Source organism: Rhinatrema bivittatum, chromosome 15, assembly GCF_901001135.1.
Source record: "Rhinatrema bivittatum chromosome 15, aRhiBiv1.1, whole genome shotgun sequence".
Classification (NCBI taxonomy): domain Eukaryota; kingdom Metazoa; phylum Chordata; class Amphibia; order Gymnophiona; family Rhinatrematidae; genus Rhinatrema; species Rhinatrema bivittatum.
The window spans coordinates 60,060,987-60,131,542 of NC_042629.1; the positions used below are offsets into that span (position 1 = coordinate 60,060,987).

Genomic DNA, 70,556 nt, shown 5'->3' on the forward strand with positions numbered 1-70,556 from the left:
TTCGGGACTGGTTAGTACATTCGTCTAGTAGTGTTAAGAATTGTCTGGGGAATAGAGGAGGTCATAAACCGTGTGGCCATTGTTCTGTTTGTGTTCTCACTTATGCACTGACAGCCTTCACTCATCCTACCACGAAAAAAGTGTTCTCCTTATTTGGGGATTCAGACTGTAATTCTTCAGGTGTGATATATGTCATTAGTTGCCCTTGTCAAATGTTATACGTGGGGAAAACATCACGAGTGATAAAGACCCGTATAATTGAACATAGATCTAACATCAAGAACAAGAGGGAAAATGCACCACTAGTAGATCATTGGATCCAAGTATCTCATATGATACCTGATCTAAAGTTTTTTGTATTAGAAGTTGTGCCTCCTCCCGTAAGGGTAGGTAATTTCTCTGAAATATTATTTAAGAAAGAGCAGCGATGGATTTATATCTTGGACACTGTTACGCCTAAAGGTCTAAATACGGAACTTGAATGGTGTCATTTCATCTGACAGCATGTTGACGTCATTTGACATTTCGGTGTGATAGGTGGTTGGATCGTCTCTTCTGATTGGTACGCGTGTTTCGCGCCAATATGCTTGTCAGCGGTTAAATCCCTTCTGTTATTTTGTTCAGTGCGCTCCCGGTAACAGTGACGTTTGGATATAAAGGTATGCTATTCAAGTCTATGACCATATGATTGTACATTATCATTCCTCAGTATCTGCATTTGGTCTCATATACTTTTCTGTTTTTATAGATTACTTGTTACTTAAATTTCGTCCCTCCCGACGCAGCCGGACTGGCGAAACACAGGGTCCGTGTCAGGGGACTCTTTGTAAAAACGAATTCACTAAGTGGAGTTGCCATATTGGATATAATAAACATTTTTGTGAACTGTGACCAAATAAGTCATCTGCACTTATTGTGTTTTCACTAAACGTGCTGAGTGCAGCATTTGCTCCAGTAGCTATATATTAGGCTAATGTATAGGACATTCCTAGTTCATTCTCACGGGAACAAGAATTTGATGGATTAAAGGAAAAGCCAGCAATGAAACAAAGCTGAATTTCTGGCTTTTGTCAAACCATTTATTTATTTATTTATTTAAACGTTTTTATATACCACGAATCATGAAATGATCAATATGCATAACAGATCTGGTGATGGCAGATAAAGACCAAAAGGCCATCCACCCTGCAGCGCTTTTATGTGCATTTACCCCAAATAGATCAAATTCCCACATGGAGCCCAACCCCCTATTCCATTGCGTCCCCTTTAGAGTTGCAGCTGCCACTCTGTGCGGGTTTTCCCGGGCCTTCCAGTAAGCACAGTGCAGCCCCCATCCCTGCGTCCCTGTCCTGCGACCATCACTCAGCGAAGGCTGTGCATTTTCCTCATCACCATTCTCTTGGCGTTTTCATCCCATACGTGTCACCTACTTGCACTGAGATAGGTTCAGAGAATTGCTGTGTTCCTCTCAGGTGCATATCAGGATACACAGGAAGCTCGTAAAGTGTTTTGTGTGTACAGTGCTAACAGAAGAGGAACGCGACAGTGATCTGACATCAGTACTGTCCCTTTGTGGTCTTTGCTGTCTTTACTCTTCACAATGATGAGAACTGACAGCAGAGTTATGATGGCCACAAGATTTACGTGGCTCTTCTGTTCCCAGCTTGGTCACAGAACATGGATTCTTAGATATCAGTCTTGTCTTTCTACCACGAGAGAGGGGCTAGTGGCCATTCTAACCTGCTTTGTAGGCATCGGTGATCACAGAAGCTTTTGCAGGTAGAAGGGAAAAAGGAAACCCCCACCATTAAATCTTTGAATGAAGCCTGAAACAGAGTCAGCTCTTATCAGAATATCCAGGTTCATACCAGGGTCCACTATTCCTGCTAGTAGGAGAACCTGATGTACTTTAGTTGCTTATCTGTCTGCCCTGGTCACTGCAACGTCAGACGTGGGAGCAACTGGTTCTCAAAGGCTGATCTACAGCTATCATTGCAAGGCACAGCTATCAATTTCAGGAAGTGGAGGAAGCTGCTGCTAATGTCTATGGTAATGCCGTCAACGGCTAGCAACTGACCCAACACATTCAGCTTCTGCACGGGAATAAGACCAAGGTTTCTCTTAGATGAACATGGCACAGCCTTCTGGCAGAGGCCAAAACAGTTACAAAATTCAAGAAAAACTGGGATAAGCAGAAGATTCCAAGACATGAGAGTAAAGCATCAGAAATGCGCCAACAAGGGGCCCAATGTGATGAGGTTCACTCAGCAGAGTGCACAGTTTTACCCCCAGTTGTGTGCACATTTTTTGCATGCAAAACTGTGTGTCCTGCTTAGCACCCTTGCATGGAAATCCCATGCAAATGAAGACATTAACTATTACCCCTCCAGTGCAGAGAGGTGCTAGAAATTTTACTTCTGGTTCGAGGTGGAGGGGGGACAGGGAAATACCTACAGTACCTAAATGTAATCCGCTGTAAATGTCTGAATAATGGAAAACACAATTTCTAGTCCTAGTGTCAAGTCGATGGGCAGAAGGTGGAGTTCTGGTGCCGTGAGCTCTAGTTGGGATTTATGTGCCTATTTACAAACCCGTGAGAAGTGTAAGATCTGTAGGGCAGTGCTTCCTGCGTGTTCAAACAGTGCGAGTCGTGACTTTGGCAGAGTCTAGGGTTCAACGTTTTTCTGTTACTGCTCCTTTAGTGTGGAACCAGCTTCTTGAATATCTTAGGAGAGAGCTGTGGGCCTCCTGATGACTCTGTCCTTAAAGGAAGCAGTTAGTTAAATTCTCCTAACAATCGGGTACTGGCTGTGTGTTAAAACTGATTAAAATCAAAATATACAAAGTCCAGCCACTTAAGACAACTTTGATATCATAAATTATAAAGATCTTGTTGTTGATGGTGATATCATATGTGTTTATAGGATTGTGCAAGATCATGGGTTTATGCGATATAAAAGCAATTTTTTAAATAAATAAATCCTTGGCTCACAAAGCATGGTTTTCTGCACATAAATATGATTTATGCTCTCATATCGAATCAGCCTGTGCTGAGCACATGTTTAACTCCTGATGCCTTTACTTACTGCACCAGGAGTTAACTTGATTTCTTATTGTTTTGAAGCTCCTGAGGCAGGGCTTATTACATGGGCCTTGCATTCTTGTACAGCTGTCATTTTCTGTTGAACCGAGAACCCCTACGCTTGCATTACCTACATCGCCTTTGTTAGGGGTTGCACTGTGCTTCCGCAGACATTGCTGAGCCCGTCGGACTTGCAAGGGAGCAGAAGATAGGCCACCGCAAGTAAGCTTTGTCATTGCACTCAAGGAACAAGGCCTGTGTAGGCAATTGCAGGGGTGGGTGTAATCTCCATGCGTAGCACTGTGGCTTAAAATGACAGCAGGTTGGCTTTCCACTGTATATTTTCTTTGTTGCCCCAGTAATACTGTCCTGCTCCTTCGGGCTTGCAGCAGCTCAGTCAGAACTGGCCCGCTGTACTGTGGCCCTATGATTCTTCATTTGCAGCTACCCAAATCTTTCCCCCTATTTTATATTCCATCCCAGTGACAGTCCTTGACCAGGGGCTACAAACTATGGCTCCTTCTGGAACCCGATAGGTGTACATCCTAAGCTTGACCACTAGGTGGCATCATTGTGTTGGCCAACCTGAGGAGCAGATGCTGGGCCTAGGACTTGATCTCCAAGCCTCCCACATCGCAGTGCACAGCACTGCCACTGAGCTGGCCCATCACCCGTATCTTAATGGTTGATGAAAGCCAACTAATACTATCCCCAATTTCTCTTTACGTTCTTAGGAACAAGGCATTCTGGCAAGAGAACCCTTTACCCATGCTGCACTCTTGGATTGTGAGCTTGCCTTTGACATTTGGAAGCGGGCTGAAAGTGTGGAGGAAGGCAGATGACATGACTAGCCACGGTGGTCACACAGCTATCAGCTTTTGCACTAGGCACAGTGGAAGGGTGCTTTTTGATGATGACCAGCTGGTGTCGCATGCTGAAGAATAAACGCTGTTGCTCTGATCATGAGCCAAATGTGAAAATTACGGCACGATGACTGGAACCAAAACTTGGATAAGAGAAGTGTAGTGACCTTTTAGAGGTAGGAATGATATGAAGGGGTTGTTGCCTTGGTAAATATAAGAGGGGTGGTACAGGGAAAGGAAGCAGAGAGGGGGTACATAAAATTGCTGCAGAGTTATTGTAAGCTGAGCTCTGCCAACCTTGCATCGCTGGACAGACCTGCATTGCTCCGTCTGTCTCGCTGATAAAGATCTTCTGCTTTTCAACTGCCAGTGTTTATTCTTGTAGCAGGGACAGTGCCCACATCAGCGGTGGCCACTTTGTCCTTTACTAGTTTGTGGCTGTGGCCACTCAGCAAGGGTCCTCCTACCAGTGGTTTCACCAGCTTGGTCTCTAACTGCACGACCTGTGTCACCTATTGTGCAAGACTGCAAGCTGGAGGGGGCAGTGCCAGTATCATAACCCCCCCCCGGCACTAACCACCTGGCAGGGCAATGTTAACCGCACTAACGCAGAAAGTAGGAAAAAAAACCCTCCTTTATTTAACGATGTTCTATACATAAGGCACTTAAATAACCAGGGGAAGGTATATTGGCAGTACAGGCTGGACATAAATTGCCGGCTGCTTTCTCGCTTGGGAGGTCCACTGTAGTCAAGAGGTTTTCTGGCAATTGCATATGGAACCAGCACATCAGTCCTGTATTGTTCTTTTGTCATACACGCACAGCTCCTGCCATGTCGATTCTAGCTGTAGCCATGTCAAGACAAGGGCTGGCACCACACATGTGGCCAAACGATGCTCCTTGGTACTAACTGCTGAAATTTCCCATGACAAAAATGTTGGCCTCCAACAGCCCCCCTTAATCCTTGCCATCAAAGGGTTAATGAGCGCTAGCCCGTGGTGAGGCGCAGCAGGTCCCCCTGGCAAGGGTTCTACAGCGGGAGGTACGAAACAGTGGCATCTACTCAGATTGCCCAGACACTGATGATGAGCCATCATAAAGGCCCTGACACTGCCTGGAAATAACCACTTGGATCATGGGGAACCGAAGTATCTGCCTCCTACCAACAGACGGATTCAGGAACAGCTTACAGTAGCCTAGAGCCACCCCCTCCCACCCAGAGAGCAGCAGTTGGCACTGAGGAAGCCCTTCACTTTTGACCGCCCCCATCCCCAAGACTAGCAGCTTATGGTGTGTTAGTGCCTGCTGTATGACAGACGTTACCCTGCGCTGAAGCCCCAGGTTCGTGAGCTCCCTTCAGGCTGAAACAGTAGGAGGCTCCATTGTTTTATGAAGTGTGCTTTGAAAAAGGTTTTTCAGTTTGTAGATCGTAGCGGGATTAAAAAAAAAAAAAGTATCTATTTAAAAAAAAAAAAAAAAAAAAAAGAGTCTATTTCTTTCCTGTAACTCAGCGCTCCCGGAAAGTCATCTTGGCCATTGCAGGGGTAGCAGGCGCCGTTCCGTCTCCCGCAGCATACAGCCCTGCTGGTGGTCTCTCAGGAAGCTAGGTGTCCGTTATAACTCCGTCTTCTTTCCCGACGAGTCAGAGGCAGCGGTAGAGAGAGGGGGCTCCGGGGAAGGCTCCGCACTGTCGGTCGCAGGAGAATCTTGTGCGGCAGCTGCTGCCTGGGCTGTGAGAGCCGCATCCTGCGCTGCGGGAGCAGCCCCCGTCGGCGACCGCTCCTCCCCGGCCTCACGGGCAGGCGTTTGGGCTTCCCGCACTCCCTCCTCCTGGGACAAGTCTGTTAACTCCGTGTGGAAGAGCATTTTCACCAGGTCGTCAGCCTGAACCCGCTCCTGCAGGAAAACAGAGAAATTATACCCGAGAGCTAGTGCTCACTTTAAAAAAAAAAAAAAAGTTTATCAAGTCTGAGTAAGGGTCCATATCATATAATCTCCCGCCATCAGTCTGTGTACATACGAGCCGCCGCTGTAGAAGATGCATGCACCAGGGTTCATAAGTAAATACACAAGAGGAACATTTCTTCACATTTTTGCCTGTCAGTCCTAACCTTACCTTACAGGAGCACAGTTACTTTATTTTTAAAATACTTTTATTCCGCTACCTCCACTAAAGCGTTCAGGGCGAATTACAATGTAACAATCATAAAATAAGTAAAAACAGACACATACAAACAACAAAATATATTCACACAAATTCTCCAGTATATAAAACAGTTATAAAATAAAAGAATAAAAACAAGGAACCACACTCCTCAACCAAAAGCAACTTTTATAAAATACCGAATGGTAGGGGGGGGAATTTTTATAAAACTGTCCATACTGAGGCAAAGGCCCTTTTGCCTGACGCTTTTGTACCAATTAGCAAAGGGAAAGCAGCACCCACAGCCTCTCACTTTAAAAGCTGTTCTAGGTACAAAGTGCCAGCGGGGGTAGGATTCCGGCTGAGACAGATGTTGGCATAGGGTTCCGTATTTCTGGGGCCTATGATGGCACTACCAGGCTGAGCTGCGAGACGGCACCCGTGGTTTCTACACTGTGGCGTGGTTTGGTAATTCCAGCAGACAGACTACATGGGGCACAGATCATGCAATCCCCCCCCCAGTGCAGAGAGAAACTGAAGAGGACAGTTTGTACGCAGGGAACGATGCAAGCATGGACAGTTCAGACACACAATGCGCACGCCGGGAGAGAGGCGACCAGAAGACAGGGCGGGATGGGTCTGCGCTCAGGACAGGAACCCTTATGCCAGGCCAGCCTTACCCGTTCATTGTGCCGGGGGTCGAGCGTAAACCACAGAGCGATTGCACAGCGCTGACCCTTAGTCACTGCCTTCACCCCATGAGGGTTCTCTGAGCCGGAGCTGAATCCCACCACACGGCCACACTGCGGCCTCACCTCCGCCTGCAGACCGACGTGAGAAAAGCAAAGTGTAAATGAAGGCAAGTCCCGAAGGGTTGGCAGCCACAATCTCAGATATCCAGCTTTGATATGTCCAACAAGAGCAGGAAAGGCAAATGTTTCCAGCTACTGGGGCTACCTGAATCTCTCAGAAGCCTGGGGCTCAATTTTGGTTTCTTGTTCTCTATAAAGATACTCCACTGTTGGAGAAAATGCAAAAAAGGACTCCCAAGTCCACCTTCAGCAGCTCAGGACAGCAGGGTTCCCAGCCTTTAAGGCAGAGCTGACCAAACCTGTCCCACTGAGTCCACAGCCAGTCCTACTTTCAGGATATGCACAGTGGCTATACAGGCGAGAAATTCTGCATACACTGGAAATCAAGTCTATGTAAATCTACCTCATGCATAATTCAGATCCTGAAAACCCAGGAGCTGTGGGGTCCCCAAGACAGACGTCTCAGCCACTGCACAACAGTGACCTCTAGTGTCCAGACTCGGGGTTGCACGCCTTTCGGTTTCCAAAAGGAGCTGGGGTCCCTGACCAAGCATCGCCACTGAGATGGCTGAGCTGGAGCAGGGGAAGGGGAAAGCTAAATAACGGAGAAGAACCATGGATGAAGGATCAGGACACCGTGGTCCGGTAGAGGTGGATTCCGAGCAAGCTGGAAACTCAGAAGAAGGAGGAGGAGGAAACTGCTGGGCCAAAGACGAAAAAAAGAAGCAGTAGGCTGATAAAGAAGAGGGGAGAAATAAAATATTGAGCAGGCAGCGAGGTTTTCTTTACAAGCCAGACAGTGAATGGAAGAGTTACCTACTGGGACCTTTCAGGGAATTACCTCCTCCTTGCAACAAAACAAAATAGATGTCAGGTCCTCCGAGGAAGGGACGAGGCACAGAGAGGGGTGAAATCAAGGAACACTGTGCTAGTGGGGATGGTAAATAACTTCAGACGGAGACAAAAGCGAGGAAAGTGATGAGCTGACGAGACTGGGAGAAAAGTGATGGTTGCCAGAACTGGGAAGGGAAAGGAATTTGGTTACAAATGCACAAGGTGGACTTTCTCTCTCTCTCTCTGCATAACAAACCTCTTCTGTGTGTTTCTGAGGAAAGTACAGGCAAGGGAAGGGAGGAAGGAAAGAGCCAACGTGAGGAAGAGGAGGGGAGAGAAAGGATGAGACGATCGGAAGAGGCAGGGGAGGGCCTCAGATGATGGAGAAGGAGAATCCACCGCAGGTGAAGCAAAGGAGGAGGCAGAGGATGTCACTTACCGTCACCGTTTTAGCATCAAGCTCTGTAAAATAGAAATTTCCTCCTTCAAAGTCCTCATTTAAATAAAGGATAGCACTACAACAGAACAAAAAAGCAGTGTTTAATACGCACATCATTACCAGAATCGGGGGTCAGCATCCTGACGTCACGCCAGTGGTATAAACATCACTAACTTCCAAGATAAAGTCACTCTAATTACTGGCAGTATCGGGGCATTTAGGGCTGAATTTGCATAGCTAATAATAAAAGCCATCTGAGGCTAAATTCTAGCCGAGTAACAAGTTATATGACTTAGAACAGTGGTCCCCAAACCTGACCAGGGGGCCCACCAGCCAGTCGGGTTTTCAGGATATCCACAATGAATATGCATGACGGAGAATTTGCATGCACTGCCTCCATGACATGCAAATTTTCTCTCATGCATATTCATTGTGGATATCCTGAAACCCCGACTGGCTGGTGGGCCCCCAGGACAGGGTTGGGGGACCACTGGAGTAGAATTTAGCCTCATATGTTTGGGGTATTTGGGGTGGGGGGTGTTTCGGGGAGACGCAGAGTTAGCCACATAAGTTATGCATCTAACTCCGATATTTCAAGTTAGCAGCTTAACTTATGCAGCTAAGTTTGGTCGCACTGTACGACTGTCCTAAAGTTAACTGCATGAACATACGCGCCTGACTTTAAGATAGCCGGGTTTATTCAGTGGTGTGACCGCATATTTATCCGGCTAACTAGCAGAGTCGCTCAGCGGCTGAACGTTGGCCTCTGATTTCTAAAACCCTGTCTACCTATGTTATTGCTTTTTCATTGCTCATCTCTAGAAACTCCTAATTTTGTTTTTTTCTGACCATTTCTTCCTCCCCACTGTCAAACTAATCTTCTATCATGCTGTTTTGACTCTCTTCCTCCTTCCCCTGCACTCACACACTGGCTGGCTCTATGCAATCCCCCCAGTCAGTCACCCCCTCCCCGGTCCCAGTCATCAGCCACTCCCCCATAGTTGCCATACTGGGTCAGACCAAGGATTCATCAAGCCCAGTATCCTGCTTCCAGCAGTGGCCAGTCCAAGTCACAAGTACCTGGCAGGATCCCAAACAGTCAATAGATCCCATGCTGCTAACACCCAGGGATAAACAGTGGCTTTTCCCAAGTATACTCGGTTACTAAAGCTTTATAGACGTCTCATCCAAGAACTTGTCCAAACCTTTTTTAAACCCAGCTACGTTACAACCTTAACCACATCCTCTGGCAATGAATTCCGGAGCTTAATTGTGTGTAAAGGAGTGAAAAATAATTTTCTTCAACTTGTTTTGAATGTGCTAGTTCCAATTTCATGAAGTGCACTTAGTCTATGTGTTTTTGAAAGAGTAAATAAACCAATTTACATTTACCCATTCTATTCCACCTTCCTCTGTCTTCTCCAAGCTGACAGCCCTAACCTCTTTAGCCTTTCCTCATAGCCTTTCTGGGGGGGGGGGGGAGAGGGAGGAGAGCTCTGAGCTTGGGTGACCTGCAACTATAGATTGTATGCGCTGGATACTGAATCTTGAGGAGAGGGGGATGTGTGAGACCTTGGGGGGGGGGGGGAGGGAATCTGTTGGAATCTGTTACTTTAGATCATAAACTCAATCTCAGGGTCAGAGTACTCGGGTGACGTGTTACTGCTGTAGGGGATTGGTGGAGGGAGGAGGAGGAGGAGAGAGACCTTGAGTGATCTGTGGCTGCAGACCACATATGCCAGATATTGAATCTTGGTTAGGGGGAAATATGCGAGCCCTTAGGCGATCTGCCACAGCAGGCCACGGATGCCGAATGCCGAATCTCAGCGGCGTGGGCGCAGAGTTACCTGTAATCACGGAAGGTGTACGCTGGGAACTCCTTCACACACATCAGGGCTTCCGCATTCAGATTGCAGTTATCCACGTGAACCGCGTGGCTCTCATCCTTTCGCCCTTCTTGCTTATCTGAGGCAGAACAGAGGATCTCTCGTGTTGCAGGAATTAAAAAAAAAAGAGAGGAGCTTGTGCACGGTGAGGAGAGGAAGAGTCAGTAAGGGAAAGACTATCGTGAGGAACAGCAGGAGGGGCACTAGGACGGCCTCTACCAGTGTCTATGGATCGAGGTGAAACTTAAATGCAACAGAAGCAGAGGAGTTTTCCTTTTGCATACTGAGCTAATCTGGGCAGGGAGTCAGTGAGTCAAGTACGGCAGCAGCTCCTAACACACCACCCTGTTCTTCCTTCTCTGAGCTCACAGGCTACGCCAATGTTTTCTATTCATTTGCAATCCCGCTCCCCTAGTCCAGCTAGCACGACTTCAGCCCTCTGGCTGAGGGGCCCAGACCGCGGGTCCATGCAGGACCTGGTGCTCGTGCCCCGATGCCAACCTTCAGGTGGCACCGCCGTCCGATGGCTGAAATCCCCTCTCTCTCCTGGGAGGGAGGCTGTGAACACTTCCCCCGTGCTATCCTCAGTCCCAGAAGGTGGGACTGAGATTTGAATTTTGGTCTCCTGCACGGCAGCCCTGCGCCATCAGGCCCAGCCCATTTTCAAAGGCTTTTTTTTTTTATTTTTTAACCCAGCTGTTGATGTTCTCCTACAGCGGAAATACCGGGCCGAAAGCAGGGGATAAACAGCCACGGGCAGGCCGTTTCCTGCCGCGCCCATGAAGAGGCACATAACCCTCCCGAGCGGGCCTCGAGCTCCTGCGCCTAACCCTCCGGCTCAACCCAACTCTCCCCTCTCTCTGCCTCTTCTCTCACCCACCATAACCCCACGGCTGACCGCTGCATCCAAAAGGGAAGGCCGGGGCAGACGGCCAGGCTGAGGTCATCAGCTGTCCGCGCACACACACGCAGGAAATCCAACCCATGCAGGTGTCCGAACCAGGCTCTCCAAACCTCGAGCTGCCGCCCTCGCTTCCCCCAGCGTTGGCCTGGGCGTTTTTCGGAGCATCCATTCAAAAGTCATAACTGCCAATCTGCCCTCGTTCAAAGCGGGAAGTGCGGAAAGTTCTAGAATAAAACCCGCGCCATCCTGGCCTGCATTCCACCCAGCCACATGTGCAGGCGAGACAGCTGTGCCCCGGGAGCACCACGAATTGCCACTTTTCTCTTTAAACGCTGCAGACTGAGTTTATCGTACCCCATCCCACTCCCTCTCCCTCCCCCCACCCCTGTTTTCTCCCTTTCGTTCTCTGCTTCTGATGGTTGCACTGAGGGCGAGCAGACGAAGACGCTAACATGGGAAACCTTTTCAGTGCTGGAGGATGGGATGGGAAGGCTTTCATTGGTGGTTTTGGTTTTTTGTTTTTTTTTAACTCTCAGCTCCAGATCTCAGGGTCCCGTCCCCGTCCCCCCCTTCCTGCTGGGCAGGGCTCAGCCGCTCACCTTCGATGGCCGTGCGACAGACGAGGTGGGAGTAGGAGAAGTGGAGGGGGGCGTCCAGGCGGAAGTACGAGGCGATCACCCTTCTCACTTTATCCGTGACGTTGTAGTACAAGAGGGCGCTGCTCATGGGCACTTTCCTTTCCTGCCCCAACTGAAAAAGCACAGACAGGCCGGATTATTTCTTTGTGACCCACCCGCGGGGCAGGCATTGATGGGCCCCCTGGAGGAGGGGCTCGGGGGCATTCGACGCCCGCCCTCTGAGGAAGCCCTGGGGTGGAAAATACAGCCTCAGGGTTGATCTTGTACAAGCGTGATAACGGCAGGGCGTCCTGCACATGGTACCCCCTGCCATCACCCACCAAACTCCTCTGCATGGAACCCTCTAAGCTCCTTCTCCAACTTCTGTACATGGAACCTTCTGCCACTCCCCATCTCCCTAGCTGAGTTGTCTTGAACATAAGAACATCTCCTAGACATGGACTCTCCAGACCCCCAGGACCTCAGCTCCCGGGTTCAGAACCCTTTTCGAGTCCCCCCCTTACCTTCAGGGCTTTGTACACAGTCACACCAATGAACTTCTCGTGGGGGGTGTGCGGGGAGGTCTTACCTCCGTAGCCATCCCCGGCCTTGGCTGAAGCCTGAAACACAGATAAACAGGAGATTGCAGGAGACCCCCAAAGATAGGAACACCCCCCCCCCCAGCCCTCTAACGGGCAACAGCCGACGACAGTCCTCGGCCGCTTCATTCTCTCTCATGAAATGAGAAAAGGGGACGGAGATGCGGGAGGCACGGAATGAAGAGAGGCAGAAACGTGGAACAAAGAAGAAGAAATAAAATGTAATCTTTATACTGGAAGGAAACAACCAAAGAGAAATAGGGAAAAGGAAACCCAAAATGCTCAAACAGAGCAGTCATGCAGGTTGTCCGGCCGACTTCTGGATAAAAGCTGAGATTTTAATTTTAAACTCTTTCCCCCTCCCCCTGCTACCCAACTAAATTTTTTCTGAGGAACTTGTTACCCACCTACAATGTACCTGGGTAGGAAGAGGCAGCACTGGGGCCATTCCCGGGTCACAGTTTCATGTTTTCCCGGCAGCACTGCCTGCAGAAAGTTAAGCTGAGTAAAGCCTTTCTGGGTATATTTGGCGAAAGACTTTTATGCGGGTGAGTTCTGCTGAATATCAGGGTCACTTTCCCAGTTCGCAGGCTTTACTCAGTATGGACCCTGCCGCTATTAAATAACGGTTGTCCTAAAAGGTGATTAGAAGGGACAGGGAGCTCCTCGGGACCCTCGTGATGAAGGATGAATGTACACAACGTTTAGGGAACCCTGGCCCGGAATACGCGTTCTCTTGAAATTTTAACCCAAGCTGAGAGAGCAAAAATCCAGAAACAAAAGCACTGAAGTTCATATAAAGCTAAACTGTGAGCAGACTAAGTACTTCCTTGCCAGGATCAAGCAAAAGAATTTAGTAATAAGGGTCCTGAGGTGCCACGGTACGGGTTTAAGAGGACATTGCGGCCAAAATAAGCTTTATTTATTTAGCTTCCACTTTTCAGCTACTGAAGGTATTTCCTTGTCCCTGGAGGGCTCAAAATCTGAGTTTGTACCGGAGGGTGAAGTGGACCTGCCCAAGGTCACAGGAAGCCTCACAGGATTTGAACCCTGGTTTCCCTGGTTCTCAATCCGCTGCCCTAAACACTAAGCTACTCCCCCACTTCAGCAAAGGCAGAAAGCCTTAGGTACCTGAAGGCCCCGGTAACAGGTGAACCCAGAGAACAGGAGCACATTTAAACTCTCAGTGGTATTACGGAACAGGGGAAACGCTCAGAAATTATTACGACTGTAGACAGCCGCTATGAAGAAAGCAACCAGGTCAGCCCAAGCCCGAGGAGATCACCCTGGAAACGGAGCACAGAATGGTAAAACAGCCACATAGGCAAGTGCTGCCCTATAATTAGAGGAAGGGTAGAACTGAAGAAGCAGCAGGAACTTATCTTACGAACACCCAGAGAATGAGAGAATGCCATGCACTCCTGGGCTGGGCCTCCCCCTTCAGGATAATCAGGGATCTAAGATAAGGCCCAGAGGCGGGAGGGGGGGGGGGGGGGGACAATTAGAGGGCAGGAAGGCTTGGGCTAGGGCTCTCTTCCTGAGAAAAATTTAACAAACAGAGAAAGCCAGGCAAGGAGGCAACGACCATGCTGTAGAAAAAAAACACATTAAAGCAGGGATCCCCAGCTCCAGACCTCGAGGGCCGCAGACACAATCGGGGCGTCTGCAATAAATATTCCAGAGACTTGGTCCAAGCATCAGACAGATCTGCAGCATTTGGTTACTTTGAAAATAAGACGCCTACACTTGAGAATGTAATAGGGGTTGTTGTTCTCCTCCAGTAAAATCATGCCCCCAGGAATAAAAGCAGTTCGGGCAAGAATTAAAATCCTGCAATAAATTACATTACATGAGCTGTGGCTGGGCAGCGGAAGGAGGCAGAGGGGGGCGTCAGCAGATGGGGCAGAAGTTTCGTTTGGTTTATCGCGGGATGCATTTTTATTAGGAATGTTATGATGTAACCCACTGCGGGCGTTTTCGATTGGACAGGTAATACAATAAAGAAAACGCCAAGTGAAAAAAGGAGGAGACTAAGAGACACGCCAGCAGCATGGCCAAAAGGGTGTGTCCTCTAGGCGGCCATGACGGGCCCGGGCCACGTTCCTGGCACTGGCATGATGCACGCTGCCAGCAGGCTGAAGAAAAGGGGGGAAGTCAGAGAGAGCGAGAGAGAGATCCCTAACTCCTCAGGGGAAAAGCAGGAGGAAGGCGGGAATGAGCGAGCGCGAGGCAAGGCAGAGTGCATGGTCTTGGGCAACTCACCGTGGTAAGGCTTTGGAGCTCGTTGCATTCGTCCGTGGACAAGAAGCCGTCCACCACCACCCGCTGGGATCCATTGAGAGATTTGGAATTCATGGTCACGCTCATCCCATCGTACAGCAGTGAACCCCCTGGAGGAGAGCGGAGAACTCCTGGGTTCATTCCCAACCAACCAACAGTCCTACTTGTTTTATTCAAAGACTTATGCTTGTATCATGCAGGGCAGATGTCGGTCTCTACGCGGGTTACAATTTAACATAATATTTTGTTTGTTTTAAACAAACATCATCAATTAACTAAAAACATGAAATAAATGCATAAGAGACAACAGGTAAATAATTAAAACAAAATGACATGAAAATAAAATAAAACCAATACTTTTAACAATCAAGTAGCAAAATCCATAAAAAGCATTCGATTGTAAACATCCTAAAATTAAAATTGTCTCAAGATGTGATTATGTAACAATAATCAAACCACTTAGTTATATGGGAAAGCAAAATACCAGGCCTCTGCGTGTTTCAGGACCATCCGAAGAAGGGACCTAAGAGGGGACTTCAAAGCTCCCGGTTCTAGCTTGGAGATCAGGGGTGGCCAACTCCAGTCCTCAGGAGCCACAACCAGGCCTGGTTTTCCGGATATCCACACTGAATATGCATGAGAGACATTTGCATACAATGGAGACAGTGCATGCAGATCTCCCTCCGGCATATTGAGGATATCCTGAAAACCTGGCCTGGTTGTGGCTCCTGAGGGCCAGAGTCGGCCATTTTACCCAGACATCTACTAATGATGTTTAATGTTCCTATGTGGGAAAGTAAGAAATTAGTTATACATAACACATTAACGATGGAAAGGATCCCAGCACCCTTACAGCATCTTGAACACCACACAATGTCGACTGCAGATAAAACAATAAAACGCGTCTTCTCCCCATGGCTAGTACTTTTGTACACATTACACCATCACTCCTCCCTTTGAGTCAATGCTTGGTGGTTAAATATGTCAAGCAGGGTGCCAGGTACTAGTCCTAGCTTTATCCTTTGTCTTTAGATTCCCCAAAAGCATTCATTTTCTGCATCATCCACGGCAAAAAATCAGCCCAGAGCTTGTAAGGAACTCAAACACGAAAACTTCAGACCTGCTACTGGAAATCTGTAACTGATCATTCAAATCTGCCTCTTTATCTGAGGACCGCAGATGCAACACCAAGTTTCCAAAAGGGCTCCAGAGGTCCCCCAAGTAACTACAGCTGGGTGAGCTCGATATTGGGGTTGGGCAACACGGTTGGAAGCTATTGTCATCAACCAAATTATTGGTCATATGGATAAACCAGGCTTGACGGGGAAAAGCTGGCACGGATTTAGCAAAGGGAAGCCATACCTAACTGTAAATATGCATGTGAATTGACACGGTGTATCTGGATTTTCAGGAGGTGTTTGATAAACTCCCTCATGACTGGGTAACGAGGCATCTAACTGGCCTGGCACACACATAGGTACATAATGCGCCGAAATCCTCAGCTCAGTGTGCAGCGGCCGTCAAAAAAGCAACTAGAATGTTGGGAATGATTGGGAAAGGAGCGGAGGACAAAGCACAGAATGACGGTATAGATGGAGGGGCGCTGCCACTCCGGGAGTATTTGTGAGGTTCTGGTCGCCTCATCTCGAGAAAGAGAGAGAAAAACCAGAAAAGGTGCAGAGGAGGGGTAACAAAACTGATAAAGGGGATGGAATGGCTCCCTTGTGAAGAAAGGACAAATGGCTTGGAGAAGAGGCGACTGAGAGGGGATTGATAAAACCGTGAGTGGGGTGGAATGGGTAAATAATCCTTTACCTTTTCAAATACCTTTGCAAACTAAGCCCCCTTCAGGCATGGCACTTAAAACAAATTGGAGGAAGCCTTTTTTTGCTCAATGTAAAATTAAGCGGTGGGATTCGTTGCCGGGAGAATGTGCTAAAGGCATCCAGCGTGGCGGGATTTTAAAAAGGGGGTTTAGACAAGTTCCATAAACAATTATTAGCCAGCAGGACTCTGGGAAAGCCACTGCTTATCCCCGAGAGCTAGCAACAAGGAACCGCATCTGGCTGGATTGGCCACAGTTGGAAATAGCATGCTGGGCTCGCCGGACCTTGGGTCTGATGCAGCACAGCCATCTTACGTTCTTACAGGAACGGGAGTTAACCTCGCTCATGGAGGAGGCAGAGCAGGTTGTAGATTGGTTTTTCCTGAGGTCTCAGTACTGCGAATACATTCCACTGATGCACATTGAGCCTAATATTTATTCAGATTATTTATTAGTGAAGTCATTCTGACACTATTTTACATGTATTGTCCTTCCTGTAGGTAGGGTTTGAAATTAGTTGGGTTAGAGCGCCGGTGAAATCTGCATGAACCAGCTCATGAAGGAAACAAAATCTTTATCCGTGCACGCGTGTGACCGGCTGGGCTTTGAATGTGTTCGCACAGCCTGGCCTGCTGAAAGTCTACTTGTTCAAACAAGCAAGGCTCAGAAGAGACTTGTGATACATATCCCAGCACAGGAAATACCTGCTCACCATAACTGAACAAAGGGCCAGGAATTACCTCATGGAGGATGGTTCTATAGGGACATCAGAAGAAGCAACCATCAGGCTACAGCCCTGAGCTGCATGGCGGCGGGGGCTTAACTGGACCGGACCGGACCGTAACCCTAGAGAGACATTCGGAACACCTCACCTTCCTGTACAGACTTTGGCATATCCGCTGAATCCTTGCTCTTCTCCTCCACCAGCGTTTCAATCTCCTTCATCAGGTTCTCAATTTCCTCCGAGATCCGGGCCGCTGTCTCCCGCTCCACTCTGTAGCGAAATACGTTACTTGCCATAAAATCTTACCAAAAAAAAAAAAAAAAGAATGAACACCTTCTAAAGCGAAAACTAGAGTGGGACGGCAAATCCGAGAGACCAGCTTGGAAAAAGAGGAGCGCCCAGCTTCGCCAATGCTCTGTGCATTCCCTGTGGTCCAGGGGGAGCAGAAATATTCTGCAGTCTTACCCCAGAAGCTGCTGCATGTGCATTTCTGAAATACGAATGCTAAATGGATTCAGTGCCCCCTCCCACAAACAGAGTATCCACAGGCAGGGGCAGTTGCTGGACAAAATGGCGCCAAGAGTTGCTTTCAGCAGGTGAGGTCGCCTCTGCCCCCACCGCATCTCTTTCAGGCTCACTTTTTCACAGGCTGACAGACTGACTGACTGATGAGGGCAGTGTGGCACGCCCCCCTATGATTGGGCCCCCCCAGGGCGGTCACCCAGCTTGCTCACCCCTTACGACGGCCCTGTCGCAGGAATGTTTTGGTGCACTATTTGCTGCTTACTTTTGCTTTTCTCGCAGTCTCTTAGGCATCACCTCTACAGGGGTCCATGTGTCCTACAACCAAAACAAAACAAAACAAAAGATAACCAAAAAACCCTGCCCAAATCAATTGTGCCTCAAGTACACCTGCCAAACTCCACAGAGAGGGAATATTCGACCAATCATTTATTATATCGTTGTGCACAAAGGAAGATGCCGCGTACAGTGGACAGTTTTTAAAGCTGTTTATGTAGGAAAATAAATGATTTGCCCACTTACATTGTCCATCTGAAAAATTTCCCTCCCTCAATGTGGTGCAATGTAGCTGCAGTTCGAGGCAGTGTTCCTGGGGGCATGTTTAGGTCAGGGGAGGCCATATTTTCAACACTTTTGTGTGTGTGTTACTTTGCATGGAAAATGCATAAAAAGCAGGTGAAGCCATCCACCGTGGGAGGACTTTCTGCGGCAAATGTCCAAGCATTTTTATACTTTCTCTTTGAAACGTTGCAAAGTTTGCGGCTAAGAAGTACCCGGGGGACGTTGTTCCAGTGCGGACAGTTTTAAAACTTCTCCCAACCCAAAGTCTTACTTTCTGTTTAAAACTCCACAGCACTTTTGCACGCTGAGGCATCTTATCAGGGACGCTCCTCAGCCACAGAAATTGCCAAGACACCCATACGTACACACTTCTACTTCAGCTAAACCTGTCCCACTACAAGATACAGCTCCCCTCCCCCCCAGACACTCTCACTCCTGTTCCTGTCCCACTACAAAACACAGCTCTCAAACAGCTCCTTCCCCTCAAACACTCTCACTCCTTTATTTCCTTGTTCATGGAGCCCCCAAAGTGGCTGTGGTCTCAAGAAAGGCTTCTGGTCATCTGAAGTTAAGCAGCTTCATCCTTTCTTAAGACTCCACGACATCCGCTTGGTGGTACTGGGCTATTGCAATAGTCTAAAAGGCCAAGAACAATTCTGTTTATTTGGGGCTCCCAAAACACCCCCCCAAAACAGCCGCTAGGTTGCAGATGGCTCAAACTGCTGCAGCTAGTCTGGTAACCCGCAGTTCATGAGGGGATAGAGGCTGACGCCTTTTGCGTTCCCTGCAGTGGCTCCCTGTATAGAGATGCATGTTACATTTACTTTATTTGTATACTGAAATCCTATGCCTGGCTTTCCATGCGCGCCATGCTCTGGGCCCGGTTTATCTTTAAGGAGAAAGATTTTAATCCTCTCGACCACCGCGACTCAACTGTTTCACCTGCAAAACACTTCCAATTTAGTGAAAACTAGTCCCCGGGACTTTTTTCAGAAGCAGTGCCTCGCTCCTGGAATCAGCTCTCTTTGGCACGGAGAAGCCCTGGAGGATTACGTCCAGTTCAGACATAAAACTTGGCTGTTTGGCTGCCTTCAGCTGTCGCCAGGTGTTACTGAGGGATTAAGAAAGTCTGTTATGGAGGGGGCTGGGAGCTGGAGGGCAATTTGTATCATTATCGGCTAGGCATCGCAGCCATGTTTTTATTGATTTTATCATAGTAGAAGCTCATAAATATCTCAACAGCGTTATAATGTTATTTGTTCTGACGATAAGGGTTGTATGGTTTATTTGACCTTTGGCTGTTGTGTACAATTTAAAATGTATTTAACACGTATATTCGATGATGAAATAACATCTATGATGCTGGAATATTGTTTGAAAAGGCAGAGGTACCTCTATTAAGTTTACCTGTCCCGTTTCAAGATACAGCGCTTGACCTTATCGCCCCAAACACCCTCCAGTCCTATACTTAACTACAAGATACAGCTCTGGAATAGCCCTGCCACCTCCCCAAAAAACCCCCCCTCTCACTCCTATATCTGTCCCACGCCCAAAACACAATCAACCAAACGCAATCAACCAGTGGGAAATTTAGGGGGCCGAATTCAAAACAGTGAAGGTGAAAAGGCTGCAGATTCTGCACCAATTTTTAAAGAGAAAGCATGCGTAGAGCTTCCCTTTCAAAGCTGCTCAAGGGGAAAAAGGCCCCGCAGGGAGCTTCACCTGCTGTTTTTGCAGATACTTTTGCCGATCAAACCTATGTGCGTTGTTTTCTCCCCCGCCCTGGGAACACCTTCCTGACAACGCGGGTGAAAATCCACGGGCTGTGGAACGAGGAGAGTACTTTCTACCCGCACTCAGGGTGAGCAATTTTCAGACAGATCTTTTACCCTTGCAAACTGCTTTGGAAGATTGCCCCTCCGTAACCTTGAGCTCAAGACAGACCCTTTCATATTTGCGTAAGCAAGCTGAGCCGAATACATTTTCCTCCATAAACCTGAAGCAAAGAGTGAGCACTTTCCATAGTCTGAGCGGCAGCTCGCACAGTTTCTAAAATCCTCATTCCCCAAAAGGTCCCCCTACAGATATTTTTACACTGTACTTCTGCATCTATCTAACAGCTGCTCACTGTTATGAGAGTTCTTGGCACAGTGGTTGCCCGATTTACAAAATATACATCCACACATATAAAGAAACGCACAAAAGAAATGTTTAAAATGTATTGTGCAATCTTCCCTCATGCTCAGTCTGTACTTCCAGGACCTGGGAAAGGCTCTCTGAGCTCACTATCTCTCCCCCGCTCCCTCATCCTGGGGACGCCAAGCCTGGGGCCCAGCACTCGCTATCTCTTTCTTCCTGGATCCCAGCCCAGCACTTACCGTCTCTCTCTCCTCCTGGTGCTCAGGAAAGGGAGTTGCTGCGATACCCCGCCTCAAACATGCTTTTCATGCCCCTTTTTAGAACATGGGATACTTTTTTTCAATCACAGCTAAGGTTTTTACCTTTTCCAAAGGCATTTCAACCGCGTGTGCAGGGCAATGGGAAACGGTTCTGAATAATACGGGTCGATACACTCGCATCAACACCGCGGAACGTACATTTTCTTTGGGGGCGTGTGGTTCAATGCTCAGATTGGCTGATCTTTCACTCTGCTCATGAGATTAATTAAATGATTGTAATAAATAAATCAGGAAACAATACAAGCACCAGTCAAGCGATTACTGGACTTCCTCATCTCTTGTGCAGTGCGAGCACAATCTGTGACTGTTGTACTGTAACTTACAACTTGTTGGAAATGAGACTAACACACAATATCCTCCAACGCCACCCTCCACCGTCTTTGGGTACTTCCAGCAGCGGGGGGATATCATGTTGCATGATTTCCTCGTACTACTGACGCGGTCATTTTCCGGGGCTGGCCCAGGAGGATCAAGGTGCGTGGCTGTTTCTATACCCTGCCGCCGATTTTCCAAGGAGAAAACTACCAGAGAATATTCTTTTTTGAAAATTGCTACCAGGGTGCAAAACGTAGCCTTGGGCCTTACACCTGCTATTCCTGCTGGCAACAGAATGGGGCAAAATCGTACGCACGCACATAGGTAATTTTAAAATACACGACACTTGCAAACGTAACACACTCTCACAGCAATTTTCAAAAGCCATTTACTCAGGTAAAGTGCATTTACATGTGTAAAACCCAATTTTAAATGTGTAAATGCTTTTTAAAGTCAGGCCCATACTTTACCCCACCCCCAAGCTAAACTCCACCTCAGGAATGCCTCTTTCTAACCCGGGGTAAAAGCGTGCATGCTAGGAAAGTCTGCTCGTATTTAAGAGACGCGGTTTATACCCCGGGGAAATCAAGCCGGCTAACTCTTTAGTTTTCCCAGTTAGATTCCGCTGGAAATTGTCCCTTAAGGGAGACAATTTTATTGTCTTCCTCATTTGTATGGGGTGTACCAGGTGACCGCAGCGCTGTGCAGAGACGCAGAATGGACAACCTTCAAACTGTCCGTATCGGGACAGACGGCGCCCACCTTTTGGGCTCTGCACCAATTCATTCTCAAAGCAGAAAGTCCGTGCGTGCTCTCTCTCTTTGAGGGTCACTTAATATCGATGGCGCACGTGGTCACTCGCACCTGATTCTTATAAAGGGAAGGCAGAATTTTTTGCTTAACAAAATACGCGCATGGTTCTGAAAATGCCAGCCACGTGCAAACTTTTCCTCCCTCCTTACATCGCACCCCCCCCCCCCTCAGGAATGCCTCCTCTCGACGTGGCCCTGAGGATCACGCGGACCTTTATCCACAATGAAGGAAGGCAACTTTCAGCCAGCGACCGATGCAGATAAAAACGCTTTTTAGTTTGGGTAAATCACTTTCAAAATTGCCCTTTCCTAAAATGTAAAAATTGTGCTGATCAAAAAAAAAAAAAAAAGTGGTATCATTTATTTTTGCAGAAGAATTAAATTGACCACAACTTGTTTGGGGGTGGGGGGGGAACTACTCCCCAAATCACGTGAAGCTTCGGAGGATCTGTTTTCCCCAAAACTTTACCCGAACCTTAAATCTGGCTCCGCGTCTCACGGCTCCTCGTCGCTTACCGGGTCAACGAAAGGGATCCCGAAGACGTCATAGGCGAAGAAGAGGAGCTCCTTCTCCAGCAGGCTTCGCTTGATGTACGCCTGTATGTTCTGAGAGGGGGAGGGCAGAAGGGACAGAAAACGTCAGCCTCTTCTCCAGCTCAGAGCTGCGCCATGTCTGAACACGGCGCGCGTCAGAAAGGCGTCTTATTGACACAAAACTTTACCTCCCCTCTTATTACTACAAAATACCGCTTTTAAAGTATTGAACTGAATGGCTGAAAAGATGGACGATGAAGCTGGATAATTAAGGGCCATTCTGCCCCACTCTGTCCAATTTACATGCTCATCCTCTTCAGTGTTCATTAGCTAGAAGAGGGCCCAGGTTATTTCAGAACCTGGAATTGCGTCTCTGTTTTTGACTAAAATCCAATTGCAGGCTCCTGAGCTACAAGTTGAGATCTTCTCTTTGCTTTTGGCCTGAGGTTGAGAACCTTTACAATATGGGGTGGAGGTTAATGTCCTGCCACCCGACCCCATTGTGAACCTGATAATGTAATGGTTTTTGCCAGAGCAAGAGATTAAACCTGCTTTAAAAAAAAAAAACAAAACAAAACAGGATTGATTAGTTAGGCCTGGAAAACACTCATCTCTCTGGGACTGCTTACTTAAGCCTAGAACATGCTCAGGTCAAACTCCTTAGCAACTTACTACAAAATGGGACTGCAACAATTATTTCTCAGGGAGATCCTATAAATCTGAATGCATGCTGTTCCCAACTGGTCCATCCCTTACGAGGTGGGAGGTAGACCAGCCAGGTGACTGGGGCACATGCCTCATGGTGGATGGAGCAAGCAAAGGGGGCAGGAATGTGACGTGTCGCACAGAGGTGCAGAGGTTGAGGGCAGGGAGCCGCCTCTCTGTCTAGGAAGGGCACTCACCTCCCGGGGGGAGATCAGCTCGGCTTGGTCTTCACCCAGGACTGCTGTGTAGTAGGCCAGATTCTGATTCATTACTTCATCTTTGGGGAAAAAGAGCAGGGCGGTCTTGGCACACTCAATGGCTTTGGTGTGATTCTCAGCTGCCCAAGAGAGAACAAAAGAAACATGAGAAAACGCCTTCCTCCACCACATTTCCTCATCAGCCAAAAGTCTCTTTCCAAGGCTTTTTTTCTATATAATTTTCAAAAACGGACTTCTTCAGGTAAAGTAGGGCTCTATGTGGGAAAATGGCCCTTTAAGGAAATTACGTGCACAAGGAGGAGGGGCATTCCGGGGTGGGGCGGAGTCTGGACAGATTTGGGAATTACACGCACACTTTTTGATTTTAAAACAGCAGGCCCGCAAATGATCACAACTAAACTACATGCAAATAGCAGGTGCAATCGTGGGCTTGTAGTTTTTCCGGGATAATTCTCAAAGCAGCCTTATCCATGCAAGCCTGCTTTGAAAACTGCTGCAACTTAATGCAAGCTGTTCCAAAATTACCCTTCAAAATATCCCTGCCTCGATGTTTGTTTCTGCCAGAAGCATGTGTGTCACAAGGAGGACAATTTTTAAATACGAGAGACACAAACTAATAAATGTTCCCAGGGCCGATACGTCAAGTCAGAAAACCATTTAACGAGTGACAACATAAGCTACAAACAATTTACACAACTAGAGCGGGTCCACTGGCTTTGTGGCAGGGCGGTGCACCGACAGGAGGAAGGCCCACGGCTTGTTCCTGGAGTCGGGCCTTCTGCTGCCCGTATCGGCTGGAACTGGGGATGCCGCAGAGGCCATGTTCACCCAGGGGCTGGGAGTCGTGGTCATCAAGGCCAGCACCTGCGGGCCAAATTTAGGGCCCATGATTACAGGGTTCCAAAAGGAGTCCTGGCCCCCCCGGCCGTCACTGTAACGATTGGACAAGGTTTCGTAGGGGACGGGAGGGAGAGAGAGAATAGGGGGAAGATCCGCAGGGAGGTGCAAAGGGAAGGCTCATGAACGGCAGATCTCACGGTTTTAACTGAGGAAACTGCTGGGAACAAAAGAAGTACAAAAACCCTTACGAAACCAAAAAACAAAAAGGAACTGGGTCAAACATTTAAAAGTGCAGCCCCAACGTGGCCACGAATCAGCATCAAATGCTGGCTTCAGGGGAAATCTAAACCCCGGAGGATGGTGGTCGTCGGCTCTGAATCCCATTTTCTTCGCGAGGCAGCTGAGCCGTTTGTAAGCAGGAAGCTCTCGGATCCTAGCTGGGGACAGAATGGAAACAAGTTTGCACCCCGCAAAAGGTAAACTCGAAACAAAGTGGTCCCAGGGCTCCGTTTTTGGGGATTTATGCTGCTTTGAGCCACGGGGGGGGGGGGGGGGGGGGGCAGTTTTCATTTTGAAAGCACGGGTGCCCTCTCCCCCCTATGGATTTTGCACCCAGTTCTGAAAAGGAAAGTATACCTGTGCCTTCCCTCTGAAAACATCCCAAGGGGAAAAAAATTATCCGCAGAGTTTTGTGCCTGCTTTTTCTGTGGATACCTTTTCCGTGGAAAATAACGCACACGCGTGGTTTTGAAAGCAAAAGGATATCTGCATTTTTTGTGATTCCCTCAGCATTATCTCCATCCTGGGAACGCCTCCACAAAGAGGTAGGTAAAATTGCCCATTCTGTTAAAAATTAAATTTGTGCTTCTCGTCTTTAGCTCTCAGCTTTGATTTGTGTCTCTCCCTTCCGCGAACACAAATTTCCAAAGCCTGGGAAAAAGGCTATTCACCCCTGTCCAAAAAGCACCCTCTCTCATTAATGCTAAAAATACACGTTCTGTCCCATAAAGCGAGAAATTGTAACCGCGTTCAGGGGAGACGGTGGGAGAATAATTCTGCGGGTGGGAAATTCCTGTGGACTTTGCCACAAAGCAAACCGGACGAAAACTACGCACAGTGGTTTCCCCTACGCACAGTGGTTTCCATCCTCCTGTCCCACATGCATTGACATCTCAACGCCAACAGCTTGGATGGACACACGGCCCTGACGCGCCTCATTTCCTAAGACACCAGCGACTCCTCCGGGTGTAGGCTCGCTCGCCAAGGCTAGCAAGGATCAAAGGATGGCCTAGCAGACTGGGACTCGATGACCAAGCAAGTTCCAAGAGTTTCCGCACAGAACAATACTTTATCAGATCCCTCCATTGGTCTGCATGGGAGACTTTCTTAGGATAGAGTCTGACGCACAGGTTAGTGGCATCAGAAAGCTCAAAACCCTTCTTATTAATGTTGCTATTTATTTATTTATTTAAGTTTTTTTATATACCAACATTCAAGACGATAGTCCCATCATGCAGGTTCACAAGAAACAGGGGTGCAATTAAAATAAACTTTACAATTTGAACAATAGTGCAGAAAAGCAGTTACATGTAACAGGGAATCAATAACTTGGAGTAAGAAGGAAAATGAAGATCAGATAATTATAAATATATATAATAACATTATAAGGGTTATAATTATGAAGCTATAAGGCTATAATTATGAAGCTGTACCCTCACTGTCCCAATATATGAATGGGATTAAGAGAGGGCCTCTTCTAAGTCCCATGTACCTTCTTTAGATCACAGGTTAATCACCTGGATGGGCAGGGGAAGAGGAACTGAGGTGCCCACACAGAATCATGGTAGACAGCCTTAGCGCCAGCTCCACGCTCTCCTCACCACGTATAATGGAATTATTTCTGTTTTGTCTGAGGGTGTATTTAGAGATTAGGCTGTATGGATTCAGAGTTCTCAGCCAGACACAGACTAAAGGCCACAGGCCAACCTCCGAGTGAACTCATATTTATTGTTCTGCGCTGTAAAATGCTTATAGACAGGCAGGAATCTGTTTATTGCAGTTATGCCAGTAGTTCTATGGTGAGAAAGTAAGTAATTAACTGATACTACAGCCTGAGAGCGTGGAGGCCACACAGCTGGGCCTGAGGGAACACTGCTCTCTCCCAAACATTTAGTGCATAAGCACTAATAACAGCTTGTGTGAGAGAACGCGCCCTTCCGGACGTGATAGCACAGACTGATCCTTTGGAAACACAGAAGCAATTACTATCTGCAAGTAATCCTTCTGTATGATCTGATTTTATCTGATCTATCCTCTTACTTTCTTTCCTAAATACCTGGAACCGTGATGCAATAAACTCAGAGTTTGTGTGCGTGGAATAAGCGCCTGGGTATAAAGCCCAGTAATTGTGTGTGTTTACGTTGGGTGAGCCCCCGAGGCAGTCCTGTGCGCGTGCAGGTGACAAGCCCCTCAGGTAACTCCCAGTGTAGTCCCCCAGTGAGATCAGCCCCCAAGTCAGAGCCCCCTGGGCAGAATGCCAGTGTGCACGATTTGAACCCAAAACACCATGTCACATCGTTGCGTCCTAAAACCATGACCCTAGATTGCCCCTTGATATTGAGGATCTAAAGCAGAACATTACCATTGTAATAAGCAAATTGCAGGTAGTTAAAATGCGAAGGAAGAAAGTCTTCTATTGGCTTTTCTCGTCCTGGCTGTGAAGCTAGTTCAAGAACGCAGCTCTGTCGACAGTTCAGGATCTGTATGTAGTGATCTGAAGGAGAAAGGAAGGTGCGGAATAGCATAGTAAATTGCAAAAATAATAAACTAGTGCTAACAGTATTTCAGACTAGAATGGTCAGTTGTCATTAGTAAGAAGCAATCTTGGCCATTCCTCCTCCAACAAGTCAACTGGCAATTCAAAGCTTGCACTTCGATGGTCAATAATATTGGACAGTCATCTTATAACAGAGAAATGATTACACAGTACACCCTGCTTCAAGTAACCCAATCCTCCAGAGCCACAGGCAGGTCTGGTTTTCACGATACCATGAATATTCATGATGGGTAATTGCATGCATTTGATATAAGAACCCATCTCATTTGATCAGTTTGTGCCAGTCAAGGTCCAGAGCTGCCGACCCATGCTCTAATGGGTTGTTCTCTCCAGTTGTAAAAGAGTAGAAGGCACACCCCAGACTCTGATTATAAGAGAGTCAGTGGTGCAATGCACTCAGCCTACAACGGAGAGGCCACTGAGAGGTGAAAATACATTTCAGGGAACCCATTTCCTGACAATTCAGATGTATGATGTATAAGATAGGAACAAACAGGAAAATACCCAGTCTGATTGGATTAAAGTCTATAAACCTTCAATTATATTCAGAATCTTTCTTAGTAAGATTGCGATCTACATCCAAATCTGCACAAACCCACCCTAGTTTCCATGACCCCCGATCTCTACCCTTCTGAACCCTCCAGGAGTAGGGCTCCTCTGGACCAGGGTCTGGCCCAACCTCGGTGAGCTGTACCCACCTGTGATGCTTTGGAAGAGGTCGGCGCTGTATTCCATGTAGTTGTATCCGTCGTGGTCATAGGGCCCCTCACAGAGGCTTCGGCATTCTGTGTCCGCCAGGAAATACTCCTCCAGTGCCTTTTCAAAGTGGATAACAGCTCCAGCTGGCTCCTCGTCGGTATAGGAGCTCACCCCCAGGCGGAATGCTTGCTGTGAAAGAGCGGCAGCAACAATTATTGAGCAGCAACAGGACAGAGCAGGCTCCGAGAGCACGGTGAGAAGAGAGAGAGGCGCCAGAAGCTCAGGATTCTCCAGGCTGCACAAAATCCCCTCCCGGACAGGCCACAAATTCAGTTTCTTGGTACAAAAGCAGCCTCCCTACAATCCTGGCAGAACAAAAACCGGCCAGTAAAACTGTAATTTGCCGCCTTTTCAAGTTATTATTGTGCAGCCGGGTATAAAAGAAGCTTGGAGTTACTACTTTAAAAAAGGTAAGGTTTTAGAAGGTAGCCACGAGCACTGGGGTCCAAGACAGTTTATCCAGGGCTGCCACAATGCTAGAGAAAATGATTTTTTTCGGAATAAAGAATCACGGAGTGAAATTAGTAAATTATGTGAAGGATACAGTGGGCTAAGGACTTCAGGACACTACGAAAACGGGAAGGCCTGGGACAAAGAATGAGGCCTGGAGCCAGGTACTAGAAGGTATTTGGAGATGCTTCAGATCACTGGATCTAGCGGAGCAACAGGCCTGGATCTGAGATCTAATTTTATGGCCACTCATTTCAAGGCTACTGATAAATGGAGATCAGAAGGACTGTTGGAGAAAGCGTAACAGTAAAGAGGATCTAACACACGTGCCGGTCTCGTTTGGCAATTAAAAGCTTTTGGGATAATGTTAAAAAAAAAAAAAAAGTTATATATGGAGTATGTTGGGGCTTACTACGGTATAACAACATCGAAGGTACCAAAAAATAATGGAAATTTGTTTTGGCTTCAATGTGATCAGCAATCAAATAGAGAAATAAGATGCCACCATTATATTTGAAAAAAAAAATTACAAAAGAATTTTTAATACAAAAACATTTAACTTAGATATAATTACCTACAACAAATAGTATTTGGGTTGAAATACTATTCTTTTGTCATCTGTTCCAAATTGGCATCTTCTGTCTATATTTGTAGGTGGGGACTTGGCAGTCCTGAAGACCCGAGCCTATGTGTGCTGCTTCGTGCACCAGAGGTGTTGGGTGTACAAAGCTAAACCGCGGAGGGGAGAAGAGTAATCTTGTGACAGTGTACGGCACTGCCGACTGCTGGGAGGAGATGGAATTATTTTTAACAAGCTGCAGGGGGGGGCGTTCCTGTTGATACAAAAGGATTGGGAAGAGGCTGAAAACTTCTTGGAGAGTCTGAGAAGGTGGAATATGTCATGTATGGGAGACCTGGTACTTTCACGAGGATGGGGGAGGGTGGGGCTGTGTTTAAACTTATGGGCTGGTGGGATGGCTGCGGTGACTAGAAGGTGCTAGGGAGGGAGATTTTGGAGGAGGGGATATTAAAGGTATATTACTGTTTAGAAAAACACCTTGAAAACTGTTGTTCTTTTTAAATGTACACATATTTTGATTGATTTTGTAGTGTGGATAATTCTCTTTTTGTAGTCCTGCTGTGATTTTAACAAACATTAAGTTAAAAAAAAAAAAATTTGGGTTGGCATTTGGCAGCTTTAAGCTCTGTGGGGTTCAGGTCATCACAAGCCATGGTCAGAGGGAGGCCCCCCCTAACCTCATCTTTCCAAGACAGATCAGGAGCTATCTATCTGCACCAAATCAGTTCAGAATATTGTACAGGCCACAGCCTCTGGGCAACCCTGCTTAAAAGCTAGGACGGTTTTATAAAGCCAAACTAAGAAGCAAATGCATCTGGGCATGGAACAAGACCCGGCCATCCAAATTCTCCGCAAGCTTAGAAGTCTGGCATTTGTAAGGAAGGCTGTTATATACACTTTGGGGTTTGCAGCAGATCATTGTAGTTGGTGAAGCTATGCTGATCTAGAAAATTAGCTGTACGTTGCTAGCCAGAATTTCTAAACTGTCATTTATTTTAGAAAATAAAATAACAGGTACTGGGATGGGGACAAATGGTACCTTTTATTATAAAGCAGTTGTTCCCTGGGAGACCAGGTCCGTGTGTAACAACAGTCTGGATCAGAATGAACGTCAAAGCAGTGACAGCATGGCGAAACCTTGTTAGAATGGCAAGAGCTGAAATGTACAGCTCACGTCCTGCAAAATCAAATTCACGGCAACAACCGAGTACTCACCATGTGAGGCCTGGTCTCCAGGTCCTTGAAGTCGGATTCCTTGACTCCGGCCATCATCATGTAATACTCGAGGTTCTGTCTCATCTCCATGTGGTCTGGATTGGCCACGAAGAAAGTCTGAGCAGCAGCAACCGCCTTATCCATCTTATGGATCTGAACCAAGTAATGCAAGCAAACGAAGAGAGTGATCATGCGTGTCCAACCCCATCAACATCTGGCAGAACGGAAAAACTGCAGCAGAGAGATGAGAACCCATGCGGCGGAAATCTCAGACCAAAGACCATCGAACCCAGCCTTCTGTCTCCAACAGCGGCCAGTCCGGGTCACAATTAGCCGGCAGATCCCCAATAGCTGATGTAGTCCTCCTCTCTCTCAAGACTGGAGGCTACCTCGCCAGCTGTTGAAGAAGCCATGGCCCTAAATTTTTTTTTTTTTAATGGTCTTTGTCTAACCATTCATTTTTTTTTCAATAATACATAGGAAACCTGGTGGTCACCCAGCAACTCGCTGTTAAATATGGGTGGCCAAATCACGACCACTTGGTTGCTGCAATTCTTCCACATGGCATGCAAGAGACAACAGTAAAAAAAACCAAAACAAAAAAACCCAAAAAACTTCCAGATTCTGTAGCTCTCTGTATTGCACAATAAGAAAAAAAACTGTGTAAAACAGTGATGAATATCTCAAAATAAGAGAGACCAGATATAAAATGTAAGGACCTACATATGCAAACCCTAGATGAGAAGAGAGCGAAGGGGAATCTAGTAGGGATAGTCAAATACCACAAAGGTATAAAGAACACACAAGCAGCAAACCTTTTTTGGCATTAAGAAAGTTCTAGAACAAGGGGGTCAGCTGTGAGGCTTCAAGGGGGCAGACTCAGGAGCCACAGTAGGAAATATTTCTTTAGGGAAAAGATAGAGGATACATGGAACAGCCTCCCTGAGGCCTACAGATGGGACCACGAGTCCTCGCTATTAATTAATCTTCATTGGTTGCCCATTAATAAGCGCTTTGAGTTCAAACTTTGGATTTTAGTTTTTAAGGTTTTAAAGGCTGAGAGTCTGCCTTATTTATTGGCATTTTTAAAAAGACATTTGCCTACCTGGAACTTGCAATCTCAAAGTAAGTTGTTACTGCAGGTTCCCACTATAAAGCAAGCTCAGTTAATGGAAACCCGTAAAACGAGCCATTTTTGTTAGTGGACCTTTGTTGTGGAATGCTCTTCCAGATTCACTGAGAAACAGCGATTCTGTTTTAACACTTCGTAAGCAACTTAAGGTTCTCTTATTTTTGAAAAATGAATGATGTCTGAAGATGTGGTCTTGGATAATTTATTATACCAGTTAAGATTGTTTTAATTGATATTATTTCTTATGTTATTGTATTTTAATGTATTGGGGGGTTGTTGTGATCTGCCCAGCATGGAAATCATTTTAAATAAATAAATAGGAAGGCTGCTACATACTTAGGTTACAACCAGCAAAGCCCTGATTGGAAATAACTAAGGTGTGGCCTTGTGGTTAGGGCAGCGGGCGGAGAACAGAAAGATTTAAGCGGAGCATTAAATATAAATAACAGAGATGGATAAAAGAAAAAACCACAGCGTGCTGCAAATCGGTCAGGAGGAAGGGAATCCAGCGCAAATGAACGTGCAAACAGCAATAAGTACAGGGAACCAAACCTCATGAAAAGTCCCATTGGCGTTTTTTTTCTTAAAGAGGCATTTTAAGGGGCTTCGTTTCTTGTAGGGTTACTCAGTTAAGGTTGCCTCCTCTCTTAGTCCACTTTGAATCTGGGGCAGGGGGGGGTTAGATTTAATGATTCGCCTTTCCCAAATCCAAGTCAAGGGCAGGGCAGAGATTCTGGTTGAGGCGGTAGGGCTTACAAGCCAAGGAGGTCACTCGCTAAGCAATCTTCCCATCGAGACAGAACGGGGAGAAAAACCCTTTAGTAAGTGTGGCCCTAAATAAGTCCTTGCGGCAACGAAGGGGGAAGAGCAGGTGGGAGCCTTGGGAGTTAAATCCTGGTTTCTCAGTTCAGCGCTGCTCTGCTTTATAGCATATTATGGTTATTTTATATAATTTTAGCCCTTGTGAATTCTGCACTTAAGATTGCTATTTTGCTGAGCTTCGTGCTATATATTTTGCTATTTTGCTGAGCTTCACGTTATATATTTTGTTATATTGCTTATACTTCATCTCCACTCTTATGTTGTAGCCTGCCTTAAGCTTTTCTAGGACAGTCAGGTTTTAAAAACAGCCCGGTTCATTTTATCTGGATCTGAAAGCCTGCATCCCGTCCATAACCCAGCCCCCTTTTAACAGAAAGGTAAATATTTTCAAGCAGCTGGCAAAACCCAGAAAGCTTAACTACGACTTCAGTGAACTTTATCACCCAAGGCGAATTGTCAAGGGCAGAAAACACAGCCAAAACACAGCCTTCACCTGTTAGGGCCCAGCCCACTGTTTTACAACATCTTCAAATAAACTGCAAAGGACTTAGAAGCCCCCCTCGTTTCTCAAAAGAATAAATGGAAGAGAAGCCCTGCTGTTGGTCTTTCTGTTAAACGTGGCATTCTGCAGAGATTTCCTCTGAAGGCGCGAAGAGCACGCAGCCCCGCCTACCCCTTCCATGCAAACCAGGGCATGATCAGATAAAAAAAACCCCTCACCATTATTCACAACTCCCTGCACAACCACAGTCACTCCCAGCTTGAGGATGCTCTTCTATTCCGCTCCTCCAATCGTCCTACTAGAACCGCGCTCTCAGGAACCCTCTACACCCCTTCCCTTAAATGTGGTCACCACACTTCCACCAGAGAAAGAGCCCTATCTGTTGCAGGCCCCTCCCTCTGGAACACTATGTCACTTGAGCTCCGACTAGAACCATGCATTGGGAAATTCAAAACAGGGGTTAAAACATGGCTCTTTAAAATGGCCTCCCCTGACTCGGATCCTATAGTCCCCCTGTTCTCTCTACTCCTTCAGAGAAAGAGCCCTGTCATTACCATACTTATAGCCTTCTCCTTTATTCCTTTAATTGTACTCTGATTTGTCTCTCATATCGTCTCTTATATCTCTGCACCTCCTTATATACCCCTTTCCCCTGTCCGTAAACCCTTCCGTCCCATTAGCAACCCCTGCTAGACTATATACAGTTGCCTTTCTGAATGTATAATTTGTAATGTCATATATAGTGTCTTCTGTATGTTCTAGTTAAAGATAATGGGGCAGATTTTCAAAGGGGTATGCGTGTAAGATATGCAAGCTCCCCCTCCGCGCACCGCAAGCCCCGGCGTGCGCGAGTTATGCCTGCCTGAGGCATACATAGATTATTTGTAATACAGAGTTCAGATATTTTGTAGGTTTACCCAATTAACTAAAATGGTCTGTTCCCTCAAAACCCACCTAATCACCCCTCTTTAATTCATTGCCAGCCCCACACACTTATCTGTCTTACAGTCTTGTTAAGCTCCACAGAGAAGGGACTGTCTCAGCTGCTTCTGTGCAGCACCGTGTTGCATCTTGTAGCTAGATAGATAACTGTTTGTATACTTCAGAATGCAGCCTCATCTCCCTGCTAAAAATGCCAACGTCAGTGCATTTTAACGAAAGGCAGCACCACATGTCCTCCTATCTCCCATCATCACACTTAGCAGCTTTCAAAAGTTGTTATGTATGGCATGTGGGAAGTGTAATAACATCAAACTGCAACAGGCCTAATGTCTGATGTGGAAGTTAGTCGGGATCGGCTCTCTTCCTGCAGTTACACGCTGTACGGTAACTCTGGAAGTAAATAAATAAATAAGTGCACAGAAGGCCTTTTAAGGATTCCGGAATGGTTAGATGTGCACTCTAAAAAGACCTCGTTTTGAACAAGGGGTGCAGGCCAGGCGATGAAAAATCGTAAAACGTAAGGCGCTTTTCTCGCCGGGGCTGCTGCAGCCTTCACATTCCTCTGTGCAGCGCACAGGAGCAGGAAGGGCTGCAGCCACAACACGAGGCAGCCCCCAAACCAACTACGTGGCAGGCAAGCTCCCAGCTCCTACGGCAGCAAGCGAGGAGTCCCCCCGGGGAAAGGAAAGGCTCTCCCGGTCCAGGCCGCAGCTCCGGACCCCTTCCCGTATTCCAGCGCTGCCAAGGTCCCAAATGCACGCGCTTTCAGACCCAGTCTCGCCGCCCGGCCCGCCAGACCCATGTGATGCTCCGTTTCGCGACAAGTTCTTGATTATTTAGCAGTGCTCAATGAGCGATCGGGCTGATGCCTTTACTCTGACCTGTGCAGAAATAAAGGACCACGCGTCTCACTTGGTTCCTTGACGGCTGCTTTTGGAGAGGTCGGGGGTGTTTTCTTGCCCCTAATTTGAATGCACGTTGATCTGTGCCTCCTTATCTGGGGGCAGGATACCCGATCGGGGTCCCCTTACCTTGAAGTATGCCACTTGCAGGTAGTTGTAGGGGCTCCTCTTGCGGAACTCGAGTTCCAGCTCCTCGCTGGTCAGGTACCTGGAGAGAGGGGCCCGCAGCCGCCGGTGGTGGCAGGAGCTCAGGCACCGGGCCCTGCCCAAGATCCGGCGGAACAAGGCGATGTCGTAGAGGGCGGCGGGTGCGGGACCGGAGCCGGGGCCGGGCAGCAGCGCCCCGTAGGAGGGCTCCTGGCCGTCGCAGTGCCGGGCGCATGCCGCCCGCAGTCTCCGCAGCGCGTCCCGGTTCCGCAGCGCGCGCTCCATGTGCAGGATGACGGAGGGCCAGTCCCCGCGGTAATACGCCTCTACCCCGCTGTCGAAGAGCCGGTCATAGGGCTCCGGCGCCGGCTCGGGCTCCACGCCATCCCCGGGCTCCGCCAGCACCCCGATCCGGCACCACGCGAGCAGGAAGAGGAGCAGCATCCTCCGGGAGCGGCGCGCAGAGAGACGGGGGGGGGGACGAGCGGCGCCGGGGAAGGAAAGGGGGTGGGGGAACAGCGGACAGCCAGGGAGGGAGAGGAGGAGCTGAGGGCAAGGGGGGAGGAGACATTGGGCGGAGCCGCAAGCGGGTGGATTGATGAGAGGCGGAGCTTCTGAGGGGGGCTGGGCCAGACAAGAACACAAGGAATGGAAGGAGGAGCTAAGAAAACTGGGGGTGGGGCGAGGCGGCACTGGTCCAGGTCCCCTGCAAAAAAAAACAAAAACGAGAGCTACTGCAAGAGTCACACCCGCCAGGGACCGTCCTCCGAAGGATGCAAACGAGTCCAGCTTTCGGGATGAACACAAGGAATAGCCGGCATATTTTCCTATTTCATCTCCTGGGACAGCGTTCCGTTAGGTTATGTTCATATTTGCATAAAATTGGTCTGAGAATCAGGTTACTTTGCATATCCTCCTTATCCAGCAAGCCCGAGAAGGGACCAGGGTTGGGTACCTTAGGTTAGCACGGACGTTTCATAACGCTGCTTTTGAGGACCCCAGATGGGTTGATTTTCAAGGTAATTAAAATATGCAAATTCACATGGCTTTTATATTAAATATTTAGAGCACACCTTTTCATTGCTAGCTCAAGTACAGTCAGGGCTGCAGTTAAAAATTTGGCGATCATAGCCAGAGTACCACGGTAGCATCTCTTTAAAGTTCTGCCACATGGCCCCATAGCAAGCAGGCTCCTCTTTGACCTAGCTATTTGGTGCCTTCAAAATCTGCCACTCAGATTTGGCTAAATCTGGATCTGAATGTAGTAGGTATTGCTTTGTCCCCAGAGGATGTACCTGAGACAGCAGAGGGTAAAGTGAGGTGCCCAAGATTATGAGGAGGATCAGCAGAATTTGCATCTTGGCTTCACCACTCTATAAGTGCATTGTCATTGTGGTGTTGTGCTCCCCTGAGCAGGTGCAAGAGTATTTGGTGAACCTTCAGTCATGCCCCTCACCCCCATCCCCAAATTTACCCAATGGTGTCTACTCCAGCACAGCACTCCCTTCTTTGGCAGTATTGGCTCTGGGCCTCATGCTGGCCAGGATTTTGCACCCTCCAAAATTTGGTGCTCTAGGCCAGTGTCTCCAAACCTGTCCTGGGGGCCCACCAGCCAGTCGGGTTTTCAGGATAGCCACAATGAATATGCATGAGAGAAAATTTGCATGTCATGAAGGCAGTGCATGCAAATTCTGTCATGCAGATTCATTGTGGCTATCCTGAAAACCCGACTGGCGGTGAGACCCCAGGACAGGTTTGGGGCCCACTGCTCTAGGCGACCGCCTAGTTTGCCCAATGGAAGCAGTCTCCCTGCCTCTGCTTCAAACACAATTAGCTCCTTGTAAGAAAATGAGTACATTTTCTTTATTTGTGCTACAAGAGCCCCCCACCCTGGGATGCAGTAAGCAAATAGTATGCAATTGCAACTGGAGTTTAAAAAAAACAGGCAAAGATAAAAGGTGCACTAGGCTTAGTGAAAAGTGAAATAACTTTATTACTTTTTAAAATACTGTCTTTCATGACACTTCAAAGTGGATTACATTCCGGGACTGTAGGCATTTCCCTGTCCCCAGAGGGTTTACAATCTAAGGGCTGATTTACAAAGTCTTTTCTCCTATTTTGTGTCTATGGGAAAAATGCTTAGTAAATGAGGCCCTAAGTTTATACTTGAAGCAACAGGGGGACAGTAACTTGCCCAAGGTCACAAGGAGCATCAGCAGGATTTGAACCCTGACTTCCCTGCTCTAATCACTAAACTACTCTTCCAATCCAGTTTAAAAAATCTGGAAGGCTGGGACCCTGCGTCAGAGGTACTCTGCCCTGAGACCAGAAACACTACACCCTCACCCCCCACCTACTTGTCCCGCCATCTCTCCTCTAGACCCCCCTGCATAGGTCCCCCTCCCATAATTAACAGCATTAACAGCGGGGGTGGAAGGGAAATAGAACCAAAAGGTTACATTAACAGCGGGGGTGGAAGGGAAATAGAACCAAAAGGGTTCTAAAGGCCAAGAGTAACAGATAAGTATGAGAGAGTGAGAAAAGAAAAAAGTGTGAAAGCTTGCTGGGCAGACTGGATGGGCCATTTGGTCTTCTGACGTCATTTCTATGTTTCCATGTTTCTTTATATGCCTCCTCCTCTTCCTGCTTCTCCTGTCTTCCCAACCACCCACTGAAAAAATTAATGGCACCATTTTTTAAAAGGCCTACGTACGTCTCTGCATCAAAGAGTAATAGCTATTGTCTTAACTAACATGGGATTTAAATGGAGGAGTGCTAATTTGTGGAGTTTTAAATAGGTTTGTGTGCACATGTTTTGTGCACAAAACTCTTTGCTGTATAGGGCTCAAAGACTGCACATAAAAAATTCATGTGTATTACTATACATCAGAGGCCTATGCTATTTGCACATATGCTGTCCCTCTGGCTCAGCTGTAGGGGAGGCAACAAAACAAACGCTGGCAGATAACAAAAAACCCAAATGGCTCATCCAGTTTACTTAGCAAGCTAATAAGGGTTGTAACTGCTGCTCCATGCAGTTTTCCCCAAGCCTTTTGTTAAGGGTAGAAACTGCTGATCTATCCAGGTTGCCCCATAGCTTCTGTTAAGGATAGCAATTGCTGTTCTGTCCAGGTTGCCCAAGAACTGCCGCTCCATGCAGGTTATCCCCATTCAGAAATGTTACACCTAAAGTTACCATAGGTCTCCCTGTTTCTTCAGTTACATCCTTTAGCCACTAGGGATCCTGTGTTCATCCCATGACCTTTTGAATTCCATTACTGTGCTTGGCTTCATCACCTCTTCCAGGAGGGTATTCCATGCATCCGCCACCATTTCCATGAAAAAATATTTCTTAATGGATCTGTATTGACTCAATTTGCCCCCAAATGATGGGGGAGGGAAATGTAGGATTCAGATAAAATCTTGGCCACATCCTCTACACAGACAGTTTGATCTATCCCATTCATTCAGGGAAGACAGAGCCAGCAGGGAAAATAAAGTACTGAGCTTGGAATCACAGGAGTGGATATGAAATCTGTCTAATGGATCTTGAAAACAGGAATCTTTCGACCATTTCTGTTTTTTTCAATTCATCTAGATACTGTAGCCCTTCTTGCAGATATGTGCTTTCAGTTCTATTGGACTCACAAGAATTACGAAAGTGATTCTAAATATTAACAGGCACAAAAGTGGAAAAGACAACCCGCACTCTCCTGGCCTTTACAACACGAGCATTCAGCATAGAGCTACTCAGGGAGCCCACTGGAATACCGAGTACACGCTCCATGGCAGGCTGCAGGGTGGAATACCGAGTATGCGCTCTGGCAGGCTGCAGGGTGGAATACCGAGTATGCGCTCTGGCAGGCTGCAGGGCTCTACCCTGACTGTGCTCTATGGCAGGGTGGAATACAGAGTTCGCACTCTATGGCAGGCTGCAGGGTGGAATACCGAGTAAGCGCTCTGGCAGGCTGCAGGGTGGAATACCGAGTAAGCGCTCTGGCAGGCTGCAGAGTAAAATACCGAGCACGCTCTCTATGGCAGGTTGTAGAGTAGAATACCGAGCACGCTCTCTATGGCAGGCTGCAGAGTGGAATTCCGAGCTCCCACTCATCCCTGTCCATGCGAAACAGCCACGAATCTGGCCTGGCAGTGCTGACACCGCTCCAGCACCTGACACCATGAGTAGCACAGAGAGCGAACACCTCAGTACGGGTAACAATAAAAAGAAGCTGTACAGATTATTAGGAGAGAAACCGAAAACAAATGCTAAAAACTCTTTCCTGCCAGTTATAGCCTGGGCTATCTCAGGTCCTTCCTTCAAACGCTCCCTCTCGAACATGTTTCTGTGGCTCAGATTTCTCAAGTCTTGGATCTCTGTATCCAAAATCTGTCTGGTCTCTCTTAGCTCTCCGAGCTTTTCTGTTTGACATTTCTCTGTTCCTCTCAGGCTTCTGTCTGACTGTGTCTCTCAGACATCTTTGGGTCTTTGTGTCTCTCAGACACCTCTGTCTTTCTGATCTGTATCACTAATTTCTTAGATCTTAGAAGTCTCTCTCAGGATTCTAGCTGTCTTTCAGACGTGTTTTTTTCTCTCAGATCTCTGCCTATCTTGCCTGAAAACGGCTGAAGTACTTGTTCAACACTGTTACACAAGTACTCTGGAAGCAGTGTGGCTTTTTATACAGTTTTGGGTGCAGTTCTGGAAATAGTACCTCTGAAAGGATATAGACAGATTAGATTAGAGGCAATCAGAGTGAGACAATCAAAATAGTGTAGGGTCTGCACCAAAAGCTATTTATCATGGGACTTAAGGTTTTAAATATGTATACTCGAGAGAAGAGATGAGATGAGACGGAGTTATGATAGAGATACCTGATAGTGGAAGCATAACCTAGTGAAAATGCAGATAGGTCATGGGGATAGCCAAATTGGTGCTGTAGGCTACTGCTCCCCAGAGATCAGAAGAAGGCAGTACAACTGATTGGTGGTTACAGGGGTATTGACTGAGAGTAGAAAGGAAGGACACAGAATACCAGAAAAAGTTAGTTTGGATCTTCGACCACTCTTATGTTTTGGGCCAAGAAGTGAGCTATAGAGGGGAGATGGTGACAGTGTTTGAGATTAGAACTGAAAGGATTAGACGTAAAATGGAATAAAATGGGATCAATTGATAATCACATCTCATTGTGATTCACCTTGGAAGTAACAACCTTGCAGGATACAAGGGAATCAAGCTTATAGAAAGAATTAGTAAAGATTTGATTAACAGCTTTAGTCCCCTGAGCTAGAATTGTTATGTTAGGAATTAAAGGAGAAAAATTCAACAATGGCATTGCTAAGCGAAGTGTTGATACAAAACAACTATTCTGCACTAGAAATGGAGAGACAGAAGATAATCTAGTAAGCACTTTTATGAATCGGGTCCTAAGAGCACACAGAGGGGTGAGTGTGGATGGGGTTGGAGCATGAAAGAGACAGATTCCTAGATTTCAAGTGAAAGGATAAGAGAGTGAACAGCTAGCTAGTGGTAAGGGATTCTGTAATTAAGGACATAGACAGGGCAATTTGAAAACCAAAATGAAGTAGTCATGCAGGGAGAAGTAAAGGCAGTACTGCAAAAGCAATCAGCTATTACAGGCCTTCTCTAGCCACTGCATGCCTTCTATAAGAAAACATCTGGCTTATAAAGAACAGATCAATAAAAAAAGTCTTAAAGCTGACAGAGGTAACCATCCTTAAAAAAAATCCAGAAACCTAGTCCTGCTTGTGGATTTCTTGCTTTATTTGATCTCTGTTAATTTCTAAACAAGTAATAATTATTTCTTGCCAGTTGCCCTTGTGGAGAGCAGCAACAATCCTACAGGATTTCAGCTTGTCAACACATACCATACTAATCATGTTGAGGATCCATCAGACCTGGTCGCCCTTGCTGAACAAGTGCAGAAGGTGAGATATTAAAAAACTAGAATCTGTATTTTTGGAGGTGGAATGCTTTTCCCAGCCTACATATAATCATAGAAAAATAAGGTTGGAAGGGATCTCAAGAAATTATCTGATCCATTCCCTTCCTCCCAAGAGGATCCTCTGAACCTAAACTGTACTATGATTCTAAAAATTAAATTGGGTAGGAACAGACAAAATGTTAAAGCAGGAAAAATCCCATGTGAGGTATCATACATTAATCATATTATCTAGGCCTCTAATTATCTTTATGGCTCTCCACTGATTTGTTTTTCCAATTTTTCCACAATATATTTAAAATATGAGGCCCAAAATTGGAAACAGTGCTTCAGCAGGAAAATTACTTTACATCCTATGTGTTCCCAGAGACTCCCATCTCTTTCATGCTCCTTGGTACTGAATCCACTTAGTTTTCTGGTTCTCTACTCCGAGTACCAAAATCACCATATTTCCCTGTCCTCTCCCTGTGTATCAAAGTGGTCATTTTTCCTGGTTCTCTGTTCTAGGTTAGAAAAGCTGCTATGCTTCCCAGTCTTCCATGGGTTACAAATCCATGATTCCAAGTCCTTTCTCTTTGGTTACTAGAGCTACCATGTTTCTTGAATCTCTCTCTCTTTCTGGGTACCACACTTGCTATGTTTTCTGGTCCTTTGTCTAGTGAAGTGATCATATTTCCCTAGGCTTCAGTACAGGAAATAGGAATTGATTGAAGAGGTAAACATTTCACTGTCAGAAAGGTGATGTCCTGCTGTAGCATGCTGAAGTGGGAAAAGGATTTTGTTAGGGAAAAACTTTCCTAAATATCTTCTGCTGAACATATTCCTGTTAATAAGGCTGTAAATGCGTCACTAAAATATCTCCCATTTCTTGTAGGCAGATGAGTTTATCCGAGCTAATGCCTCCAACAGGCTGACTGTCATAGCTGAGCAGATCCGTCTCCTGCAGGAGCAGGCGAGGAAGGTAAGCCCGGGCCAGGAACATTTTGACAGGTGCTGCCGGCCAGGCCCTATAGCTTAGTGGTAGGGACCCTACCTGCAAGTCCAGAGGTGGCAGGCTTAAGCCCTGGAAAAGAAAGTGAAAAAGTCAGCATCTCTTTTTCAAGAAAAAGATAAAGGAAGCATGACCTAATGATACCATAAGCCATGGGGTAGCCCAGTTGGGACCAGCAGGATAGAACTTTCCAAAAAAAAAAACCCAACCAACCCAGTAGATGCTGGCAGAGTTTCAATTAAGGCCTTGGGAACCTAGAAAGATTTGTTCAGCTTCTTACAAAGCTTGGTGGTAAGGCATGGGGGATAGGGAGGGATGGTGGGCTGGATTGGGAATTCTATTATTATCTATGTAGGATGGTAGAGAAACAAAGAGACTACAAAAACTGACTTAGATAAGGAGTGAGATTCTACAAAACAGTCAAGCTTCAATATTTTATTTATTTATTTAGGCATTTTATATACAGTTGTTCCAAAAGAAGATCACAACGGTTTACAAAAGCAGCATTCAAAGTTTAGGTCAGCATAACATCAAAACATGTTTACTAGATTATTATAATAGTCATTGAGTTGTCTTAGTACTCTAAATATATCTTAATAATTGTCGCTCTTTTTTTTTTTCAGTCACTATCCATGTAGTTTTCTGCCAGTTGTTAGTTTAAGTTAACTCGTATGCATTTTTGAAAAGGCCATGTTTTCAGCTCACGTTTGAAGCTCTTTCTTTCAGTGATCAGATGTGTCGACTCTCGTAGGGAGTTCCATAGCTTGGGGCCTGCTATAGAAAACATTTATTCTCTTATGTGTGTCAGATGAGTATTCTGCGGTGTAGGTATGGTTAATAGTCCTTTGTTTTGTGATCTTAGTGTTTGCTGTATTGTCGGAGAGTCGCATCTAATAAGCAGGAGTTTCTGTCATTGATTATGTTGAAAATTAGTGTCCGTACTTTGTAGTGGATTCTTGATTGTACTGGCAGCCAGTGAAGATCTATCAGCGGTGGGGTGATGTGGTCAAATTTCCTTGTCCCCAATAGAAGTCTTGCTGAGACATTTTGTAGAAGATGTAATGGTTTTAATAGTCCTGAAGGTAGTCCTAGTACTAGGGAGTTGCAGAAATCTATATTTGAGAATATTAGTGTTTGTAGATTAGTTCAGAAGTCCTGGAATGTTAGTAAAAGGTAGGATTCGCAGCTTGGAGTAACCTGTTTTAATTTGTTTGTTTTTGTGCATTTTCATAGCAATGTTTTCATTGATCTGTATTCCTAGATGCTGTACTTGTTCAGAGGGTATAATGTGGAACATACCTAGATCTAGGGATGGCGGTTTAAGTATTGAGTTGTTCTCCTTAGCCACACAATTTCACTTTTTTTTTGTGTTTAGTGTTAGTTTTAGCTGAGATAGCTTTTGCTGTATTGCCTTCATGTATGTTGAGTGTCGATGTTGTATTTTCAATTGATTTGGTGATAGGAATGTAAAACTGTATGTTATGAGCCTATAAGAAGGTGATTCCCAGTTCTGCAAGTAGTTTACACAGTGGAAGCATATAAATGTTGAAAAGTGTGGCCGAGATTGCAGAAACTTGGGAACACCTGTATTGACCTGTATTGTCAAATCCCTGTAGCACAGGGTCTGTTAAGCATATGAGTAGGGTTTCTGTTGATCGATCTTTTCTGAATACAGATTGGTTTAGGTATAGGATACCATTGTCTTCTAACAGCTGGTAACTTAGAGGTATCCTTAAAAGTGCAGATTAGATGCGGCGGTAAGTCTTTACTTTCATCATCTACTATGCTACTTTGTTTACTAAAATGCACAGCTCTGAAAGCACAAGATGGGGTAAGCATTAGAAGCCAAGGGCAGGATTAATCAGGTTGCTGCTAAATATCAGGATTTTCCATCAGCAGTGGCTTGTAGCTCAGGCATGTTAGAGAGAAAGGGAAAGTCATTAACCAATCTCATCGCTCCACTCTGGGAACTCGAAGTTCATTGGTAGCCGTTTCAGCTAAAACCAAGTATAGACCAGGGAAGCTTAAAGGTGTTCGTGAATGGGCAAAAAAGCCTTAGTGAATCAGGCCTGTACCTGTCGTGTTTAAAATCCAGAGCCCTCACAAAGCACGAGATGGGAATTTAGAGCCATTGGAGAAGCAAACTGTTCTGACCCAGGTTACTCTTTATGCTCAGGTCTTAGAGGATGCGAAGAAAGATGCTGACCTGCACCACGTGGCTTGCAACATGGTGAAGAGACCGGGAAACATTTATCACCTGTACATGCGGGAAAGTGGTCAGAGGTATTTCTCCATCCTGTCTCCGAACGTAAGTGGGCACTTGGGTCCTTTGCCATGAAGGGAGGAGAAGGAGAAAGTTACAGAAGATGTACTGCAACCTGTTATTAGGAGCTGCATTCATTTCCTGATGGGGAGGGGTTTTGTGTGGGTCCTGTGAGTGAAAGTTCCTCAGAAACAGCCACTAATCAATATAATCCAACTCTTCGGGAAGAGCTGAGAGGGTGGGTTATCTGCACAGAAAATCCCTTCAATCATCCTCTAAAAGCGAGGGCGTCCTGTCATCTGTGCAGGAACCTGGGCCTGGAATCCCAGGAGCCTAAAATTCTGCAGAGGGGGAGGGGAGGAGCTCTCGCCATGGCCACGCCAGCCTGAAGCGGAGAGGAGCAGCGATGGCCTCGGAGTCGCCTCCTGGCTTCACATAAAGAAGAACGAGTGGAAGGAGCGAAGAAAGAAATGAACGGCTGGAAGAGAGGAAGGGGAGAGCAAAGAAAAGCAAAAAAAAAATAAATAATAATTCAATAGAAAAAAGGTAATTGGGAGAAAATATGTTTTTTGGCTGACACCATCTTTTCAAAATTTTGCATCTAATTTGGCCGCAAACTACATAAACCCAGGATCACTAGCTTAGCACATAGACGAACCCTTCTGCCGACATCTTTGTTCCACTCTCCAGCTGCAGGCACCCATGTTTTGTGAAGAGTCTGCCTTATCTCCCTGACCAGGCTGTTGCATCTCTGCAGCTCAGGGCTTCTCCCACAATTGCCACAGACAGAGTGTGGTGGAAACCCTTTGGTTATGGATAGGATTGTTCGAAAGTCCAAAGACCCCGCCAAATCATGCAGCAACACAGGCCTTAGAACTGGCAGTGGTGTTATTGTATTTATCCTTCTGGCCTAGAGATTTCTAAATGTAATCAATATAAATAGCATTTCAGAGCAGATTGCGTCCAATCTATCTGCACAACCTCGTTATGTGTTTGAGACAAAATGCATCATGCTGTTGGCATATAAATAAATACCCTATTAATTCTGTTGTAGACACTTACGTCCTTATTATAAAGAAAATGAGTTTTCTGCTTGCTAAGCCAAGCCGTGCTGCTGCCTGTCCGCCTTGAATCATCGCCTCTCCTGCTCCCCAGACCATGTATTTATGTGGGAGCTTTACAGACAGATCAGTAATGCTTCGCCTCCTTTCTGCAGGACTGGGGGCCCGGCCACCCCCACGAGTTTCTCGGTTCGTACAAGCTGCAGCACGACATGTCCTGGACGCCCCACGGGAACATCGAGCAGCGCGACCAGGAGATCAGCATCATTGACAAAGTGCTGAGTCAGCAGATAGCCCTGCCTTCTTCCAGAGAGCCCAACTTCCAAGGACTCACGAGTTAGTGCTGGCCGGACTGCGCCCTCCAAGGCAGCGGCTGCCGACGGGCTCAGGGAGACCAAAACCAGCTCGCCATTAAGGAAGTTTGCACAGACTAGAAACTTTTGGTTGTTGTTGCTGTTTTTTTTTTAGCAGTTTGAGCCCCTCTTTCTTTGCTGTAATAGCTAAAAAAAAAAACCTCGTCGATTAAAGGCAAAATAAATGCAGCTGGAAATGGCAGTGCTTATGTGACTAATAAATCTGCACCTTCCAGCCAGTCCTGCTTTTACATTCTGTGCCTGCCAGGAGGGAAATGACTGAATAATGTTCACGGACCAGATGTACTAAGGTTTTTTTTTAGAGAGGGGGAGGGTAGTATATCAAAGGCATTTCCCACAGGTTTTATGTGCAGAAAAGGGCTCTTTAAATATTGCCCATTAGGTCTGCTTGTAAAAGCACATGTGGTGTTCACCATCACAAGTCCTTTTTTGCCGCTTACTGCAGCGGGAGAGGGCAGGTTGTGCACCAGTGGATGTAGTTTAAAAGAGAAAAATTACCCACATACTTTTGCTTTGATTATTGATGAAAAGCTCATGGGTAAAAAGTACCTGCAGAGTTCACGCCAATGTGTGTAGTTTATTGCCCCCTCCCTCTTCCCAAAATGGGGGAAAACCCTTTATTACATCTGGCATTTAACCCACCCTAAGAAACCACATTCTGCTTAAGCTTGGTTGCAGGGAAAAACAGCACCGTCGGCACCTGCTTTTCCAAACCATCGCGCAGTCGTGCACTTTCAGGAAACATTGAAGTCATTTTCAGGATGCACTTTAGAGAGAGAGGGAGAGCTCGCACCTCGGACCACTTTTATTGCTCTGCTCTTTCTGCACAGGAGAGTGGCTCTTACATAAGATGGACAGTTTAATATTACACTATGAACTCATGCAGCCTCTGGGCTCTTCTCACTGCAGGGCTGACTCAAGAGGGTGTGGTTGGGCCAAGCGCACGGCAGGGCCTGCTTAAAAAAATACTTTCTATTGAAAAAGACGACCCAGCAAAGGCTCTGGGTATATACATAATATTCAACAAAAATGCAATCACTAACCCACAATGACTCAATCACTACTTGTAAATTAACTTTAAGAGTAAGATATCGTAAGATATGCCGTACTGGGTCAGACTAAAGGTCCATCAAGGCCAGTGTCCTGTTTGCAGCGGTGGCCATTCCAAGTCACAAGTACCTGGCGAGTACCCACATATTAAAAAGATCCCATTCTACTAAAGCTGGCAACAAGCAGTGGCTATTCCCTATTGATTTCCCTTCAGGAACCTATCCAAACCTTTTTTAAACCCAGCCTTAACTACATCCTCTGGCAATGAATTACAGAGCTTAATTGTGTGTTGATTGAAAGAATTTTCTCCGATTTGTTTTAAATGTTACTTGCTAACTTCGTGGAGTGCCCCCTAGTCCTTGTATTGTCCAAAAGAGTAAAATAACCGAGTCACATTTGCCCATTGCATGGGTTTGTGCTCTAGAACCCGTTTCTTTTTAAAGCAGCATTGAATGTTAAGTAAGTGGATGTTCTTCCATAACTGGGTTCATAGGCTCTTTTGTGGGCCTCTAGCCCCCCCAGTCGTCCACGTGAGGGTGGGCTTGGTTCAAGCCCACCCTCACGTGGACGGGGATTGTATTACAAAAACAAAACCAGAAGTGATTTACTGCGCCTCCTAGCCCAACCAAGGAATTTGGGGATTATCTTCTTTTTATGGTACTGGACCTGGGATATCATTACTCTCCCTTCATATCAGGGTTGTCTCAGTGACTGATGAACTGGCCTTTCTGGGGCACAAAGGGAATTTAGTAGTCCCCCATAGCAGTCATTAATTGATGGACCCATAATTTGACTTGCCTCACTCTCCTCTGGCTAATATCCCCGAGGATAAACCTTGCAAGCCCAAGTTGAGATTTCCATTCTCCTGGCCTCGCTGCCCCAGAAGGATAAAACAAACTTTGCAAGGACCTCTGCCCTCTAGGAAGGATTTGCTCAGGCTTCTTGTTCCCATCTTTCCTGGAGACCTGGCTGAACCCTCCTTGCTCAGCTACTGCATGCCAGTCGAAGTACAGCGAGCTTTCAGAATCTTTTCTTTAAAAAAAGACCAAGAAATCTTCACTAGCTCTGTAAAGCCCCTGCGCTTCTGCTAGGACTTGCAGTTATTCCAGTATTTAGAGCCTGCCTTTGAGCTTTTACCATTGCAGCCTGCCAGACAAGGCCACGTGGGCGCCTGTGTCTCCACTACTTTTAATATTTCATATTACCCTCTTTGCCATTCATTTTGGTGCTGTCAACCCCAATCTGAGGCATCCGTTCTTCCAGCAGCGACTGGATTGTAGACTGACGCTATTTTCAGAGCCCAGGGATTGCAGATCAGTCAAGCATCTGGTGGTAGTGTCTGATGTTGGTTACTGAAAGTTGTGTATTTGGGTCTTCCAAGTTCTTTGACCCGGGTTCTGCAGCTGCATGTGTTGTCGCTGGACATGGTTACTGGGCTCGGATTTTTTTGGTCTCTGAGGAATTGCATTGGTTCACAATTGGTTGGAGAATTAAATGTAAAATGGTAATGTTGATCTTTAAGGCCTTTACAGAGGACACTGCAAGCTCGTTGAGTTCATTTCCGGTCCCTTGTACACCAACTTGGTCTTTCTGATCTTCAGGTTTATTTATTTATAAACGTTTATGTACCATTGTTTGGCATGGACCATCACAATACAATAGAGGGTAAAATAAACAATTAAAAATCAAGCAAACTATGAAATAGAACTAAAAAAATGACTGCCCTTGCCTTCAGTTAGAGAGGCATGTTTGTGGGAAAGGAGGATTAGATCCTTTTCAGATGTGGGCCCTATGCAATGCAGGAGGTGGTTTGGATTTAGATGTTACAAGTCCGAGCTCAAGGTGAATTACAATCGCTTACAATAGGTGGCTGCCTGCTTACCATCTAAGTATGTAGATGAGGCAATGGAAGATTGGTTGAATTGTCCAAGGTTACGAGCAGGGTCAGTGGGAGAAGCAGGATTTGAACCCTGACGTCAGTGCTTCTTAGCCCACTGCTCTAACCCCTACGCCACTCTAATCTTCTTCATTTTTGAAAGCAGTCAAAGCTCAGTATTGCACTTCCGCATTTTCAGGGACTTGATTTGATTTGTTGAGGGAGAGGGGACAGTTGCAGGTGGTAATTTGGGCTAGAGTTGTAAGTCCGAGTTTGGCATTGTTATTGCACGGTGGCAGAGTGAGGGTTATCATTGATTGTAGGGTTTTTTTGTGTCAGGATGTGTACAGAGCATGCATATATATATATATATATATATAGACCCTTAAACAGGATGTATATTTCCCCATAGCACATTGCAAGCCAAAGCTTGTGTTTTGTTGTGCAATATCATATTGAAACAGCAATAGCTGCTATGCAACTTTTTCATATGCCCACAGCACAGCAAGCAGGAAGATGCCACTCTATTGGCAAGCAGTGGCATCTTCCTCCTGGCCGGAGATGCTGGAGCTATTAAGGCTGTGATGGAGCCCATCCTGCAGTAGCAGAGGGGAGGAAGAGAGCAGCTATGGCCCCTATTGGACTGGCTGTATGCTAGGGAGGGAAAGGAAAGCTTCAGCTACCATACGGTGAACGTAGGGGAAGGAAGTGCATCAGTGCAAATATAGGGGAAGCTGTGTGTGCGTGCAGGAAGCAAAGGGGAGCGTCATCAGATTTTGAATGTAGGGAAGTCTGTAAGTGGGGATATAGGTAGTGGAGACTAGAGGGTGAGAAGAGGGTGTGTCCAAGGGAGAGGACTGAAGGCGAGTTTGGAGGGAGACAGTAGGAGAGGGAGGGCTGACAGGAAAGAGTAAAATTAGGAGTTTGAAGAGAATAAAGAAAAGACAGAATAGGTGACAGACAGGACACAGACATAGAGAACAAAAGCCCGACACACAGAGAGGAGAAAAATTATTTAATCATTTCCCACTATTTTCGATTTGCTACACAATTGTCTCCCTGCTACACAAAATTCTTCTTGCAAAGCAGTCGCTGCTGTGCAACTTATCTGCTCTCAAGCCTTACACCTCAGGAGACTTAAAAACGCAGACTCTACCAAACCTCCTACCCTGCCACCCTCTCATCTCCCACTGCCAGCGTCAAACTGCGGTAGCATCTGGGCCTTGAGGCTTTCAGGTGCCAGATTCAGAGCAGGCCCTCCCCACAGATCAGAACGGATTGCAACGTCGTCTTGTCCGGATTTTTGCTCTAGTCCTTTTCCGTGGGTTGTTTAACATATGTTTAAAAAAAAAGTTTTTTTCAGATGAGCAATTCATTTCTCCTGAGTTTCCTCAGCCTTTAGGAGTGATGGAGGGTTACAAGCAGCAACGTCTTCAGGTCTGGGAGAATACGGAGGCACAGAGCCTTCTTTTACTCAAATATTCTTCCATTTGCTGTGTTGGCTCGGGTTGCTGCTGAATTCATTATTCTCCCCCGGGGCTTCCACTTGAAATTGTATTTATGCTTTCAGATTTAGCATTAACAGGTTTTGATGAGAAGCAGAAGGCTGGCACCCTGATTTACTTACATCCAGAAATGTAAAAATAACAGCACTTCATTAGCACTTCATTAACAATTAGTTTGCCTCAGAAATTAAGTGTGCAGGGGAGAAGGATCTGAATTTTGTTCATTCCAGTTTTTTTTTTTCCCCCACTGATTAATTTAGAAAACATAGTGGTAGTACTGGGCTTGTAAGAAACAACTGAAGCCGGGACTTACATGGTCTAAAAAGCTCTTGCACGACAGTGTCTTGGGAAATCAGGTCCAGTGTAAGATTTCGCAGCCTGCAAAGTAACCACTCGTCTCCAAAGTCAGTGTAGCTACTAGAGCTACGCAGAGAAACCCCGCCAATGGAGTTCTACGCTAACCTTGTATTTTGATTTTAAATTATGCAATCCTTCTGAAAAGGAAAGCTTTCTTTGTCAACAAGCTTCCTTAGTTTGGGATTCGCGGGTAAGATGAACCTGCAGTAGGAACAGGCAGTATCTTCCTCCTTTATACCTTATGGCCCATCCTTTGGAAATCTCTCTCCTTGCCTGCTCTCACCCACCCCCACACTGTAGATTACCACCTTGAAGTAATCTCTTTCAGGTAGAAACTTAAGTGGGGTAGCACTTCCCAGTTATCTGTTCGAATCCTGATGTTCGCTGTGTCATCCAGGACCTTAATTTGCATCAGAATGTGGAACTTTGGAGGCAGAAATATCCCAATCTCATAGATGGCAGAGTGCGAGGAAGCCACGAACCTAGCAAAGGCGTTCTGCACGAAGTCGTGGAGGGGCTGCTGGCACAGCGGGAAGCAGAACAGGCTCTCTGCACACAGGCCCGATGCTTCAGGCCGGAAAGCTTGCCAAAGCTCCCCGAAGAGGTAGCCTCGCGCTTCCGGAGACCACGCCGAGGGCAGGGGCAAAGGAAGGAACGTGTCGCAGAAGCTAAGCTTGAGTGGCTGGAGCTGGCTGTGGTAGGTGACTCCATCCTGAGTGCTGTACGTGGCAGTCACAGACAGCAGAGTAGGACAGGGAACCCGGGGCTCCAGGGTAAGGGCAAGCACCTCAGGTTTTCTGTCCGTGAACAGACACGGCACCTTAACATCCTGAACGGGCTCGTAACTGGAATCGGGCTGCTCAAAGTGCAGCACAATGCAGAAGAGCTTGTGATTCCGAGGCCTGACGCTCTCTGTGAACGCCAGGTGGTATTTCAGCGTGAACGCAGATGGAGCCAGAGAGTTTGCAAACTGTTCATAGTAGTCCTTCAAGCAGCAGTCGGTCGCAAACCCTTCCGACCAAGAGTCTGCGTGCACAGGCAGTGCACAGTCATTGTCGTACACCCGACGGAGCTGAAGAACGGGCTGCTCGGTGGCCTGAACGGTCAGCACCGTGGAGAAGTTCTCATTTTCGGACACGATGGAGGATAAGGCCCTCGTCTTGCCTTGTCCTCCAGCAGGTGCCGTGTTCAGGATCGTGGTGAGTTTCTCACTGGAAAGGTTAGTGAGCAGTGTATAATAGAAGCGGGCACGATCTTGGATATCGATATCTTCATAATGCAGCAGTAGATACTGGAGCAGGTCTGCCAAGGTGGTGAAGACCACGTCGAGCTGCTGGTGTTGCAGTATGTTCTTGCACACCGACAGGATAGCATTGCCGGTTTTCCAGTCCCCTGAGCTACACAAGTCAGAGTAGAGGGCAAGGTTCATGAGCAGCTGAATGCTGCTCCTCTGCGAGATGGCACTTTCTTTTGCTATCCTGGCAAGGACCTTCAGGTGCCAACGGAGCATTTGGGGAACTAGCTGCTGAAGCGGCAGCTCCACTATTAGTGTCTGCAAGGCCTTTGAAAGAGCAATCGGCCAGCTGGGGATATCTAGCAGCTTCTGTGTCTGATTAATGAGGTTTATAAAATATGGAGCCAAGGCAGCATTCTTCTGGTAGAGCTCTAAAAGCCTGCGTGTCATGTCTTCCATGAGTCTTTCAGAGAAGCTGAAATAGCGAACAAACAGGAACACGGCCCGGAAGAAGGTGGCCGTGAACTCTCGATCGGCGTTATGGAGGACAATGCAATGAAGGGACATGACGTGATCAGAAAGAAAACCCATTCCCCTCTCTGCCTCAGGTCCTTCGTTCTCCAGGTAAGCCAAGCTCAGTAAGTTCTGGCGGGACAGCATAGTACTGCTGTCCTGGAAAACCGTGGGAGACAATGGCGCAGTCATTTGAAGCGAGAGGAGGACAGGCAGGTTCTCGTCAGCGTTTGAATTAAGAGGGCGGTTCTCTGGGAAATGGAGCAGGCAGTCCGCGTAGAAGAGCTTGACTGGCGGACTCAGCAGTGGGTGCTGCGTCATGCCCACCAGCCTCTTCAGCAGGAAGGTCTCGTCCTCGGCCGTGAAGAGGCTGTCTGTGAAGAGGCCTTTCATCTGCAAGATGCTGTGGAAAAGGGAGAGGTCCGCGGTGCCGAACAGGCGCACCAGCTGCGACTTGAAGATCACCGGGGAGAGGGTGCGGACGGTGGCCACCACCTGGATCAGCTGCCAGAGAAGAGCGCTCTGAGACACGGGGGTCAGAAGGTACAAGTCCTCCAGCAGAAGGGACAAAATGGACTTTAATTCCTTGGTTTCGCCGTTGGCAGAAAGCAACAGAAACTGCTCGCCTGCCACGGACAAGCACTGCCTGGCATTCTCTGTGGTGTGCCATAAGAACCCTTCGTTCCTCGATGTCATCTTCCTCAGTGCACCCGGGGTTGCGCCCCCTCGCTGTGCCAGAAGCTGAACTGCATTCTTTAATGCGACGCTGTACAGCAGCGTATAGGACTGATGAGCGGCCGTCGCCTCCTGCTGCTGCATGGAGTAGAGCAGTTGCAGCTTCTGAGACAGCAAGCCTGGGTAGCAGCTCTCCAGTTCCCGAAGGCCTTCACAGGCTGTGATCCGCAGAGGCCTGAGGGCTTCTCCTTGCTTCTTGTCATTCAGGTCGGATATGAGCTGCATCAACAGTGACAGTAACTCCTGCGCCGCTTTCACACTCTCCCTGAAACTGTCAGCGGTGACAAGGAGCGTCTCGACGGACAGCAGGAGGTGACACTTCAGCGTCAGAAATCTGGCTGAATTTGGCATCTGGGCAAACATATCCATGAGTGTTTCTGCCGTCTGTTCTCCAGCCTCCGCCTCAGGACACAGCAGCAGTGGAAACTCCAGAAATAGAGTCAGCATAGCAATCTGAAAAGGAAACAAGATTCATTTTTATGGGTACATGTAACAGACGTGATTAATCAAGCATGGACAGATGTATAAACATGCATGGTGATGTGGCATGAATACATATTCAAATATCATGTGCATTATGTGCTTATAAAAAGTGTGTACCAGTCAGCATGATCACATCTAGCACACCCACCATCATTCAGAAAGGACAGACACACATACCCATGGACAGTAGGCTTTGAACACATCCAACCCCAGTCATCAAACTGTACATGTGAGTCCATGAGCACATACAACACCTACATATGGTCAGTTAACATGCACGCATGCAGCTGGCGTGCTTGGCAAAATCCAGACAGCTCTGGTGGCTGAGTTTCCTGGGGAAAAGAGGCCGGAAGGAGAGTTGGCAGGAGACCTTCAGTTAAGTGGCAATCGCTCAAGGAAGCAGGAGGACGAGATGGCATCGGTATGAGCCCTGTTTATGCAGACACCAACAAAATTTACCTGTAGGAGAGCAGGGAGGGGCATTAAGGGTACGACTTCCACAAAAAGCCTGAGGAACTTTCCCACCAATGGGGGCAAATGAAGTCAAGAGAATCTGAGAACCAAGCAGAGAGATTAATCTGTGCCTCAGACAGAAAGAAGCATAGGGCCAGGGGTCTCCTGCGGCTTCAGGCTAGCATGGAAATACCGCGAGGCGGGGCTGGGGAAGACTCGGTAGTCATGGCAGAGGTCGAGATAGGAGAGGTCTTTTGTACCTCGTTACAGGAAACTAGGGGTCACGTTAAAAGGGAGGGGGGGGGGGGGGCAGCAGGGATACTGCCAGGTAGAATTAAAAACGAAAAGCAACACCTCATTTCCCCATGAGGAAAACAAATGATAAATAAACTGCAACATCCCCAAGATGTTAGCTTGCATAAGAAAACAAGGAAATGAGCAAGCGGGACGAGGTTTCTAAGCAGTCTGGATAGCTACCTCTCAGCACATGAAATGATGGCCTCTTCAGAGAAGGTGAAACTAAGATGTTCAATATTAAACGGGCCATCTGAGCTCCCACACAGCAGAATTCACTGAAGGGAAGCGGGAGGTCTTTAAACTCTTTTCAGGACATATGGATACCAATAGGAAACAAATTTAACAAGTAATCCCAGCAAGACATCAAGAAAAGCACATGTTTAAAATAACATAGCTGCATAGTTCTTTGGGTTGAAGGAAGACCATATGTCCCTCAAATTCTCTGCTTTTCTAAGCCATCTTAAAGAGGGTATTTAAATGTTTAACAGCTATAAAAAGAGCCATTAAGCTAATAAAAGAGGCACTTACCACATATGCTGCTTTGGCAGTAGCAGTGCAAGCTTCCCTCACTCACTCACACACACACACACACAATAGGTACAGCACAGGCAGTAGCAGTACAAGCTTCACACACACACACACAACAGCACAGGCCCCACCTGCCCCACACTGCCCCACCACGGAACAGGGACAACACAGGCAGCAGCACCACAAGCTTTCCACAAACACACACACTGCCCCCACCATAGAAAAGGTACAGCAAAGGCAAGCCTCTTCAGTTTCAATTTTTATTTTATTTTTCCCCGGGATTTTATCAGTGTTTATTATAACAAAAATGGGAAAAAAATCAGTGCAAAAAAAAAAAAGACTAATTTTTCTGGTACATATCAGGGTATATTTTGGTGGACAGAAGTAAAAATGACCTGTGAGGGATGGAGAGAGGGCAGGAAAAGGGGGCCAGGGATGGTGCTAGAGTTTGTGCATGGATGATTTGGTATTGGGGATGGGGGAGCCCAGTCCTGTTGTAGATTGTGTGGGACAAACCGATAACATAAGCTCATTCTCTTTCATAAAATGCCTTTATGGGACATGAAGTTTCTCAGCCTCCAAGTTTTCCACAATGCTGTATCAACAGCACTAGGGACGTCCCGCCATGTTTCCAGTGCACCCTCGTTACCTTTGTTTGTTCGGTGGTCTTCTCACTCTTCAGATCTCGTAACAAGTCTTCCACAAAGCCCTCTGTGCCCACGTTGCACAGAAAATGCCTGGGGCTGGCACGGAAAGAGGCTACCCGCTGGCCCCAGTCAATCCCGTGCCCGACCACCATTATGCTTCTCGCCAGGGCACCTTCCAAAATCGCCAAGGTCAACACCAACAAGAGCTGGAAAACCTGAGAAATAAAAAAACACAAGGCACACAGAAATAATGCCGTCAAATGATGGGATATGAGATACTAATCACAAAAAAACAGCCTTCAAAATCCAAAATAAACTGTAAGACATGGAGAGAGGTCTCCTAAACATGGGGCCTGAGTCACTTCCCATTCTGATGCTGTAATCTTACTCCAAGGATGATGCCAAACCAAAGAGTTGTACCTGAGAAAGACCCTCATCTTCCTGTGGATTATCACAATCAGAAAAGGTCGAGGCCCACACCTCTGTAAGATGAAATTTAGCACTAGTATAGTGCGCCAGGTTGAAGCGAACGAGCCACGGAAACTGCATGCACACTTCCACCAGTCAGAAGGGCCTAGACCGTGGCTTCGAATTACATGAGAAATATACAAGGGTTACAAAAGATACAAAATTGCTACAAAGTTCAATGAAACAGCAGCATAATACACAAATAATCTTATTCCAAAAATCTCATTCATACCCTAAAACTCAAAACACAAATTATGTTTCAAAAATTAAAACAGTTCACATATACATTTATTTACAAAATATTTTTATCAAAATTACACCTGTTATGACCAATTTAACCTATCCACCTCTCCTGAACATGATGTACTATATTATCCGGATATCTCAAGATAATATCTCTCGGAGCAAAAAACAATCCTCACTACATCAAAATCTTCTCACGTGGAACATAATCCAAATATCTCAAAGCGATGTACTCGTATCAAATATCACGATCCTCCCCATCACTTTGAGATATTTGGATTATGTTCCACATGAGAAGATTTTGATGTAGTGAGGAGGATCATTTTTGATGTGAGAGACATCAGTTTGAGACATCCAGACGATACGAGCCGCGTGTTCCACACGAGAAGATTTTGATTAGAGTGAGGAGGATCATTTTTGATGTGAGAGACATCAGTTTGAGACATCCGGACGATACGAGCCGCGTGTTCCACATGAGAAGATTTTGATGTAGTGAGGAGGATCATTTTTGATGTGAGAGACATCAGTTTGAGACATCCGGACGATACGAGCCGCGTGTTCCACACGAGAAGATTTTGATTAGAGTGAGGAGGATCATTTTTGATGTGAGAGACATCAGTTTGAGACATCCGGACGATACGAGCCGCGTGTTCCACATGAGAAGATTTTGATTAGAGTGAGGAGGATCATTTTTGATGTGAGAGACATCAGTTTGAGACATCCAGACGATACGAGCCGCGTGTTCCACACGAGAAGATTTTGATTAGAGTGAGGAGGATCATTTTTGATGTGAGAGACATCAGTTTGAGACATCCAGACGATACGAGCTGCGTGTTCCACATGAGAAGATTTTGATGTAGTGAGGAGGATCATTTTTTGCTCAGAGAGATATTATCTTGAGATATCAGGATAATATAGTACATCCTGTTGAGGGGAAGTGGATAGGTTAAATTGGTCATAACAGGTGTCTGAACAATTTTGTAATTTTAATAACAATTTTTTTGCAAAGTAGATAAGAACTGTTTTAATTTTTGAAACATAAATTTATGTTTTTGATTTTTATGTATGAATGAGCGGGGTGGGGGCTGAAAGGAAAGAGAAATTTGGATTTAGGGACAACCAACATGAGCCCTGACCTTTTTTTTTTTAACACAGTCTGGGGTACTGTTGCTCAGACATTAAGAAAAAAACCACAGGACTGCTTCTTCAGCCACGTGCATAAGCAGCGCTGACTGATACATGGGGGATAACCTGCACGGCGCGGCAGATACTACCATGGGAAGCTTGCTGGGCAAACTGGATGGTCCAGCGGTCCTTTTCTGCCATCATTTCCATATTTCTATGATTGATACCTTTGAAGTATTCGAATATGTTTAACATATCCCTAATCTCTCGTCTCCTTTAGAAGATATATACTTAGATTATGGATTATACCAGTCACAGCACTGGGAAATAATACACTTACAGTAGCGTTCAGTGCTGAGACTCAGCCAGTTACAATACCATAGCTTTGTCTTACAGGAAGGGCCACTAAGTCACCATCACCCTCAGACCCATTTAAAAATAAAAAATGTCTTTTTGTGGAATCCAGTTCCACATTCGGCTGTATGTACTGTGTAAGCCTGAACAGATAACCATCATTATTATCCAAAAGAATAAAAGGACTAGAGCGACACCTCTTTACAAATTAATTTAAAAAAACTGGACTGCAGTAAAGCAGTAACACTGCTGTATGTCAGCACCATGAAGAGTGAGGCAGAACCTGAACAACAAAATAACTGGTTCTGGAAAACATGTAGGAATCTTAACTAAATACCAGGATCCATCGCTGTTGCCATGAGCATGAGGACTGAGTCATCTTGCAGCCGCCCAATGTTTCTAGGCATCATTGTGGCTCCACTCCCTCTGGGCTTCTACGTGAGAGATGGGGGGGTCTGTCAGCATGGGATTACTCAGACCTCATGCTCACTGACCTCTCACACAAGTGGAGATGGAGCCTATTGGGGGAGGGGGTGGTGATAGCAGCAGATAAAGAATTGGAGGTCCAGGGTAGGGAACAGAAGTCTGGGGCTGGGATGGTGGTGGCAGGCAAAGGATTGGAGGGCCAGAGCAAACAGGAACTTTGCCACCCTGAAAATCTGACTACCCTAGGCCCAGAGCTATACGGCTTACAAATCCAGGACCAGTGCCATGAGCCTTCCTTCACAACAACCTGGGAATTATTCCTTTATTTTATATCACTTAGCCTGGTCATTGTGGCGACGGTTCTTGGCCAGAGACCATGCACCTAGACACCTTCTGGAATTCTGCAATCATGGGCCCCAAATCCAGCCACTAGAGGTCACTGTTGTATAATGACTGGCACTCCCTCCCCTCCTCAGAGGCTGTGAACACTGCCTCCCTAGAATCCTCAGCCCTGGCTGGACCGTGTCCAACTGACAAACTCTCTAGCCTCCAACCCGTGCCATCTCTTTGCCACACTCAATTACTTCCTCAAATTGCCTGCGCCTCCCTCTCCCCAAACTATGGCTTGCTACTTCTATGACAAGGCTCACTAAATTAATCTTGAGTTCTCAACCAGGTCACCTTTACCTCCCTCCCCTCTCCATTCTTCACCCCTTTCTCTGGCCCTTGCCACCCGCTTCTTTTCTGAAATCAGAGTGGAGGAAACTGTCCATCTTCTCTCCTCCTCCAAACTCACTACTTATTTTTCTGATTTCATTCCCGCCCAGCTACTTAGCTCTATTTCCTCTGCAGTCATCCCTTCCATCTGTCACATACTCCATCTATCACTTTCCATTGCAACTGCTCCCACTGCCTTAATACATGCTGTGTTCACACCGCTTCTCAAAAAAAAACCAAAAACCCTCACTGGACTCTACCTCCTTGGATAAGTATTGTCCCATCTCCCTCCTCCCTTTTGCATCCAAATTACTTGACTCTGCTATCTTGACTTTTTCATTTCAAACCATTCTCAATCCAATCCAATCTGGTTTTTGCTCTTTACAATTCATAGACACAACCCTTGCCGATCTCCAAAGACCTTTTCATGGCTAAAACCAAACTGGTCAATTTTAAAAGCTCTTTGCACGCCAAAGCCAGGAGATACATGCATGACTACGGCACATGAACATTTTTTCACCATAAAGGGTGGAGCGTGGACGGGCCGGAACTGCCCCATGTTGTCTGAGGGTAAGTGTTTATGTGCACAAGCGCATGCCGGGGTCCCCTTCTACGTAACTTTACGTTTGCTATGAACAGTGTGTAAGTCGTGTAACAAAAAAAAAAAACTAGGCTAGTCAATGGGGTTTTAAGGCTCGGAACTAATAGGGTAAAAGGGAGGCAAGCTAGCTAGAGGGTTTAGGAAGTCCTCTCCTTGACTGGGCCAAACTGGAGAAACAGGTAATTGTGTCGGTGTGCATAGCCACTAAAATTCCCCCCATTTATGCGCGAGAGTTGCCATGCGCGTGCGTCAATATAAAATCGTGTGCACATGTATGCGTGTAGAGCCAATTTTATAACGTGCGGGACTGTTGTAACATCACCGTGTCCATGTGCACATGCCGGCAAATGTGTGTGGGTCTTAAATTTTACTTTGAAGGCCTTTACTCAATTCTTATCCACCTGGACCTAATCACTGCTTTTGACACAGTTAATCACCATCTGCTCCTTGATACTCTGCCCTCCCTTGAATTTTGGGACTCTCTCATGTCTTGGTTCTCTTCCTGTTTCTCCTATCCACATTTTAGCATTGTTTTGGATGTGTGTAGAGAAAGAGGAGTTGAAGATGGCTCCAAGGTTACAGGCTGAGGGGACCAGGAGGATGACAGTATTATCCACACAAATAGATAAAGGGAGAGAGGGTGAGGAGAGGTAGATTTGGGGAGAAATAGATGTTTTTTGGCCATATTAAGTTTTACGGTGGCAATGAACATCCAGGCAGCAATATCAGATAAGCAGGATGAAATCTGGGACTGGATTTCTGATAAAATTTCTGGTGTAGAAAGGTAGATCGGGAAATCATCAGAATAAAAATGGTGTTGAAAGCCATGGGGGGACATCAGAGCACCAAGGGAATTAGTAACTTAGGGAAGAGTAACCCAAATTATAGCTACAAAATGCAAGATTCCACATTAGGAGTCACCACTCAGGAAAATGATCTAGGTGTTATAGTTTAAAATACATTTAAATCTTCTGCTCAATGTGCAGCAGCAGCCAAGAAGGCAAATAGAATGCTAGGGATTATTAGGAAAGGAATGGAGAATAAAGCAATATCATAATGCCTCTGTATCACTCCATGGTGCAACCTCATCTTGAGTACTGTGTTCAGTTCTGGTCACCACTTCTGAAGAAAGATGTAGCAGAATTAGAAAAGCTACAGAGAAGGGTGACCAAAATGATAAAGGGGATGGAGCAATTCCCGTATGAGGAAAGACTAAAGAGGTTAGGACTCTTCAGCTTGGAGAAGAGATGGCTGAGGGGAAATATGATAGAGGTTTATAAAATAATGAGTGGAATGGAATGAGTAAATATTAATCAGTTGTTTACTCTTTCAAAAAGTACAAAGACCAGGGGACATGCAATGAAGTTACTGGGTAATACATTTAAAACTAATAAGAAAAAATATTTTTTTACTCAATGCATAATTAAGCTCTGAAATTCTTTGCCAGAGGATGTGGTGAAAGCTATTAGAATAACTGTGTTTAAAAAAGGTTTGGACAGGCTCCTGGAGGAAAAGTTCATTAACAATTATTAGAGTTGCAGAAATCCACTGCTCATTCTTGAGATAAGCAGCTTAGAATCTATCTAACCCCTGGGATCCTGCCAGATACTTGTGCCTTGGCTTGGCCACTATTGGAAACATGAGAGTGGGCTTGATAGACCCTTGGTCTGACCCAATATGGCAAGCCTTATGTTCTTAGTATACAGAGAAAAGAGGGCCCAGGACAGAGCCATGAGGCATACTGGAATGGTGGTTGAGGAGGAGCCAGAGAGGACACACTAAAAGTGTGTTTCTTTCTCTATATCATCATCAAAATCCATCCCGTCCTTTTTGAACATGTTGCCAGAACCCTTATCCACTCTCATCACCTCCCGCTTAGACTACTACAACCTGCTTCTCACTGGTCTTCCAGTGAACCCTCTCTCCTCTACAGTCTATCCAAAATTCAGTTGCATGACATATTTCCCAATGATTGCTACACCTGCATAAGCCCTCCTCTCAGATCACTATATAGGCTCTCTATTTCTGCATACAGTTCAAGCTCCTGTTACTCATCTACAAGAGTCTTCACTCTGCTGCTCCTCACTTCTTCTTCTCTCTTTACAGGCCCCACCTCATGAACTCTGCTCATCAGGCAAGTCGTTCTGATCTATGCCTTTCTTCTCCACCACCAACTCCTAAATCTGTGCTTTCCAACTTGGAATAGACTCCCATCTCTGGTCTTATTCAAATCCAGTCTAAAAACCCAGCTTTTTGAGGCTACCATTAATTATCCCACTCACAGCCTTATCAATTTTAACCAAACGAAATTCCCAAAGTCTATCCTGTATGTTTGTCTTGATTACATTGTAAGTTCTATAGACCAAGGACCGTTTCTTATGTGTATTTGTACAAAGCTGTGTATGTCAAGTAGCACTATACAAGTGATAAGTAGTAGTGAAAACACAAGGCAGTTCAGCATCTCACAAGCCACTACTTGATTCTAACCAGATTTAAACAAATTTATGTAATAAAGGGTTTTTTTCTATTGGATGTCTACTGGAAAAATGTTTAGTACAGAAGAATTGATGAGGCCGGAATGAGGCAAATTATGATTCTTTTCCACAGATTACTTGCTATTATTTCCAACCCCTCAGTGCCTCTTTCCCTTGTACCTTCACAGGGCTGGCTGCGCAGAAGCCCCTCCACCTGGACCGCAGCTCGCTCCTGCGTTCCCGGTCCTCCCTCTACCCCACCCCAGGGCGAATGCAGCGCCGGTGCTGCTCCTTTCCCCGGCGCCTGAACAGCACTTCCGCAATCCTCACGTGACCGAGCTGTCTAAGCCTTTGCCCGGCGGCCAACAGCTGCAGGCCCGCCCTTTCCGCGTGACGCGTAGGACCGAGAGCTCTCCAGCCACGCCTCGCGCAGCCATCAGAGGCTGGGCAGTGTGCGTCATCGAAGACGCTTCTTGCGCGGTAACGTCATCACGCTGTGCGGGCGCCCCTGCCTCTTCCCCTAGGAGACCCTGTGCGGAGCTGCCAACGCCCGGTGAGGAGAGTCGAGAGGGGCTGTGAGGTGAGACCGGGGATATTAATAACGATAAGGGTCGTACTGGGACCGTGAGGTAACACCAGAGCTAGAGTTGTAGCGGGTTTGGTAGTAATCCGGCGCTATAAGGTAACGTTGGAATATTTAATAATATCGGGACGGGTGGGGTGGGGGGGATAAGAGGGAGACTGGAGCCTATAATAACACCGGGACCCTGAAGTAGGTGAAAGCGAAGCCAGGTGACGGGAGAGTGGTAGCGCTGCTTATCGGGCCGGTGGTAGGGAGCCGGTCTGATACCGGGGTCGTGGGGCGGAACCGGGGAGAAATGCCCGGGGGAGGGGCGGTGAGATGGAGCCGGAAGTGGCGGATGAGGCCGCGGTGTCCCGCTTCATAGGGCTGAATGGCGGTACTGGTTCGAGCCCGGTTTTGACTGCGCTGTATCGCGCGAGGGGATAACTGGCTCCTTCCTGCTGTATCCCGACAGGGAGGAGCTGGAGTCGCGCTTCGCATTTTCTTGCGTTTCGGAGAACGGCGCAGCGTGAGGCCTAGAGGGTTTGGTCCCGTTATCCTGACTTTATTGTAAATGTGTTAATATACCTGTTCCTCGTGAGTGTGTATGGGGAGGGTGCATGCAGCTCGGTGTGTATTGGGGAGAAGGAAAGGACCATGCCCTGTGGAGGAGGCATGTATATGCCGAGTGTGAGGTGAAAGGGCTATCTTATTTTCTACTGGCACCTCCCTCTGTATATGGAGGGGGGAAGGAGTGCAGTGTCTTATTGTGAAGCCTGTGCATAACCTTGGTGGGTGGGGTGGGGGTGGGACTATTATTAGGCTTGTTGAATCGCAATTCTTGCATAAGTATATCAGTGCAACGCACCTATATTAAAAAATAAACATAAGAACATACCATACATTAAAGCTAAAACTGAGTAATACAAATTATAGATTCAAAATCTAAAACTAAAATTAAAAAATATTTTAAAACAATTCAAATTAAGATAAAAAGATACAAACTTTTTTCTTTATGGGGGCTGTGCCTTTGGTATGAGGGTATATGTGAAGGATGGTGATGTGGGGGTAGGTATGTGTTGTCTTTGGAATGGATATGGTGGTAGATGGAGGGGTTGCACATGTTTCTGGGGGTAGGGATGGGATGGGGGTGGTCTTGCTCGTGTGCCCTTTGGTATGAATGCATGGGACAAGAGCTTTGCTTTTTGTATTGGTGCATGTGCCTTTTTGTATGGGTGTAGAAGGGGAGTAGTAGATGTGCATGTTTATGTATGTGTTTGAAAGCTGCATTGCAGTTTTTATCTGGGGGGGATTACATGCTTTTTTTTGTGTGGTGGGCGGGAGAGGGCAAGGGTTTGCTGAATGTGCCATTTTGCGCATACCTGTTGGGTAAGGGAAGTTTGCCATGCATTCCTTTGTTACACATATTGGGGGAAGGGAGAGATACTGAGTTTGTATTTATTAACATTTGATTTTCCACCTTTCTCAAGATAAGTCATGCAAAGGATTATATACAAATAAAGAAAGTACTGCATGTGGTGATATAAAAATACAGAGGTGTGAGAACATTGGGTAGCATAAAGAATAGAGGTAGGTAAGACAGAGGTACATTTGGCATGTTAGGTAGAAAAAATAAAGTATACAAATAGTAAAGGATGCAAGAAGTGCAATGCATAGGTGGATATATTAAGCTCATTGATAAGATAAACACTTAATATAGGAAAGCAAAGATGAGTTAAGTCTCAGTAGTGGGCTAAAGTATGGGCTTGGTTAGCACAGTTTGAGTTGGGTAGTAGAGGGGAGGAGTTTCTGTTGTGGAAGAGGAAAGGACTGGCTGAATAGCCCATGTTGGAAGTAGGGTGCAAACTCTGTCAAATCTAAAACAAGGGAGTGAGGGGAAGAAGCATGTACGTGGATGTGGGTTATCTGCCTTGTGTGTGTGGCAGGTAGTATGCTTGAAAGAAACGTGTGTGTGGGTTTTGTGTATAGCATATGTACCCTTTTATTGGGAGTCTCTTAAGGAGTCTCTGGAAGAGTGGGAGTATATGTGTGTGTGGTGGGTTTTTTTTTTTAATTTGAGATATTTGTCTCTTGGTTTGGCCTATGTCTAGATGGATTCAGGAGATGGATGGCAGGATGTTAACCCATCATGTGTACAGGTTCTTACTTGGTTTCAGCCAGAATGCTAGGATGGGTACGATCTTCAGTTCATTCAATCAGTTCTTACTTCGACCTTGGCCAAAAAGAAGTTGAAGGGGTTATATATATACTGTGTGTGTAAGGGATGGGTGTGGATTTCACGCAGTATCTCGGAAAGCACCCCTACTTGGTTTGGGCAAATGGTTTATTATGGTATAAGTGAAATCTCTTTCCATTGTTGGTTGAGAGGAATGGGGAATGATTCTTGCAAGGCTAGCTGATGACATCAATTCCTGAATGCATTTTTTCTAGGAAAGTTTGTGTGTGCACTTTGCTGATCCAAATGCAAGATTTTATTTTTGCAGAGAAGATTGCTGTTGAGTAATAAACACATCTTTTACATGTAAAGGCCTAAAGTTGTGTCCTGGTATGAATAACTAAGCATATACATTTTCTTCACAGCCTTTCTTGGAAGGCATATAGTGCAGTCCATTGTACTATGTTTGAGTATTCAATAATTGGTTAGAGAGACATACTGTTAATCTATAGTTAGAAAACATAGCTGCTCAAGTATTAGATGGAGTAAAATGCTTTTTTTGTTTGGCACTAGACATGTAAACATGCTACGGGAAGTGGTTGATTTTTGTGCTGATCAGTTTTTTTAGATGGTTATCTTTGACTTGGTGATTGTGGGGCTGTGGCAGACATTTTGCAAGACTAAATTACATGATAAAGGGAGGGATGGTGTCCATGGATGGGAAGTGAACTTCATAAAATTCAAACACTAGCAGTTCTTCCTGATGCCCAGGTTTGTTGTCAAAACAATGTAATATGTTGAAGTAAATAATTTTAAAAGAAATGCTTCCCCATGGCTCCAAGAAATCCTTTCTTTGTATAATGATTTTAGGCCCTGCTATGTGTATGTAGCTCATATTTACTTAAAGCATTGGATGTTTGCAATATCAATAATGGTGAAAAATCAAATTTCTTATTTTTGTTTTCTTTGTCAAGAGTGCTGTGTATATAAGATGGTGAAAACAGCATTCTGACCAATTTTATACACAGTCATGAGCATTTGCAAAGCAGTATTGTAATGTTAAATTAATAAACCTCTGATCTAATTATATTATTGATGTACTCTATGCCTATTATAAACCTCATACTATGCTGTAACACGCTTTGCTGGAAAAGCGTGAGATAAATGACTGATTTATATTGGAGTGCATGTCTGAAGTTGAAATTGACTCTTCCTTTCTGAAATTGAATATTCCTTAATTTAATGAACTGCTCAGTATTATTGTAACTGATTTCGAATTCTAGGATGAATCTCCTGTTTGCTTTTCTAATGCTAGAAATTATTTTTAGTGTTACTAGTTCTAACTGTAGTTTAAATAGAATATTCTTTGTTCACTAAATTTCTATTAAAAAAAAAAGCAGCTTTTATAGCATTCAAAATGAGCTGCCATGTGAATACATCAATGTAATTAAAATCTTTAATATGATTTTAGTGGCACAGATTTTAGGCAAAAGCCTTGTAGACTTGTAACCACAATTGCTAAACAAATTCTTTCCCCTTCCCCTTTTTCTTTTCGTTCTGTGATCGCTACTGCATATCCACCCATGGTGACGTTAGATGTACAATTATAGCTCAGCTTAGTACAGCCACAATTGCAGCATAAAGAATCTGTTATTTAGACAACATGTAATTCCTATTTCTCATCTCATTCTAGCACTATTTTCTTCAGTTGCTTTCTTGTTCAATATATTTTGACTTAATTCTTGTTTTTATGGTTTTCTTACTTCAATTATTTAATTGATGTGGTATATTTAGGTGCAAAGCTTAACCTTGAAGTGTGCTGGTAGTGTTTGCAGTGCTATGCTGTTAGATATAGGTTAACAGCAGTTCTGAAATAGCTAGGAAGTCTGTGGCTGGGGAAACTTGCAGCTGAAGCTGTTTTTGTGCATGTACCATTTTTTTTCATCCCTATACACTCCATTTACAGAAGGAATCAGGTTTCTATTCAGTGATTCCTTTAGGTATGTAGTAAATGACACAGCTTACATCTCCAAAGTGGTATGGAGAGATACTGTAGGCAAATTAAAAAGTATTGATATGTATGAGGCTGGTATATTGCAGTCAAATCAGAGAATGTGAAGAATGTAGCTATATGTTTAATTTTGGAGACCAAGAGATTTCTTTTCTTAAGCATTTTGGTAGTCAGGACTGTCTCTAAAATCTGGGTGTCAGCATGTTTCTCTGTATTAGTCTGTTCTCTTGTAAATATTTTTGCCTGTATTTAGATTTTTCTATGGATATTCCAGTTTATAAGCATCCAGTCACTTGTATTCTCTTATCTATGTACTTCATGGTTTTGCTTTTTTTTCTGGTGAAATAGATGGCTGCTTTCAGTGTTCAGTGACTAGCTTTTGTCCTGTCTCAACTTGCTCCATGATTGCAGTGTTCCCTTCTTTAATGCATATTGATCTGGCAGCAAGACAGAGTTGGAATAATGTAACTGAACCCTACTGGCAGCCATCTTACATCAATCAATGTAAACGTAAACCACCTTGAAATATGAGGAATTCTACATGTATATAAATTGTTATAGTGATGAAGTATTACAAATGAGGTAAAGTATTACGGTTTGGATGCATCATTTTTTGTTTTTTATATAGTATTTTTAACTGGGCAGTTTCTACATGCTCCTTTTGGCTTCCAGCTAAATTTGAACCGACTTCTGTTGGGCAGTGGTAGCATGAGCCTTCATTGCAACTACTCTAGGGTATTTTTCCTATTATCAGTCCTTTGACGGGAGCCATGGACAGTGATTCCTTCTAGAACCAGATTCACACCTAGTTACAACAGATAGGTGTCACTTGAGTAATAGCTGGGATTTCCTCCTCTTGGGAATGGTGGCTGTTGCCTCTGCCCAGCCCGAGAGTGAAATCCGAGCCAAGAAGTCAAACGTGGGCCTTCTGCATGGCAGTTGGCCAATATTACCTCTAAGCTGGCCTGGCTTACATTGTTGAAAGTTATTTGGTTTATCTGGAATTTGGACTCTGTTTGATTTTTGTTTTTATTTGGTAGTATTTTGCTAACAATGCTTTTGTACTCATCTGTTTTCTTTCTAAAGCACTGTCTTATTCTCTTTGTGTTTTCTGCGGCAAGAGTTGTTCAGTCACAGTAATGTTAGTGATTTGTGGAGTTTGTGTGTTGGCTACATCGGGGAAGCCTCCTGCAAGAAATGAGGAAGCAATTACTAGGTGGGGCTGGCTCTTTTGAAAGGTCAGGTGTAGCTAAAGAAGATTGTGGGGACTTTTTCCCTCTTCTAGATTGGTGGAAGGTCACAAGAGGACCTGAGGAATGGCACAAACCAGAGGAGCAGCAGCAATGGTATGAGTGTGGGTAGAGTATCTGTGAATTGGAGTCTTTGTGATGATAGGGTTGTAGGGCGAAAAGGAGAGTAACAAAGAAACAGCAGCATGAGTTGGGGAGGGAATGGAGGACCCATGTAGTGGCCGTCATAAGAAATAGTCTGTGTTGGGATTTATTTGCAGCACTATTATTAGAGAATGGGGATGGTCTTTTACCCTGTGTGTAGTTCTTTGGGATTTTGTTATGGTCATAACTTATTTCTTCTTAGCCCCCTAATTTTTGTGTTTTATCTAGTGGGCTCTGCTTTAATAAGATGCTTATAAATACATTTTGATAAGCTGTTTTCTAATGTGGTAACATAGTAAATGATAGCACAAAATACCAACGAACCAGTCAAGTTATTCCTGTTCACACTGCCAAGGACATATCCCAGTTGCCAACCATAGAACATGGCTGCCTGATATTCGTTATCTAAAAGTTATTTTTGTTCACTGTTAACACTTTTTAGGTGTTTGAATATCACATTTCCCATTTCTTGCTTCTCTTTTTAAGTTATGCATATTTAGATCCCTAAGTCTCATTTCATTTTGGCTGCCCTTCTCTGTATTGCCTGCATTCTGTCCATCTGGAAGTATGGCCTCCAGAACTGGACACTGTACTCCAGGTGAAGTTTCACCAATGACCAGTATGCTTTCTTTTTTCCTTATAGTTATGCCTCTGCCCATGTATCTTTGAATGCAGGCTCTGCCCACTACCTTGTTGTATTATTTTGCTACCCCGAAATAATATAAGTGGACCCTCAAGATCTTCTCGCCTCTTTTTTTGGACACCAGAGATTCAGCCCTCCATATTATTTCCCTTCCATTGTGTACTGCTCCCTCAAATTTCTGCACCCAAAATGCTTCACTCCATTTTTTTTTTTTTTAAACTTAGCTGCCAAATAGTCAACCTTCCCTAAGATTTCTTAGATCAGTTTTCCTACCATCTACTCTATCAGGCGAGTCCGCTGTGTTGCTGATCTTAGGATCATCTACAAAAGGATAACTTTCTTCCATCATGTTTATAAAGATACTGAACAGAGCTTAACCCCCAGGACAGATCCCAGAGACACTCCACGTATCCAACTTCTTCAGAGTGAATTTCATTTACCATCATACTCTGGCTATCTCTCAATCAGTTTCTAAACCCCCCTAGGTCTTACACTAGTACTTCTCAGTCTATTTATGAGCCTCTTATATACAACACAGTATCACATGCTTTGTTGAAATCCAAGTATACCACATTCAGCGCTTCCCCCAGTCTGAAACTCTGGTCACATAATCAAGGAAGTTGATCACATTTGTCTGACATGATCTCCTTCTGGTAAAACCATGCTGCTCGGATCCCATAATCCACTGGATTCAAGAAGTTTCACTATCCTATCCCTCAATTGTCATTTCCACCACCAAAATCAAACTGAGCCTGTATTTTCCAACCAACCCTGTTACCATTCATATTGTCAAAGATCTATTGAACAGCTCCTTTACTGGACCTGCCAGAATCTGAGTACTCCTACCCTAAGAAGTATCCTATCTCTTTGGCATTTTCAGTCTTTCTAGTCTTGCACAAACTCTCTTTTGTAAATGGTGCATCTGCCTTTTCCAGCTATCTTTTGAAAACTATCTCTTTCCTTCTGATCTTGATTATCTTTTTTAACATAAATATTTATTTCTGATGCTGCTTTTAGTTTTTGCCAACTGTTCTTCCACTTAACTCCTCCCACCCTTCCAGAGCCTCTTTAAGGTATTTCCCATTTTGCTAAAGTTGATATTTTTGTAATCCAGACTTTGAATTTAACAGACTAAGGCCCATTGAGCCCCCCCAACAGGGCTTAATTGGTAGGCAGGAAATGGAATTGGGAAGCAGTGATATGGGTGGGGCCAGGTGTGATCTCTCTCACAGTCTCACTTTCGCTCTGCAGTCAAAACCAGGGTGAGCAGCTCCAATGTTCTTTGTTCTTCTCTGTTTCCTCCAAGGGCTGGGAGCCGTGAATTATCCTTGCAGCTAGTGGCTTAGTTCTGTTTCATAAGAGGAGCCAGAACTGTTATACATCTCCTGGCTCTGCTTCACTTTCTTAAGTCCCAGGAAGAAGATGGCAGAACTCTGTTCTGGGTTGTTCTGTCAGAAATTAAGCCCTCAGTAATGGATACAAAAAGGGATTGAATTAGCACATATTTTAAACCTGTGAGTAGTAGTACCATTCATCAAGACCAGGTTTGAAGTCGTAACAGTTGGCATTTCTGTTCACAACATTGAAACTTGTACTAATTCAAGCCTTTTTTGTGTTTGTTCTTTGCTCTGAGGTGCCTAATTCAGTAGCACTCCTTTCCTTTCATAATACAGAAGAGGGGTAGGGAGAACAAGAGAGGAGGTACTGTATTAGGGAGCAGCGTGAATGTTCACTTATCTATGTACTTCAGGCTCAGCCCCTTCCCTACAGGCTGCCTGGAGGAAAGGGGCTGGAGCAGAATACCCTTGCTGCTCTGCCTCTTAAACCTGAAAAGTGCTTGAACTGCATTCCATCCTGTTCCCTGCCCACCAGATCCCCAGTAATTGATCTGTTATATTTCACTAGCTTTCCAAAGTCTACCTTCAAGAACTTGTCCAACCCTCTTTTGAACCCTGCAATGTCAGTTGCCTTGACCACTTGACACCAATCTATGACCACAGATTACATAGATTGGTGCGCGGAGTGAAAAAGTACTTTGAATGATTTGTTTTAAATCTATTGATTACTAGTTTGATGAAGTGTATCCCCTAGTCCTAATGTTTGAAAGGGTAAATAATTGATCCCTATTTTCCTGTTTCACCCCACTCATGATTTTATAAATTTCCATCAAATTCTTTTTCTTTTCCAGGCCAAAGATCCCTAATCTGTTCAGCCTTTCTCTATAAAGAAGCTTTTCCATTTTCTTTATCACTTTTTGCATCCTTTTCTGTATCTCTTCTATATCCACTATGTTCTTTTTGAGATGGGGTGACCAGAACTGCACACTACTCAAGGGCATTACAATATTCTCAATTTTATTTATTTAAAAACATTTCTATGCTGCCTATAGCACAGTTGTAGGTGGCTTACAGCTGAGAACATACATAAAATATTAAAGCATAGACAAAATGTACAAAGTCTTGTATCATTTGTTCAAGCGGAGACCCATTTTCTGTAGTGGACTGCAAGAGTCTTTATACCAGCTGCATGATATGACCAGTGCATTTGTTGAATCATGGAGTGATTAGATACTTCATATTTACAAGATTAAGATTGACTGTACAAAGGATAAGATCTAATACTGTTGCGTATCAGATAGATACATATACAACTTACAGATAAGTCTATTACTTTTTCTAAATCAAGAGTCCATGATTGTAGATTTAAGCCCCTGAGGCAGCCGTCATAAGCGGCGAAACTCGGCCATAGTCGGGCAATATCATTTTTTTACGTCT

The 70,556-nt window shown here is 45.7% G+C and overlaps 4 protein-coding genes across 7 annotated transcripts in view; 2 read left to right on the forward strand and 2 right to left on the reverse strand.

Moving 5' to 3' along the window:
* Positions 1–4,561: 4,561 nt before the first annotated feature.
* On the reverse strand, positions 4,562–34,781 carry P3H1 (prolyl 3-hydroxylase 1). The gene is made up of 15 exons (XM_029578295.1): positions 34,244–34,781; positions 29,815–29,967; positions 27,509–27,698; positions 26,616–26,747; positions 23,114–23,253; positions 22,194–22,283; positions 17,796–17,848; positions 17,157–17,278; positions 14,442–14,569; positions 12,105–12,200; positions 11,563–11,713; positions 10,021–10,138; positions 8,174–8,249; positions 6,769–6,909; positions 4,562–5,841 (listed from the first exon to the last, which is right to left on the reverse strand). Exons 1-15 carry the CDS (start codon positions 34,703–34,705, stop codon positions 5,560–5,562), a joined length of 2,334 nt encoding a protein of 777 aa, XP_029434155.1. The 5' UTR covers positions 34,706–34,781; the 3' UTR covers positions 4,562–5,559.
* A 3,535-nt stretch (positions 34,782–38,316) lies between these two features.
* On the forward strand, positions 38,317–45,128 carry C15H1orf50 (chromosome 15 C1orf50 homolog). Of its 2 annotated transcripts, none has more exons than XM_029579098.1 (5): positions 38,317–38,467; positions 40,092–40,207; positions 41,096–41,182; positions 43,389–43,520; positions 44,692–45,128. In XM_029579098.1, exons 1-5 carry the CDS (start codon positions 38,440–38,442, stop codon positions 44,875–44,877), a joined length of 549 nt encoding a protein of 182 aa, XP_029434958.1. In that variant the 5' UTR covers positions 38,317–38,439; the 3' UTR covers positions 44,878–45,128. The 2 variants fall into 2 exon arrangements, with proteins under 2 accessions (XP_029434958.1, XP_029434957.1); XM_029579097.1 differs by having other exon boundaries at positions 38,319–38,473.
* A 1,207-nt stretch (positions 45,129–46,335) lies between these two features.
* AP5B1 (adaptor related protein complex 5 subunit beta 1) lies at positions 46,336–61,422 on the reverse strand. Its single transcript, XM_029579309.1, has 3 exons — positions 61,177–61,422; positions 54,591–54,803; positions 46,336–52,633 (listed from the first exon to the last, which is right to left on the reverse strand). The coding sequence occupies exons 2-3, from the start codon at positions 54,738–54,740 to the stop codon at positions 50,000–50,002; spliced, it is 2,784 nt and encodes a 927-aa protein (XP_029435169.1). The 5' UTR covers positions 54,741–54,803; positions 61,177–61,422; the 3' UTR covers positions 46,336–49,999.
* Positions 61,423–61,424: 2 nt separating this feature from the next.
* CDC42 (cell division cycle 42) overlaps positions 61,425–70,556 on the forward strand; it is a 61,108-nt gene continuing 51,976 nt past the window's right edge. Inside the window, exon 1 of one of the 3 annotated variants that reach the window (XM_029579312.1) lies at positions 61,425–61,576. The gene's annotated coding sequence lies outside the window, so the exon portion shown is untranslated. Of the gene's footprint in view, positions 61,679–70,556 lie in introns of all 3 variants that reach the window. The other 2 variants (XM_029579310.1, XM_029579311.1) reach the window with 2 other exon arrangements.

Excerpts from the sequence above, each read along its gene's own strand:
- P3H1 (XM_029578295.1), bottom strand. The coding sequence starts at position 34,705 with ATGCTGCTCCTCTTCCTGCTCGCGTGGTGCCGGATCGGGGTGCTGGCG. Across the intron at positions 29,968-34,243 it reads TGCAAGTGGCATACTTCAAG|ATCCATAAGATGGATAAGGC; the intron begins GTAAGGGGACCC and ends TACTTGGTTCAG. Across the intron at positions 6,910-8,173 it reads TTGATGCTAAAACGGTGACG|GCGGAGGTGAGGCCGCAGTG; the intron begins GTAAGTGACATC and ends GTCGGTCTGCAG.
- C15H1orf50 (XM_029579097.1), top strand. The coding sequence starts at position 38,440 with ATGAGTAGCACAGAGAGCGAACACCTCAGTACGG. Across the intron at positions 38,474-40,091 it reads GAGCGAACACCTCAGTACGG|TTGCCCTTGTGGAGAGCAGC; the intron begins GTAACAATAAAA and ends ATTTCTTGCCAG. Across the intron at positions 40,208-41,095 it reads TTGCTGAACAAGTGCAGAAG|GCAGATGAGTTTATCCGAGC; the intron begins GTGAGATATTAA and ends CATTTCTTGTAG.
- AP5B1 (XM_029579309.1), bottom strand. The coding sequence starts at position 54,740 with ATGGTGGTCGGGCACGGGATTGACTGGGGCCAGCGGGTAGCCTCTTTC. Across the intron at positions 52,634-54,590 it reads AGACCACCGAACAAACAAAG|ATTGCTATGCTGACTCTATT; the intron begins GTAACGAGGGTG and ends TTTCCTTTTCAG.